Raw genomic sequence first — 56,897 nt, 5'->3', positions numbered from 1 at the left:
AAGCTGGAATGAAACTTATAGCTTCACCTTCTTCCCTCTCAGTTCCCACGGTTTTTTGAGCTGGAAATTTCTGCCTTTCTTCCTCAGCCATAACAGAATTTTTTCCAGCAAAAGATCAGTCATTGCACAAGGTTTCTTCCACAAAAACTCTCTTTTCTCTACACTCACGGCTGGAAGAAGGAAAGAGAAGGGCTCCTAGAACTTTTGTGGACTTTTATGTTGAATCAGCCTTGGTTCTCAACTGATGATAGGAAGAAGAGGATGAAAGAAATTTTCTTGCTCTCAATTCTCTCTCTCTCTCTCTCTCAGCTCCAACAAGAAGAAAAGAAAGTACTCGGTCTTGCAAGAAGAGAAAAGACTAGTAAATTTGGAAATTTGGTCAAGACGTGTTTGGTCAAAGTATTTAGTTGGTCTAAAGAGTTCTTGATCAAGTTATGACCCAATTCTCTCTCTCTCTCTCTCCAACAAAAAGAAAAGAAAGTGAAATTGGCTTAGTCTTGCAAGAAGAAGAAAGACTAGAAAATTTGGAGTTTTGGTCAAAATATTTTTGGGTCACAAGAGGTTTGGTCAAAGCTTTGTTTAACAAATTGACAATTGACATAATTACAAATTATATATATCTTATTCTCAAAATATCTTTTGCCAAATATCGCTTTCACTCCAATATCTTAGTATCACAAAATATCCTTCTACACCCATATCCCTCTTTATTTCATGACACACCTTACTAGTTAGACTAATTAATATATCTTCCCAAGAAAAACAAATAGTATGCAATAAATTGAAACGGACAATAAAGTATAACAATTTTTTTATTATTTATCAAATAAAAACATGTAATCCAAAGGGAAATATGCAAATTTCGTGTCCTCACAGGCCTTGTATTAGCAGGAATATGAGGAGCCTTTACTGGTCAAGTCACAAAGTGAATGACTTTGGACCTCATAATATGTTCCGCTTTCAGAACTCTCTTATTATTTGTGAAACAGAGTAATGTTTGTCCTCTATTCATGGTACAATTTATGCATGAATTCTGAGAAACAAGTTATACCAACTAAAGAACCAACTTCTTTTAGTGGAGTTGGCCACCACATTAATTGTGGGGTGGGAGGTCAAGGGTTCAAACCTTGACTCCCATCAATGTTTCTCAATATGAGGTTTGTTCTAAATCCATACGGGTGTGTGGTGCACCCGTCTGGTCTGATGGTGGTTCAGTCCCCATCAGGTTCCCCCGACTCAGTTGGGCCACCCCATAGAGTAAGTTTCCCCTCCCCTTAGGAGTAGGAGTAGGTTAGGCTAGGATAGTTGTGCCGTTAAGCTAAAAAAAAAAAAAAAAAAAAGTTATACCAACTAAAGCTTGTTGCTTTAGGGATTTGGAAAATGGCAAAGTCACGGAAACTACAAAATGGAACATAGAGCTCAACAGTAGCAAAACAGTGTCCTCTTTACCTGTCGGCCAACTTAAATGTTTTCATTTTATTCTGTATAAATGAGAACAGGCAGAATATGCGTTTGAATTGAACTTTCTGTTTCAGATTTCTGACTCTAAAATATACTGAGACTGAACTTGAGATTAATTTGAGAGGCCTCGTTTTCTCCTCTTCCTAATAGCAATATAGGATAGAAAGGTTCCCCCAGATAAAGAAAATATAGGATAGAAGGGTAGTTTTGTTAGCACTCAAGTCCGACGGCTACCATGTTAAAATTATCCTTCACTCCCTTGTCAACAACCTTTCCCACCAAAATCATACCTCCAAGACTCTTAAAATCTATCACAAACACATTGTCTCAAGCCCCACAAACTGTTCGACAAAATGACACAACTACGTCCACCAACACACCGCTGCACAAGCTGCCCCCTAAGTCAGCCTACATTCACCTCCCGTTCTGTAGAAAACGATGCCACTACTGTGACTTCCCAATTATCGCTCTAGGATCCTCCTCTGCACCAGAGGAGGACCCGCGAATTTTAAACTACATTCAAACTCTTTGCAGAGAAATTAAAGCCACCTCATTGAATTCAAACCCCAACCCATCTCTTGAAACGGTATTTTTTGGTGGTGGGACACCTTCTTTAGTTCCGCCAAAGTTGGTTTCTTTGGTGCTTGAAACTTTGAGTTCCAAATTCGGGGTGTCTTTGGAAGCTGAGATGTCAATGGAAATGGACCCTGGCACGTTTGATAGGGGGAAATTGAAGGAGTTGATGGAGTTGAGGGTAAATAGAGTGTCCTTGGGAGTGCAGGCTTTTCAAGATGGTCTGTTGAAAGCTTGTGGGAGAGCTCATGGTGTGAAAGAGATTTATGAGGCTATTGATATTGTGAAGGCCTGTGGGGTTGAGAATTGGAGTTTGGACCTCATATCTTCTCTTCCTCATCAGACACCAGAAATGTGGGAGGAGAGTTTGAAGCTGACAATCCAGGCGCATCCTACCCATGTCTCAGTTTATGATTTGCAAGTTGAGAAAGACACCAAATTTGGAGTATTGTAAGTCAAGAAACTCTGTCTCTGTTGGTTTGAGATAGGGGGGACACTTGAATTCCTTTCTCTCTCTTTGAAGGGGAAAACTTGAAGAGTTTTCTTTGTTCCATTCTATGATCTAAATTATGAATTTTAGTGAGATGTAGATAAACGATCATTAAAAACAGAATCTGCAAATGTTTCATGCTGGTTAGGGGGCTGAACTATAGAATTTTCTGGCATGAAGTTTTCTCAGATCCTTTGGATGGATTGTTAATTCGTTAAAAGGCGTCGAGATTTACATGGATCAAGCTACTTAAATTTGACTGAAAAAAAAATATTTAGCTGAAAAAGCATATTGGATAAATTCAATTTCCAAAACCAAGCTAGAGCTGACAGTGATACAACTAAAATTAGAAAGTGGAAAAGGAAATAAAAGAGTAGGCGCCTGAATAATGCTTTTGGAAGATGAAATTGACAATTTAACAAGTGCTTCTTTTGTTTCAAGTTTGTTTATTGTTACTGGTTTGTGTGCAGGTATACTCCAGGTGAGTTTCCATTGCCTTCTGAGGATCTTTCCGCTGAGTTTTACAGAATGGCGTCGAGGATGCTTACAGATGCTGGATATAACCATTACGAGATTAGTAGTTACTGCAGGAGTGGTTATATGTGCAAACACAACTACACGTACTGGAAGAATGAGCCATTTTATGGCTTTGGGCTTGGGTCAGCGAGTTATGTCAACGGGATACGATTTTCTAGGCCAAGGAAGCTGAAAGAGTTCATGCACTATGTGGAATTTTTGGAGGATGGAGGGGTAAATTGTGAGGATGATAGTACTGACGCTAAAGACCTGGCAATGGATGTCATCATGCTCTCTCTTAGAACTGCTAGAGGGTTGGATTTGAAATCCTTTGCTAAAGCTTTTGGTTGCGAGCTCGTACTCTCTCTTTGCAAGGTTTATCAGCCTTATGTGGAAAGCGGGCACATTGTATTCTTAGATGATAAGCTGAAAACTATTACTGTAGATGAATATAGTTCTTTACTCTCTGATGATCGCAAGATGAGTGAGGTACCTGCCTTTCTTAGGCTTAGTGATCCTGATGGCTTCCTTCTATCCAATGAGTTGATATCCCATGCATTTGGTGTTGTAGGTTCATAAACCTTGTTCAGTGTTGATATTTAAAGTAGATTCTGAAGTAACTAGATAGACTTGAGCTCTACTAGCAGTTTTGGCCATAACCCATAAGGGTGGGATTCAGATTCCAGAAATGTAAGAAAACATTTCATGGTTATCACACTTTCCCAAAGGGAATCAGCATCAAACTTCAGATTAGAATCTATAATGCAGTTCATGCACCTTTTGGAACCAGATGATTGGAGTTGGTCTGAAATGAAGAATTTGAAGTCAAAGAGCAACTTGTATTGTAGTACCATATTGGAATTGCAGGTTGCCTCTAAAGGCCAGAATTGCATGAGCTGTTCAGACTAGTACAGGTACAGGGGCACTATCTCCTCACCTGGAGGAGAAAGAGGACTTGAAGATGGTCTCTAAGGAACCAAGTTTAGTATTTCCTCATGTAATATCATTACCATCATATTTGAGATGCCGAATGTTAGGCTTCTTGGTGCTGAACTAAAAAGTTATCAAACAGGGCTTTAGTCTTGGTTTTCGACAGTAAACTAATTATTCAACAATTACCGTTTACGTTTCTTGATTCTGCTAATGCTCATTTGCGTGCGACTTCAAAGAAAGAGAGCATGACAGTATGGGGGAAAGGGTGGCAATAAATAACCACATTGAAACGGAAGGAAGCCATCTGGATGAAAGGCAGTAGAATTGGTACATTATGCCACCTAAATAATGCTACTCAGAAATTTTCTGCGACATGATTTCCACGTTTCATCAAGCCGTCTGCGAGACAAGTGACCATATCATACAAATTTCTTTTTCCTCAAAAAATACAAGCAAAAGTTCACAAAAACAAGATTTGAAGTAAAATAATTTACTTCACAAATTTTAATCACCTTTTAATCTTTCCAATCACCTTTTTATCTCACATACATTACATCACAAAAAGTGCTACAGTAATTATCTCAAATAAATCATCCAAATAAACTCTTGTCCAAACAAAATGTTTGGATGGAAGATTATTAATTTTTTTTTGTATTATTTATTATAATACTTTTGGATAATGTGAGGTATGTAAGATAAAAAGTTGACTGAAAAAATATGTATAAATAATAATAAAAAATATTTTTTAAATAATTAACTGTTCAATTCTATGGGTGTACAATAAAAGTGCAATTGCATGTTTGGAAATTAAGAACTCTAGGTTTGGCCTATTATGATATCCAGACATGATACTAGACTCATAGCAATTCTATGTTTTTTTTTTCCTTTTATTTATGAGATACTAGATAAAATTAATACAGTATATTAAGATTTCACCACATTATTGCCTTTACACGAATAAATATGGAAAACAAATTGATATTCTTTTTTGTCGCAAGCTCTATGGAACTCTTCTTTAATAATATTCTTCGGTAAATAGAGAGTACATCAAATAGATTTGTTTAATTTTTTACTACTATATGACTTTTTCTATATTGATTAAAAATTTAATTAGTCCAGTTAAAAATTTCAAAAGGGTATTCTCATTGGAATAAGATTCTATAAATAATTAAATATGCCATTTGCAATGAACACAAATTGTTAAAAAGTTAGTTCTAATTTTTTAATAAATACTTTTCTAGAAATATTTTTGTCACAAGTGAAATATTCCACAAAACAATTATTTATTGTCCAAAAGTCAAGTCACAAGTACAAAGTGAGAGCGTGAAAAGCACGTGATGCTTAATGGGTGTAAACCTCCTTTTAAAGATTCTTCCTTTGTTTCTCTCACTTTCTCCTTGATCGCTACTCAAGTTTCCCTCGCCGCCGGTCAGGACCCGGGTACCGATATTCTCCCCTCCTTTTTCTTTCTCCTATATCTCTCTTTTGATCATCTCCCGCCGCGATTGATTATCTGAAATTATTCGTTCGTTGTTGAGAAAGAAACATATAAGCTGTTAAATAAAGTAATAAAACAATGCAATCCTGCATAAAATTCTGCATAATCTTCTTGTGCTTTCCTTCATAAAGGCGTCAACTTTCTTTTTCTTCATTGACTAAAACTAAAAGGCCTCGTTCAATCTGAGTTTGTTGGTAATTTTCTTGCCTGCCGCAGTAAATGACATTGAAATTTGCTTTGATAATAATTACAAAAGGAAAAAAAAAAAAGAAAATTAACCTGTTGATTGGTTGTCTAAAGAAACTTATGGATTTTTTTTTTATTTTCTGTGCATTGGTTTTGATTTTAGACATGGGTTTTGGTTGAAAAGTTTATTTTAGTTGAGGTTTTAAGTAAAAAGTCTGAAAATCTGAGGGTTGTTATTCTAATGTGAACTATTTTCCTGTTTCAGGTGATGTTGTTGCCATGATTATGTTTGTGGTGGTATAATGCATGCTTATGGGTCACTCTGATGTACTGCACATAGTGTTTGCTGCTGTTGTTTGGTTTGCTACATATGCTTTGGTTGCAATCCTCGGGATCTTTTGCGTTTGTAATTTCGTCCGTACTTCCATATTTTAATTGAGAAAGGTATATTCCAAGAAACAAATTAAGAGGAAAAGAAAAGAGAGAAAGCTATCATGGGCTATGCTCAGCTCGTTATTGGCCCTGCTGGCAGTGGAAAGGTAATTGAGCAAATTTTTTTACCCTTTAATAGCAGCTAAAATAGATTTGCTTTATGATGTATTATCTTTGTTCATCTAGTATGCATTTTTGTATCTAAGTATTCCATTTAACTGTTAAAAGAGTTGTATATAAAATTTTAGCTTGCTTTTGCCATGTACAGGATGTATACGATACTATGATAGTTTTGTGAGGGCTGTTACTAATGTTTTGTTTTCTCAAGACAGTCCACTTATTGCTCAAGTTTATACCAACATTGTGAAACTGTGGGACGACAAATTCACATTGTGAACTTGGATCCTGCTGCAGAAAGTTTTGACTATCCGGTTGCCATGGGTGAGTAGTGCCAGTAGCTAGATTTTTACCTGATCAATTAGTCATCCTGGGTTCTCATTGGTTCCTAAAAGATTAACTCATGAATCTTTGCAGACATTCGAGAACTCATATCTTTGGAGGATGTTATGGAGGAACTCGGTCTTGGTCCAAATGGTGGTCTTGTTTATTGCATGGAGTATCCTTCCTTACAATATTTTCTAATTTTTGTTCCTTTTCTCACAGTTGGCATTTGTTTTGTTTTCTGTCATGAAAAAGAACTTTTAATTCTTAGACAATAAAGTAATGGAGTCCGTTTGTTTCATCATGTGAGGATAAGATCTATCTTGTATGGCCTTAAATCTTGACGCACAGACACCTTGAAGACAATTTGGATGATTGGCTGACAGAAGAGCTGGATAACTACTTAGATGATGATTATTTGGTTTTTGACTGTCCAGGTTCTTATTTTCTGATACTTGGTTTCTTCTTTTGCATTCATTAAGTATAATGGATGAAAACTTGAATGACATCTTTTTTCCAAAAAAAGTACAAATGGTATACACAGGACTTTGCAAACCATAAACTTTCTATTGAGTGAGATGAAAAATTGTGATTCATGAGGAAACCCACTGCTTTCTTCCTTTTGCTGGATAAATTGTTGAAGCTATTGTAAAATGCAACTCCAATTTGTTTATCTGAAAATTAAAATGCACAGATGTATGGTTCTCTGGACATGGCTTGATTTATTGCTTTCCTGTTTATAGTCAGTGTTCATGTGGTATCTTAGTAGTTTTAGCATGAAGAAATTTTTTAGCTTAATAAGTACCTATTCTGTTTTCTGTTTAATCAGGGATATGTCAGCTTTATGTTGGTTAACTCTTAATTCTTGAGAACTGAGATATTATTGAAACACTGGAATGAAATCTTTCATAAAGTTCCCAAAATATTAATAACTTGTTGACTAATTGGAATGTTTTAAAACAAAGGCTTATAGTTGCAGGATAGTGTTTCTTCATGTTCATCTTTTGCTGTAGATGCATCCAATTCAAACTGGTAAACTTGTCAATGGCTGAACCAAGAAATCCAAAATTTCTAATTTTGATTTTCCTTGTTCTCCTTGGTACAGGACAAATAGAACTTTTTTCTCATGTTCCCGTGTTGAAAAACTTTGTGGAGCATCTGAAGCGTAAGAATTTCAATGTCTGTGCTGTGTACTTGCTTGATTCCCAGGTATATATATTTTTTAATGCTGTATGCTTGGCAGATAAATTGTTCACACTTGCATGAGCTGGAACTTGATACATCATATATTTGTGTATAGTTCATCACAGATGTGACCAAGTTTATAAGTGGTTGTATGGCGTCACTTTCAGCGATGGTTCAACTTGAACTTCCCCATGTTAATATTCTCTCCAAGATGGATCTTGTGACAAACAAAAGGGACATTGAAAAGTTAGTGCTTCTAATCTTTTGTCACTTTTCTACTTACAAATGCATACTTGACAGAATTTGAATCAATTTTGTTTTTGACCTTCCTTTGCTTTCCTTCTTCTGACTGTATTCTGTAGTTACCTGAATCCCGAGCCTCAAAATTTGCTGCCTGAGTTGAATCAACGGATGGCTCCACGGTTTCAAAAGCTCAACAAGTCTTTAATTGAATTGGTGAGTTCTTGGTTTGACAAATACTTTTGTGTATAGTAGGTTATCATGTTGTCTGGGGCTATCAGGATCTCGTTCCATTTGCATGAAATGTTGTCTGGGGCTATCATGTAGTGGGTTTGTTATGGCTCTGTCACATAGAACGACTTCTCTTTCATTTGTTGCTAAGTTTGGAATCATTTAGTTATTATGCTTAGTTCATCCTTTCACCTTTGTGGACATTGTACAAAAGCTTTTGGTATTAACTGGCGCCTTTAACTGTTGTTTGATGGACAACCAATAGCTTAAAGTCCTCTACAGTATTAGATATTCACTTGTTGTTCATTGCAATTTATGTAATGCTGCATTTAATCATTTCTAATGCCTTAGTGTTGTGAATGTTCATTGGAAATAAAATCAGGTGGAGGTATTTATTTGAAATATTGTTTTTCATGTGTTCCATGTAGGTTATTGTTTCGCCTTCATTTTGGGCTTAGTGTATACACAAATTAGTAGTTTGACTTGTATACCATGTCCATGTCAGAGTACCTCATGTATTATGCGGAGGATGTGACTGCTTGACTATTTTTTCTTGCAACAGGTGGATCAGTATAGCATGGTCAGCTTTTTGCCTCTTGACTTGAGCAAAGAAAGCAGGTGCGTACCTTTTTTATTTTTGTGATAAAGATTTATAGATGTATGGAAGTCTTAGAAGTTTAGGACTTTACAATAACATTTTCATGCTATGAAACTTTTTGCTTTCTGTAGTATCTTTTTACCTTGACTGGATTTTATGAGGAGTGTGGGAGGAGAGTCATTGGTCTCACGGTGAGCTTTCATTGATTTTAAAGGAAAAGATTGTACCCTTGTTATTATAACTTAGAAGACATCACATTTATTCGAATTAGGGTAGATGGATCATTTTCTTTTCAGTCACATCTGCCTCTGCCCCCCTACTAGCCGAGAAATAAAAAGTGAAAAAGAAAAAAGGGCATCTAGTAGACGTAGTGCTCTTTGTTGGTATGAGCATAGGCCATTTATGCCTTCTGATGTTCAGATATATGCATATGTTTCCTTTTTCTAGAAAGGATGTTTGTATTTGATAGCCAAGTACCAAAGTTAAACTAGCTTGCCAGTGGCATAAACAACCTGTGCCTCAGCAATAAGCCACAGTGAAATGTGATTTTGGTTCTAAACCTGTAGTGTATATAATTGTCAAATGCTTTATTCTATTGCCAGATCTTTTAGCATTAAACTTTTGCATGTACTTAGGAGCTACTTTGGAAATATTTATATTATCTAAAACTGTGGAAACTCCCCATCATGGAAATATTCTTCCTTTGGAGGTTCAGCAACACCCTTTGCATTGTATATTGTCCTACTCTTTGCCAATCTAGTTTGTGCATGGATTGAAACGGTTCTTATCGCATTTGCTTTAGCTGAATTAGTTTAGCAAATTTTTGAGTTTTCCAAACTTAAGTAGGTTATCGCTGCTAAGGTATAACTTTAATTTCTCTGCTCTTACTTGCAGTATACAGTACATCTTGTCACAAATTGATAACTGCATTCAGTATGGAGAAGATGCTGATGTGAAGATTAAAGATTTTGACCCGGAAGATGATGATTGAAATTATATAGCTATCTGTCAATTTTCTTTAGGCTATTTCCAAGTTCTGGCAAGGTTGGCCAGTGGCAGCTCGAATGACACAAGATCATTAGTAAAGTTACATTTTGTAAATGTTTAATTTCAGTGTAGTAGCAAGTATTTGAAATGCTTTTCATCTCATCTATGAGTTGCATTCGGTTACTAACTGGAAAGAATGAGAATGGGAGCCTAAACCATGTGTGGGAAGTCTCTTTTTTCTGTTTGCGGATAGATCTGTGAAGTTCTGCACAATCATAGGTTTCTACGTTTGGAGCAATCAGCATGCGTCAATTAAATTGCTAGAAACAAGAAGGGATTCCGGTTTGTGTTGCTGGCAACTAATTTCTTGCTTTTGGGAACAGTACTTTTCTGCAAAAGTTAAACTTTGCTTTAGGTAAGTTGCTTCGTAATAGGTGAAAGAAAAAGTTCAAAATGGGAAAGGAGAGGAAGACATAAAAGGAGGAGGAAAATAGGAAGCAAGAAATCTATATCAATTTGATTCAAAATCATTCAGGGTGTTTTATGGTTTAAAAGTTCCTGTGGTTTGGCCCAGCAACAATGACGCAGTAGAGAGTCTCAAATTGAGAAATTTTCATATAATTCAAGCAAACCGTACTTCAGGGTAAGAGGGATAACGGGTTTTCTTCCTTCTCATTCTTTTTCTTTTCCTTAATAATGACGATGTAAGAAGTTGAAGTCAGAGGTTTACTGTATCCAGAACATTCGGGAAATAATCCCCAAAAAAAAAAAAAGATAACAAACTTTGCAATACCCACTTGTGTATACAAATCTAGTTTTTCACTACTTTGAAGCTGATAATAAAGCTCTGTACAATAAACCACACAACATGACAGCACTGTCATTGCACTAAATGACCTAAACTAGATATTTGTTTTCTTTACTAATGCTTATGACTCTCGAGCATCAAGCCATGATAGGTTGTATGATGTTCATAGAGCTTCAGCCTGAGAGCAGCATTCCTTCCATGAATGAAGAAAAGCAACGCAGCAAAGATACACCTGTGAATCAAAAAACCAAAAAAACTTGTCAAAGCTAGCATTTTGCTTAGAACTGAAGACTTTAAAGCAACAGACGCAGTCATCAAGGTTAATCAAGAGTGGCATGCTCTTCCATGGAATATGACATGAAATGGCAAGGGGAAAACAGGAGATGCAAGGCATTTGTACCACCCGGAGGGCACAGGATTCAAACAATGCTTTTAAATGATATCCGGAGTTATCAGTATAATTTGATTAGGCAGTGTAGATGAGGGATTGCCACTTAATATGTTAGGTTCTAGTGCCATCTGTTATGACAAGTGGAAAATGAAGGCAAGCCTAGAAAGAGGTATGGAAAAGAGGGAAAAAGGGAGGTAGAAACGAGGGGCGGGAGACTGGGAGTTGAGGGTGAGGAGGCAGGGGCTAGGCATTTTAATCATTGTAAGGACTTGTGTCGAAGAATTTTACCCAGTTAGTCATTTAACACAACACTAATCAGTTCAGGATGTCAAATTCTTGAGCCCCGAATCAGACCACAAAGCATAACTAAGAAATGACTCCAGAACAAAAATTAAGAGAACAAGGAAGCATACTGTTTGATGCATGAAAGCCCAAGGATCGCAAAGTGGCATTCAGAGAGGATGACCAAGAATGTAGAGCTATCTTCTGATCCACTTGAATTCCTTCACGTTGCAACAATACCTCAATCGTTAGATCAGAATAACTATGACTTGAAAAAAATTACAGCTGACAGAAAGGGAAGAATCATGACGTTTCGTTTTAACAAACCTTTACACCTTATTTCTCCAACTTGAATAAGATAGTGAATAGTGCATGTCCCCCATCAGAACTCTGAATAATCTAACACAGCATGCAGAGAGAATCCACGTCTCCAAATTTAGGTAATAACAAATTTTATCCATGTATAGAAGCAATGCTTCGATATATGTTCCAGCAGGTCTACCTGCACCCAAAAAAAAAAGTCATTATATATACACAGAGAGATAGAGAGAGAGAGAGAGAGAGAGAACTAAAACAATTTAACACCAATCATGAAATGTGGAAATGGACCATTTTCTTTTTGGCGGAAGGGGGTTTACAACAGTATAGAACATGCATTGAGAGAAGGGAGAAGGGAGAAGGGACAGATAGCACTGTACAAATAAACAGCTCACCAGGCAAAAAAAAAAATAAACCAATAACCATAAATTAAGCAATAGAAGATTAAGGTAGTCTTCTTAGCTACATCTAAGTGATGAACTAATTGGCAGATTATCTGACTGCCCCTAGTCTAACAAATGGATGACAAAATGCATTCACTAACTTGCAGAACATGTGACTATATTGACCTATTTGAAAAGAGATTAAAAAGAGAATTCGAGGCAATCCTATTGCAAAATCAAGAGAGATTAGAGCAAGATTGAAGTTAACTTACACTGCTCCATGTAGTAGAATACTGATCAGTAGACAGCAACCAGTCACCTGCCTTAAATTGCAAATCCAGGCCGTTATCTGACACATCCAGATCTATCAATCGCTCACCATAGCTTTCTTCTAATTTATGCTTTCTTCTCCTTTTCTTAATATGCCTTCCTTTCTTCTTATGCTTAACTTTACCTGAAGGCCCGTCATCCCAATCAGATTCACTTTCTTCTGAATATTCGTCATCTTCTAGCAATCTATACTTGTCAGACTTTCGAAAACCTATGCCGTTGCTAGAAAATAAGGACTCCCAGGACTCAGAAGTCCGAAATTCCTCCGACAACCTAAAAAAGATTGCCCAAGACTGCAATCCTAACCATCTTATTGACTCTAAATTTTTCTTCTTGGACCATTCATCCATAATTGGAGCCAAACTATCAGCACGACTTGAAGAAGAACAAACCTGAGAAACTATATTCTTAACTTTTTCTTTTTCATCCAGATTACCTTCTTCACGAACAAGTCGCAGAAGCTGGCGTGCTTGACTAGTGATGGCATTTAACAGTAGTAATTGATCAATAGAAGTAATACTGCACTTTGATAGTATAACTTCAAGCCAAAAAGACGGGCTGTCATACTCAACAACTTCAGACCTTGATTTAAGAAATTTACTGATCAAGTCCATAAAGTATGATAACTCCTGCTCTTCAAGAATGATAAGAAGGTGATGGCACAGAGAGGAGAAGGGTTCCTTAATTAGAAATTCATCTATGATCCCCCATAGTTCTTTCATGTCCTCCTTATACATCAAATTTACGAACATATTAACAAAAAACTTTTTATCTATTTTCAATATCTCTCCATCCTTCAATGACTCAGCAAATTCGCTGGATGACCAAAACTCTGGCACATATTCAAGAAAATTCTCTACTGTGCGTTGGACGTCCAAATCAAGAAAGTAATGAGGTTTCGTAGCAACCACTGCAGGTGACTGGCCATGCTTTCCCTTCCACTCCAGTTCCTCCCAACAAACATCTCGATGCACAAAAGCATAATGGGATAAAGCCTTAGCCCCCTTTCTGTGCCCCAAGCCAGTGCCCCCACTAAAATTAGAGAACCACTGCAAGATCCGCCTCGGATTTCCTGCATTTAACAATAATTAGCAGAGGAACCTAAATACAAACCAAAGTTTGCTTGGCACAGTAACTTGCCTCTGAAGAAATTCTCCAACATGGAGCTTTTCTTTGCAATAATACGCCCTGCTTTTTTGGGCTCCTTTTCAAAAAGCAACTGAAGAAATTGGGCTGCTAGGCGTCGCTTTGCCGTATGAGCTGTTAATAACCTCACAAAGAGTTCCCGCTGATGGTGGGGACTGATTGAACTTATGCCCGCAATAGTGTTGCAGAGCCAAAGTCGAACCTCAGAACGGCCCCCTGAAGTCATTAACAACCACAAAACTGATTCTAGCTCCCTAAGAAGTTCTTTCCTCTTTTCAAACAATTCATCGTTCCCATCATTGCTCCAATTAGAAGCCGAAAGAAACAACTGAATCATCATGAAGAGAACTATCAATCGCTCCACAAGACACCTGAGTCCAAACTAAGTCCCTTATGACAAGGCAACTTGGCACAATCTAACCAATACCATCAAAACAAATTACTTCCATTAGAAAAATTAAATAACCAAGATATTCAATAACACACGAAATCGAAATCATTAGCTGCTTCTTTCGATCAGCAATCACTGTTATACACTCTAATCATGAGATGAGATGACAGTATATGAATTTTTATTGCTCCAAAAATCGAAACCAGAATTCAGAAACCTGAAAATTATTAATCTCAAAATTTTTTTCAATTACTAGGAAAGCCCAAAATCACAATTGAGCGAGCCAAGGAACAAGCTTGGAATCTAACTAACAAACTGCTGCATTTGCTACGACTTAGCACAATAATAATATCCTAAATATCTCAAATTTAATCCAGAAATACTGCTAATTATCAATACCAAGCCCAAAAACAATGCTAATTATCTGGTAATTAATTTACCATAAGCTAGATTAGCACAAAGACTATAATGTTGCGGTGATTTATTTATTTGCTATAAATGGTAGAATTGAAATTTCACCTGGAATGGGAATCGAGGGGAATAGAAAGGGTGGTGCAGAATAGCTTCCCCAGCAGCTGCCGTGCCCTAATTTTATTGGGAATTAATTGGGGATAATGGGCTTCGAATGATAAAGAGATAGGTGGAAAAGCAAGACGGGAAAGGGAAAAATTGTATTCTAGGTCCCTTATGTTTTGTGATAGTTACAATTTAGTCCTTCATATTTTACCTTACCATGCAAAACAAATTAGTGTAAAGGTCTTCTCATTTGATTATTTCGCATGATTTTATATTTTAATTCTGAAGAGTAAGTTGCTCTCATATACTTTTTTGTTTTTTAGATTTTACACAAACAAAACAATTCAAAATCTACCAATGGTGGCTTCTTATGATTCTTTCTGATTAATTGGTTTTTTGCAAATTTTATAACAAAATATCGTTGACAACAAAATCACTAATATCTGATTTAAGCACGGCTGTAAAACCAAAACTTTGTTCTTTAGAATTATACCTATGAGCGAATAGTATATTAGTTCTTCGTGTTTTTTGATGATGATCCTAGAGTACATGATTAATTCTTCATGATTAATTTTCTAAATTATATGCATAATGCATATCTTTTTCATGAAAATGTTTTTCATGAAATATGGCCTGATGGTCATATAAGAAGCACTAAATCATATTGTTTCACCTAGAATTAACAATGCAAAAATGTCATCTGGATCATCTTTGCATCCAGTTCTGACAATAATTCAAAAGCTTGTATCTTGCATGGTCAAATTAGTCCTAGTGATCTTTATCTGGTGTTTAAAACAATCCGTTGTTGCTGCTGCTTAATTATATCCGTTTATTTCAAGCGTTCTTTTGTTTGCAGTCAGGTGAAATTCTTTTTCTTCATACTCCAGGTTCAGTCTTGAAATTCTGTTGTTTGAATGGCATCAGTGGACTTCTTTGGCAGTGTTCAGTCTGATTTTCTCCACACAGGCACCGTAATTTTGCCTTCGACTTTAGTGGAGGAACGAACACTTTGCTCTCAGAAATAACTTGAAAACTTGGGAGTCTACAACAATTTGAATCTTCCACGGTTGGCTCGTGAGCATTCTGGTCTTGATCTTCGCTGTCTGTTGTAGAAAACGAGAAAAGAAAAAGCAAGATATGTGCTTTGCAAACCAAAGTAATAGCTTAAAATTGCATTTACAAGATTGCATATCACTTAATCACTCAAAATGGCACCCATGGAAATGTTGTGTTCGCTGGTAGGAAGCTCGGCTCAACCAGCACGGACCCGATCTCTTCCTGCCCGCACAGCACCTTCTCAAGAATTTTCTTGGAATCCACGGGCATGAAAAAAAAATCCTCGTTTGGAATGCTTGGCGCACAAACTGGATTCATTGAGGAGCGGGATAGGACTGATGGAACTGTTCTTTATAGTTTTGCAAAGTTGCAGCTAGAACTTCCTGAATATAACCTTGAATATAGCTACTAAAGATGATTTCCCCTACCTTGTGCCATATGTACTGATAGAATAGCACACTAGTCACCAGTTTTGTACAATAAGGAGACTTGCTGCAAAATTTACCCATTTGCTGAGTATAATAGGAAATGTTGTATTACTGTCCATTGTTTACAGAAAGAGCAAAAACTACTTGCCCTTAGCTTTAACGGGTGCTCTAGCCTCAAACTTCACAAACATAACTACAACAAACGGACTGTCGGACTCCAATTTCTGGAACTCAAAGTTATTAGCTAGTAATACACATATTGAGTTGTTTCCTATGCTTCTATGACCTCCTAAAGAAATGCAGTTAAGAACAGAAACAATCACCTAAACCTGACAGTCATACTATACATAAGTTTTGCTATGATTTGTTCTGTGGACTTTGCTAATATGAACTAGAAGCCTAATGAAATCTGTAGGCATAAATACTAAGATGGACGAAGGAGATGCCTACAAGATTCATCAATTGTGATTTGAGGATCTAGTAGTGAGAGAAGATCTCATGTCCACAATGGCAGATTCAGCTGCTCCTAACTTGATTGCCTCTTTGCTTGCTCTTATGAATCTTGATACTGCACCTTTAGTGTATTCATGAGCTTCTCTAACATTCATTTTCTTGCCCATGTCATCTGGGAAGCTACTCAAGAAATGGTCACCATTCAGAACAGCAGCCAATTGCACTACTTCTCCCTGGAACTGAGAGAGTCTTTTATTTTCATCTGCTTTTATGCTTCTCAATGGAAAAACATCAGGAAGGACCTCTGTCATTTGATAAGAGGAAACCTCTTTAGTAATTCCTAGCATGCTTAATTCTAATAGAAAAATGGTAGAAAGGGTGTAAAACTGGGAGTAATTATAAAGTTTACAACTCAAAAGGCATATCAATCTCTCATAGAAGACCACCTTGTTGATCAAAATCTTATCTCCTAATAGCGCTTTATGTATGTTTTTCTAAGCAGTCCCTTTGATTGATCGATAAGCTATCACTTGAAATATAACTTGATTAATATCTTCAGCAGGCATAACTTACCAGGGCAATCAGTTCTTGGGGAGGTCAATTCCCCAACAACCTGTTCAAAAGTGCCTGCCCATGCATCTCTATGCGTCAAGAAGTTGGATGAGAGATTGAAAATCTTCTTCATGGTAGCAGGGACCGAGGAATGCTCGAACTCAGAGTTTGGAGTAGGTCCATTTGGCCTGCTTATTACTGCAAACAGGACAAGCCAATCATCAGCAACTTGCTGAAACAAAAGAGACAATATAAAGAGCAGACCTTTTCTAGTATATTCCTTTTCTGGGATTATGCAAACCAGGTTTGATGCCCAGCTTATATATGCTCAATTGGAAGAAAACTATGACCCGGTAGCTTCATGAAACTGTAGAATATTATAATAGTTCTTACGAATTATATTGGTTAAAAACTTAACATGAGAATAGCAGTCTCTAAAACATTATAGAAATTAAAAAAAAAAAACCCCCATTTGAATATGATTGTATGAAGAAATCAATGGAATTTCAATTTTCAGATAGCCATGTGCTCATGTGCCAATGCCACTGCTGCTTACCTACTACAACTGAGATGGGGGAATTAACAAAATTTTGGTAATACAACAAACAACATCTTGCTGTATCCTGACACATAAATATCATAAAGTTCATAACCATTTTAGAAACAGAACTACTCTTTATTCTTTTTCTTCTTCTTTTTTTCCTTCTTCTGATCCATATGTAGACAAAGAATGAAAAAATATTCTCCATATCCATTTCCTTCTATTCCATCAAGCTAAAGAATCAATAAGCCCTGTATGATGGTTGAGTTAAATGTCAGTAATTGTCTGCGAACTCTAAATTTTGTTACCACTGGACTTTACCCTTCTCTACTTCTCTCTTTGTAAATTTGAGATAAAACAACATCATACAGTTCTTTGCGCCAGAAGAGTAAAGAAGCCTTAGAAAATGAAGTGAGTTTTACCAGTTCCTTTCTTGATCCAAGGAGACACCATAATTGTTGGAACACGAACACCAAGTCTGTCAAAGTTGAAGAAATAAGGAGCTGGTCCTGTATTTCCATCAGGATTGGGAACATTAGCATAAGGAGTCTGAACATGATCATAAAAACCACCATGTTCATCATAAGTGATGATGAAAAGAGTTTCATTCCACTGAGGACTTGCTCTCAATGTCTCATAAATCTCTTTCACTAGCTTCTGCCCATTAGCAACATCATGCGATGGATGATCATCATTTCCTGGAAAACCGATTAGATCAAAGTACCTAGGTTCAATCACAGTCAGGCTTGGCAATTTTCCATTTCTTGCATCCCTCTTAAACCTCAGATCATACTGATGCAACTTAAAAATATACTTCAGTTTCCTCAAATTCCTGAAGAATAAAGTAGTTGGAAAACTTTGAAAATATATACCAAAATCCAATCCATTGTCATGAAGCGAATCAAATATAGTCTGTTGAGGGTATCCAGTAGCCAACTGCTTTATCACATGGCTAGTTGAGCCATGAGAAGTAGCAGAGTAAACAAACAGCCTGTTTGGTTGAGTAGGACCAGGAATTGAAGAAAACCATCTATCAAAAACCGCGAATTCCCGAACTAGTGCAGCATAAACTGGCAAATTCTCAGGCTTAAAACCTTTCATAACTGTTGCAGACAGATTCTCCGACATCGTTAGTGCTTGTTCAACAAAGCCAGTCATTGAAGGAATTGAACCAGAACCGAATACCTGTTGCAGCACCTCTTCAAACGAGTGACCAGGGTCCGGATCCACAAATTCAGCATCATCAGAAAAGCAGATCCTTTGAGTATGTTGAGCCTTAGTTGAAACAGGATTACACTCATCCCCTGTTACACCATTGATCAATGGATTGATGTAATCCTTCATCCATCCAATCATATGATCAAAAGATCTGTTCTCCAAGACTAGAACAACAACTGTCTTAATGGGCTGCTGCTGTGCTTGATGAGTGATACGAAAACTTGACAACAGTGCAAGACAAAGCAGCAACAGAGAGGAAAATGCAGGTGCTTTAGGCCCGAATTTTCCCATTCTTGATCTTGAACTTTCAATAACAATGTAAACTAACTCCAACCCAGATTTTTGCCTCCCTCTTAGGATGAGAAATGATGAATTTCTGGATGGAAGAAGTGACTATAGTAATGGAAGAAAATGTGCAAAAAGGAAGCTGAAAAAAAGCAATTAGCAAGGCTGCTCTTTTGTTGTGGGGGAAAAAGAAAAAGTGCAGTAGGAATCTAGCAACGTGTAGAAAAATGTTCCTATACTTAAAACATTGTCATAAATGCAGCTAAATCTAGTGAAAGAAAAGCATCTTGATCGAAGAATGAAGGGAAAAAAGAGCTGAGAAAATAGGAGAGTTCTGTTCTTCCAGTTCTTATCAGTCAAGAGTCACAAGGGTGCAGTTGTGGTGGGAAACTGTAGTGTAGGAAAATGATATCTGAATGTCTGACTCACATCGCTTTCGATGAGAGGAGGTTAAATGCGGGGCGACGTGTGCAATCCAGCCGCAGTTTTGGCGGAATCTGCTTTCATTCATCAGATTTTGGGTCTTTTTGTTTATCTTTTGGGTTAATCACAACTAATCCCCTTAAAGTATACCTCATTTCTCACTTTACCCCCTACCATTTTTTTGTCTCACTTTATCTCCCATTAGACAAAATTATCCCTCTATTATTCTAAACTCTTATTTTTCTTTTTTATTTTTTTTCCTTTCCCCTTTTGTGCTCTTTTATTTTCTTTGTCTCTTTCTTCTTTCTTTAATTCTTCATCTTTCCCATAAAAATCTTCATTTTAATGATTGAAATTAAAAAAAAAAAGAAATTACAGAGATCTATCTTCTCCTTAAATGATTAAAAAATATTCAAATCACTTTCCCAAAATACAATTTTTTTAGCCTTTCAATTCTTTTAATTTTGGTCTTTCCTCTTTCCTTTCTACTTTCTCATTTTATTCTCAAGAAAATATTATAAGATGAAATTGTGACCTGATTAATAATCATCAATTGAAATTTATGACACGTGGCATCATACAAAAAATCAAAAATTAGTTTTTGATACCTTTTAAATTTTCACTCAGAAATACAATTACAAACTCAAAATAAAAATTTTCATTGACATGGAGTTTTCTATTGGAAATGATGAAAGAGCGAAGAAAGAGAAAAAGAAATAAAAAAGAGGAAAAAAGATAAATGAAAAATCAAAATAATAAAAGGGTAATTTTATCCTATAGGGGGTTAAATGAGCAAAATTAAAGGTTAAAGGGTAAAGTGTTAAATGAGATATACCTTAAGGAGATTAATTGTAATTAACCCTTATCTTTTTCACGGGATAGTTAAGTATTTACGCTAATGTTTTTCAAGAAAAATGTCGGTGGAAAATTGCAAAACTCCCAAACAGTCCTTCGAAATTGGAAAATGGACCGATTTGTCTCAATTTTACAGTTTTGCTCCAATAATTTTGTTGGGAAATATTTGTCTTCAATTTCAGTACCACAGTTTTGTATGCCTTAGCAAGTTTCACAAACTGTGCAAGAAATTATTAGCTCACATATACTGTTTGCTACTTGGTTGTGAGGAAAAATGTTATTTTACTTATGTTATAAACACGTTTTTTAATCAATATTTTATCTTTCTAACGACTGATTTATTTCACATAAATCACATTATAAAAGTGTTATTGCAATTATTGCAAATAATAAATCAAATAATCTCCTGTCCAAACACATTCATTAGTTCTTTACCTGTAGGGAAAAATATGAAAGTGATGAAGAGTTAATTTCTTTTATTTTTGATATTCTTGGATATTGCTGCATTTTGTGTCTTGCAAATACACACAAGAATTTTAATAACTATCATTAAATTCACTAATTACTTACTTTCTTTTAAAATTTTATAGGTAATCAAATATACATGGAAAAGTAGCTTTCACTTCAAAATTAAATATACGTATCACATGATTTATTAGCATTTTCCAAATGTTCCCTTAGTATTTTCATGACAATCTTTACAATACAAAACCAAGAAGCCAGCTCTTTCTAATTTAGGCTTAGTTTGGGAGTTTAGGATAGAAAAGAAGAGAAGGGAAAACTTAAGTTACGAAAGAAGAGAAGAGAAGAGATTGTTATGTTGTTTGGGAGTTTTGAGAATTAGTTGAATGATTTTGGACATAAAAGTCATTAAATATTTGTTCAAGACTTTTTTAAGGACAAAATAAGCATTTAAAAAAAAATTGACAAGCTTCCTCAAACTTTCTTCCCATTTCCTTTCAATTTGGGAGGAAAAATTTTAGCTACTATTCATCCTCTTAAATCGTTCCATTTCTTTTCTTTTCTTTCCTATTAAAAACTAACAAATGAAGGAAAACTTAACTTTCTCTTCTTTCCCTTTCTTTTCTGTCCAAATCCTCCACTCCCAAACGAAGCCTTAAGCAAGAAACTGGACGTTAAATTGGCCATTGAAAGATGTGTTAGCACAAAAAGAATGTAAGAAATTATTTAACTTATTTGTTTTTTTGTTGTTTGTTTTCGTCTATAAACAAATATGTGGTTTTGTTCCCCCTTTAGCTCAACCGTTGTTTAGTTCATTTAGAAAAGAAACAAAAGAAAAGTTCCATATAACTGGCAATAATAGTAAGAAATTTAAGTATTAACAGGTGGTTTGAATCATTTGTTTTCTCCCTCTCTTATTTCTCTTGCCCTCTTGATTCTTCATTTTTCTTTATGAGCTTTGTCATTCTGAAATCTAAAAGAGTTTATTATGGTAAGTTAAATTCGAATTTCTACCTTTAAAAACCATACGAAGTTTTCAGGTTTCTTTGAATAGTTTATTATTTACACAAATTTAGTTGCTTACATCATAAATATATTTTTTAATCATTTTTTTATTTTGCATGCATCATATCCAAAAATTACTATAGTTTTTCTCAAAAAAAATATCTCACATAATCTCTTATCTAAATGCACTTATTTCTACTTTCTTTCTTACACATTTTCCTTGTCTCCTCGAATGCATCTTTTTTTTTTCCTTTCTTTCAAAAGATTTCAACTTTCTTTCTTATGCATTCTTCTTGTCTCCTTGAATGCATCTTTTTTTCCTTTTTAAAATGATTAACAGTTACTTCTCACTTACCTCCTTTATGACTCTCAGATCTGTATTTATCAATTAAACTGCATTTCATTGTCAATAACAAGTAAATAGTAATATTTCCATGTTAAATGCCAATGAAAAATGTGTTATGACGACTTGTCAAAATGAATTTCAACCAAAGCAATATAAGCTAAAGAAGCAACCAACTACTCTCTAAAGTAGTTGGCCATAAAAAAAGTCTTTAAACTCTATTTGAGTGTAGGTCAAGAGATTAAATTCTCTTGATTACATTTTAAAAATCCAGACTTTCCTGAAATATCGTCCGAGAAAAAAAAAAAAAAAAGTAAGCTAAAGAAACCCTCTTTAGTGTTTCTTTGCGTTGTTATGGGATACTTTCGTCCATGTGGTGAAATAATTGTGTCCCCTGCTAATTGTGTCCCCTGCGGTCTCCGGGGAAATAATAACAACAACAACAAAGAATCAATAATTTTGTTTTTTACGGCTTTCCACGTATAAAAAACAAGGATTTGGCTTAATTGCAGTGACTCCTCTTAACTTTTAAAACTTTTCCAATAGTGAGATTCTCAAAAGTTCTCACATGTAAAATTATCACTCACTCAACAATCTCTAAAGTACACTCAACAATCTCTAAAGTACAAAATCTATGTACTTTCTACAACGGAATTTACACTTGAAAGTTGAGAAACTTGAATCGCTTAACTCCGTATGCCCCAGTGTAACACACATTTATCGACGTAAAGTCTCCCAGCGCACATTATAAAAAATATCAACTATGATCTTTTGTCAACTTTAATTTAAAGAATTACACAAATCCTCGTCTTTTTAGAACCCAATTCAGCACTTAAATTTAATAAATTCATATCTTAATATATTCAAATCGTTTGATAACAAAAAATTGAACATCTGAATTAATTAAGTGCACTGAATTTTCTAGGTAAAATTTGCTTTCAAAATTAAGTGATAAGGTTCCGTTTAATAAAACTGAATCTGAATTCTGAAGTCTGAATATTGAAAGAATTAATTTACTAAATTTTATGAAAAAAATATATAAATGTCTGAATTTTAATGTTAAATCTATTTATACTGTTTGATATACATTTATAACTGAATGCTTAATAAGTTAAATTTGACAATTTTGCCCTTATATCTTTTCATCCAAAAAGAAATAGAACCTATGATTTAATTAGTTTAAAATTTTTAGGTATGAAAATGATAATATTTATTTTTAAATCAAATTAATATAAAAGATGAAATATATTATATAATGAGTATGGAGAAAATATAAAAGTCATTAAAAAGGGAGAAAAAAGAAATAAAAAATCATTAGATAGAAAATATAAAGTTGTTTTATTAGATAAGAATTTTGAATATAATTAACAAATAAAGGTAGATTTGGTAGATAAGATAAGACAGTTGAAGTAATTCTATTAATTCTTATCAGAATTAAGCATTAAGTTGGGATTCTTGTGCTGAAAAAAATACACATAACTTCAGCACTGCTTAACAAGTTCAGCAGATAGATTTTCATTTATCAAATACTCAAAACATCTGAAGGTCTGAAAAAGTTCAATTTCAGCACTTTTTAATGTTATCAAACAGATTTTAAGTCATTCATTTATCATTGAATGTGATTTGCACTCAAATGTATTAGATTTAATACTTAACAATTTAATAACTTAATGGATTCACATTTCAAACTTTAGTTTTATCAAACGCACCCTAAGCCCAATCATTTAAACTTGAACAAAATAATGTGACATAAATATAGAAAAATTAAAAGTTAATAAGAGGGTAGAGACAATGAGAAAGGAAAAACAGTTTACATAATAAATCTCAACTTTAAAGTGTGAAGACAAAAAGAAAAAACAGTTTACGACAACAAAGAAAGGGGAAAAAAAAAGAGAAAAGATAAAAGAAGAAATGTGACAGTTAAGCCTATTGGTCCAGCACACTCTAAACACTTCATGCCAAAAACCCACTATGTATCAGCATTCTAATCCCAATTTAGGCTGACAAAACCCTAAATAATGTACGTTCACATTCTCCCCAGTCGTCCGCCATTTCCAGCTCCGCCGTGATCCTCCCCTTCTCCGCCGGCCTCACCGTCTGCCCCGCCCTCATCCCCAATCAGCTCTTTCTTTCTTTCTTTGTCAGGTACATCTTTCATATACACGGACTCCTCTGCCTCGTGTTCTTCTTCATTTTTAGTACTTGTGTTTTATTTCCATTTTTGAGTTGCGTACTTTTGTGGCTTTTTTCAAGTGGTTGTCTGCAGAAATTTCAGCGTTGGAAAGGGTGGATTATAATGGAAATGTGCCTGATGATGGGATGAATAAAGGAAGGACCGGTTTAGATTTCTTTGTGTACTTTTATTAATGGGCTTAATTTATTATTACGCCGGTGTGTGTCAAGTGTTGTGTGTTTTTGGCTTTAGTCGGATACTGTGATAAATTTGTGATGGAAATGTAGGTTGTTAAATTCGATAATTTAATGAAACAGCATTTTAATTGTATCAATTCCCAAATTGGCAATCGTGTTCCCCTTTTGTGTCCTTTTTCTCAATCACAAGAAGGTAGCGAAGTAAACAATCTAGAAAAACAGACAGAGCCTTTTGGCTTTTGGTATATTGAACTTCTTTATGACCAGGGATAGCAAACTCTGTAACAAGGCATCAGTTTACAGTTTGCAAATTTTGTGCTTGATTATCAGCGGTATTATGTATTTAATAAAAAATCCACTGTTTTTCCAGCCCTAGATTTACATTGTGGCTCGCTGCCTTTCTTTTTCTCACCAAATATATATGGTGCATTTCTATTTAGGTCCTGGATGCACTTGGTTGTCCCTTGCAATCTTATTAGAACCTTCCAGCAATGAAACCAATAGCAAATGGGGTTCCTAGAGCCCAGAGGCAGAAAGGCTTTCAGAGTGAGGGGCCTAATTGGGTCCTTATTGCAGGCGGTGCTTTGCTAAGTACATTATCAATTAGGTTGGGTTACAAGCTGAAACAGGTGCTTGACATGAAGCCACCGGACAATACCAGCAACAGCTTGAAAGGTTATATGACATATGAATAAGCTTCACTTTTCCTTTTCATATTTCTTCATGGTGTTGTCTTGAAGAGTTGTTTGACAATTCAGGGAGTGGAAAATTTACAGGGAGAAAGAAATCAGGGAGCTGCGGTTTGCATTCAAATGCATATTCTTTTCATCAAGATGGGAATGCTTGCTGCAATTGCCTTTCTGGTCTGGCATTTCTCTAGCCTTAATTCCCCTTCAGCTGGAAGTTATTTTCCTTTTTTAGAACAAATATCCATTCAGATTTTTGGTATATAGGTTATTGCTCCAGCTGAACATGGTTGTTGCTTGATGCACACTTTGGTAGGGCATGCAATCGGTGCTGTTTCATACTTGTGGGGGTATCCTTATAACTATGTCCGAGAAATAAGATGCATTTGCTTGTTTTGCACAATTTTCATAGAATTGACACTTCAAAGATGAAAAACGGTTTTTTTTTGGGTCTTTTTGTCTTTTAAATTTCTCCTGAATATTGATTGTCCGGTATATGTTTACCTCCACCTTCTTTTAAGTTTATATTGGTCTTGCTGCTGTTCTTCGTGGAGTGGTTGCTTCACATCTTAGATTCTCGTCTTTCTGGTATTATAAGGAATATATCCTCAAAAATTTTTTTATGTGGTTCCATGAAAACTTAAAGACCTTTTTGCTGATTCTGGATGTATTCAGGATTTTATTTATGTCCCTATATAATTCCATGGTTCATTTTGTGTAATTTCTGGTAATTGATTAATGAACAGGATCTGTGAATGTGATGGAGATCAAACAGCAGCGCAATGGCCAAGTTCTGTCAGAACCTGAAATGGCATTACCTCTTGTTAAAGTTTCTTCTTCTGAGTTCAGCAAAGAGAATGGGGTAATCTGGGCATCATCTCCTGACCGCCTTGAGCTTCCTCAGAAACCATTCCACCATTCTAACAGTTCTGATTCACCTTGCGTCTCTGAAGCTGGTTCTGACATTTTCAGTAATCGAGAAGTGATTCAGAAGCTGAGGCAACAGCTGAAGAGACGGGATGACATGATAATAGAGATGCAAGATCAGATTGTAGAACTGCAGAATTCCCTCAGCACTCAGCTAACACACTCTACCCAGCTGCAAGCACTGCTAGATGCTGCAAACAGAGATCTGTTTGACTCAGAGAGAGAAATACAGAGGTTGAGGAAAGTAATTGCAGATCATTGTGTGGGACAAGACAATTGTGGTGATAAGCCTACCTCTGCACCTGTTTGGCCTGCTGAACTAAGGAATGGCCATTTGAATGAGTATTCCGAAGTTGAGGGACATTTGGATTCGTTGGAGAAAGACAGAAACAGTGACAAAATTGAAATGCTGCGAAGGGAAGTTAATGAGTTGAGGGAAGTTATAGATGGAAAAGACTACCTTTTGCAGAACTATAAGGAGCAGAAGTCTGAGCTCTCCATGAAAATCAAGGAATTGCAGCAAAGATTGGATTCTCACCTCCCAAATATTTTGTAGTGTGGCTGCTCTCTGTGTATTCTTCTTTGGCTTCTAACTTATGTTTTCTTGGTCTAAATCGCTTGAAAATCCCAAGTTTTGGTAAAGCATCATTTCTTTTTTCGTTTTTCGGTCGATAAGCAGCAGTTCTTGTGTGGTTCGTGTGTATATGATCTCAAGTTGAGAGTAGAGAGTTTTAGTTGAAGTTGGGAAACCGTTAGCGTAGTTGTTTTCAATTGAAGCTTCACTTTGTATTTGGCAGTATCAAAATGTCCATTCTGCATTCTGAATTCTCAAGGCATGAAAGTGATCCAATTCCACTTTAGTAGCTGATGGATTTCCATTTCAAGCTTGAGATTTCACAATATATTATGGTATTTTGTTACAATTCCATATGCAAATGCTGTTTTAACTGACAAGTTGATGTTCATAAATTTATAGGAATTTCTTGTATCGCTTTCTTTCAAGTTACATGGATAATGGTAATTTCCTAGCCAAGTAACTTACTGCATCTATTTACTCGTGCATATTATTGCTAGTTGGACACTTGAATCATCCTAAGATTGCAACTCACATAATATGTAGCTAATAACGGGTGGTCGACGTTTCTTGCATGCGTGCTAAAATAATGGGTGATTGATATTCTCAATCTCTAAATGATTCAATTGAATGGATATTTTCTTGCGCAAACCATCAAGAAGTCCTCCCACAATGTTGTAAAAACTCTTTAACATAGAAGGCAATTTTTGACAATTCAACGAAGTTTTAACAAAGTAAATAATTATATACTCCTTGTAACTTAAATGTTTCTAATATGTCAATATTCAATTAACTTGTGAGACATAAATGCTATAGTAATTAGATCCTTTGCCTATATTTTTTTTTATCTAGGATCTATAATGTTGGGGATCTCAACTTAACTATTAGCTATTAGATTAAAATCTCTTTCAACTTTGCCCATATTACTTCTTCTTGTAATACACAAGTCCTAATAGGCTGTAACAAATATTTTTTACTAAAATTTTATGTCCTGGGAAGAAACTTATTTTATATTTAGGGACCAATTGAACGCATAAAAAGCATACATTTTCAAACAAAAGTGTAAAATAAGACCTTGTTTAACCATATATTAAGAGCAATACAAATTTTTTTTATACTTATTTGCTCTTAAAGTTAAATAATCTTAGTTTTAAACAAAAGTTAAGGATGTAACTATAAATATGAAAAATTAGGGGAGGTAAGTGTAATTCAAGCCTTTTCTTTCTCTTTCCCTTGAAATTTTAGTCCTACTAGGCACTAGCCAGCACCTTTCAGTTGCCCTCTCCACAAGCATACAGGCTCTGAACTCCAACATCAAAAAGAAGAATAAGAACCCAAAAGAAACCCCAAAAATCAAAAAAAGGAAGAAGAAGATGGAAAATCAAGAGGGCAAGCAGCAACCCCACCTGATTCTCGCCAACAAACTCTTCTTGCTTACTCACCCAGATGTCGACGACATCGAGAAAGTTCGCCTCCGGGATGAAGTTTACAACGCCGTCGTTTCAGATGGTAAATTTGGCTTCTGAGTAATTTAGATATATGTACTTTTTTTGATTGGTTTATATTTTTCAGTTAAATTAGGTGTTTTGTGTTTATATGTCTTGGGTTTTGTTTGTTAAGGAGTATTAATTTGATTTATGGTGGGATTGTATTCAGATATGGCGCCGTTGTACGAAACCCTAGTTGGAAATGGGGTTTTGAATTTGAATCAAAAGGTGCTGGATTCGATGCGTGCTAAGATTGACGAGGAACTCAAGCAGCTTGATGAAAAGTAAATTTCAGATTCTCGTTGGACTAATTTATTTTTTCAATTTTACTAGCTTTCCGAATTTTGTTGGCATTGTTAGTGTAGGTTTTATTGAATAATTGGACCGTTTAGTATCAGAGGTCTGCGGTCTGTTTATTAGTTTAGTGGATTTGGGGAACGGAGAATAGCTTATGATTTCCTAGTCCTGAAAGATTACGTTTTGTAACGTCATTTCTGTATGTTTCTGTAGACTAGCTGCTTGAGTTCGGCAATTTTTTAACCTGATGTCTTAGTTTTGCTGCAAGGCTCGGTAAAATGCTGCCTTAGTGCACGTATATTTGTATTGCTTAACCTGCTTTTTGAATGTAGTTGTTATGCAACTTCCGGTTTAACTTTTTAGTGTTTGCCTTAAATGTTTTGTCGGTGTCAGGCATTCCGACTAGATACAATAGGATGAATATTATTGATAATTAGTTTCATTCTGGCAAAGAGTAGGTTTAATTGGTTTTAGACGTTAATTCTGAAACATTGCAGTGCCGGTTCTTATGCTGTCACATGTAAGGTTCAACTCAAATGAGAGGTGAAGGTGCTTCTTTTGTTGATTTGTTTATTGATTCTTAGTACGTTAAAAAGGTGTGTGAAAAGAAGACAGTCCTGGTTTGCTTGCTCTTCATCAAATGAGTATTGAAAACTGTCTTTTGATGATATGGTATGGAAAGATGGCTTTTGAACTGGTGGTCTCTAGTGTTATGATATTAAATGCACATGAAACTCCAAACATGTAGGAATGTCAAAAGAAGCAACGTCTTCTTATGTTGATCCTCCCTCAATATAGATGATACAAGTTTGTGCACACAATTACAAACAAATTAGAGTGAACTGTGTGATTTGTTATCTCAATTTCTAGTTGCATATAATTTTTTTTTAAAAAAAATTGGGTTAGCTTATGCAGATGAAAATGTAAAACTGGCAATTAGATATCACTCATACATTTGAATGATGAACCATAGGATTTTGGCATCTCTTATTTGTCAAAATGGACTAGAGAGTCTGCCCCGTTTTATGCACTATTCCTGTCACCCCTTTTTGGCAATTCTTTATACCTTTTCATTTTTTCCCTTGTTCCTACTCTTTTGTGTTAGAATTTTCCTTAAAAAAGTAGAAAGTAAGAACTACTACTCATAAGGCTTAAATATCGACCTGACTTGTGAAGTATTAGATGTCGCTATGTAATCCTTGTTAGATATTACATGCTATGTAGCCCTCATGTCCTTCAATTGCTGTTTTTAGTGGTAATTGTGTATAAAAAATCTCCCTTCAGGCAGTCAATCTGATACTTATGCGCTGGTTCTTGTTACTAGGACTAAAATTTGTAGCTGATGGTTATTCCAATATGTCATTGTGACAAGAGTGTGCCTAGTGATATATATTTTGCTGTTTGTCTTTTTTCCTCATTTCCTTAGCTTTTGGTGTATAGGTGCACAAATTCTTCATTATGAGGTCTTTCCGTGAGTTGGCATGAGTAGATTTTTTTCCTGCTTATATAGCTCCATATGCTATTTTTGTGTGGCACTTCTTTAGTCTTTATTCATCTACTTTCTAGGATTGCTGATGCGGAGGAGAACTTGGGAGAAAGTGAAGTTAGAGAAGCTCATTTGGCCAAATCTTTGTTTTACATCCGAATTAGTGATAAGGTAGACAAGTGAACGTTTTTCCATCATTGCACCTCCATATCCCTCCTCATGATTTAACCATTTTTTTGGATATTTGCTTCACAATGAATCCAGGAGAAGGCACTTGAGCAGCTCAAAGTCACAGAAAGTAAAACAGTTGCAGTTGGCCAAAAGATGGACCTAGTTTTTCACACTCTGCAGATTGGTTTCTTCTATATGGACTTTGATCTCATATCAAAGAGTATTGATAAAGCAAAGAAGTAAAGGATATTTATATATTGATCTTCAATAATATATACACACTTATATTATAGCTTAGTGTGCTCCAGTTTTCCTTAATATTTGCTCTTGACTTGTGGTTTGCAGCTTGTTTGAAGAAGGAGGTGACTGGGAAAGAAAGAACAGGTTGAAGGTGTATGAGGGCTTGTTCTGCATGTCAACACGTAACTTCAAGAAAGCAGCAAATCTTTTTCTCGATTCCATTTCAACTTTTACGACTTACGAACTTTTTACCTATGACACCTTCATATTTTACACTGTCCTTACAAGCATCATATCACTAGACAGAGTTTCCCTGAAACAGAAGGTATTCATTTTTTTTAAGATGATTCTGGTTCAATTGTAGATCAAGCAATCATATTTTCATTCCTGTCTAACCACATCCCCTTGATGACATTCTAATACTTTTCATCTTTTTCTGGAAGATGATAAAAGGGATGAAGTAGAACTTATGGTGCCTGTGCTGTTTGTGGCAGGTTGTTGATGCCCCAGAGATCTTGGCAGTTATTGGGAAAATCCCATTTTTGTCAGAGTTTTTGAACTCACTTTATGATTGTCAATATAAATCATTTTTCTCTGCTTTTGGTAAGTATAAATGCTGTTTAATTTATGTCACTATCTTACAAACATATTTATGAAATACCTCATTCTCGATAGAAAAGAGGACCTTTAAGGGCATAGGCTCTTGAACATATAATGTCAAATCCAGCCTTCCCTCCTTCCCCAGACTGACGTGTGCTGCAGATTGGACTTGGGTTGTTCTTAGGGACTGGCTCCACGCTGCTTAAATATGTGACAAATTAATATGGTATATGTTTGTTCAGATTTGAGCTAGCTACTACTTTTCTAGATTAAGGATTTTTTAAAATTCTTCTCTTTTTCTTTAATTTTCTATTAAGTAGTAATTGTTAAATAATCTGATATAGTTATCTGCTTCAGTGTTTCTGCTATTCACACAAACCACCGTCTCCTCTGTTGAACTATCACAGTTTGGACCAATGTTTTGTCACTTATTTACAGTTTGTCTTATTCAATTTATTCAAATGACTTTCAGCTGGCTTAACTGAGTATATTAAATTGGACCGGTACTTGTACCCACACTTCCGGTATTACATGAGGGAGGTTAGAAGTGTGGTTTATTCACAATTCCTCGAGTCCTACAAGAGTGTTACCATTGATGCTATGGCAAAAGCATTTGGGGTGACTGTGGATTTCATTGACTTGTAAGTTTGTCATGTATCTTGATCCTATGAGCTCTTACCTGTAACTTCAAATTACTGCCATTATACAAATAAATTGATGTTTGGGTATTTAATTCTTCTGCAGGGAGCTGTCCCGCTTTATTGCCGCTGGAAAGCTACACTGCAAGATCGATAAAGTAGCAGGTGTGCTAGAAACTAATCGTCCGGATGCAAAGAATGCCCTCTACCAGGCAACCATCAAGCAGGGAGATTTCTTGTTGAATCGTATTCAGAAGCTCTCTCGTGTCATTGATCTATGAGTTATGTAACTGTTGTTTTGCTTTGGGTGATGACATGGCAATTGGGGGAATTATGCCTTGAAGTTCTTGACTAGTCATCTGATGTATTTCTAGCGGGATGTCCTCAGTTCTTTCCCTGGAACTTGGTGGACTATTTCAGATCATTATTGAGTCTTAAAAAAATTATCACCTTTATGCAATCTTTGGACGGATCTGCTTGTGCCTTCTTTTACTATTGTGTTAAAATCGAGTAGACAACGGAGAATGATCGCGTCATTTGAAATTTCAGATCGATGGTTAATTCGTGCCTCAGTGATTTTAGTTCTTAGCAAATGTGTAACTGGATGTAACGATCTTCTTTCTTTGTAACCTCTGAGGCAGAACCCCTCGATCATTTATTGTTCAATTTTTAGCTACTTGTTACTTCCTGTGGTTGTCTAAGTTGAAAAGAATACACTTCCGGTGGGTATCACCCCCCCCCCCCCCCCCCCCCCCCCCCCCCCCCCCCCAAAACAAAAAAAAAACTCTTTCTCCCTCTCTATGTAGAGATGGGGAGGAGAATCCAGAACTGCAAGGCAAGATAACCAATGGATCGGTTCGGTATTTGTCACTAGTTTCTTATGCAAAATCGTTAAGCAGCATTCATAGCAGGAGCAGGCGTCCTGCTATTTTTATTGCTGTACGGCCTTCAGTAAATGTGCTTTGAGGCGTGGATAGAAAGTTTGTTTTCCTTTTCCAGGTTAAAGCAGTTGCTACACAGTTTAATATCAGCTGAAATTAGGTTTGGTCCTGATTTTATATATAATTAATTGTACGGAGGCTGGAGAGACTCTCATAATAATAATAATAATGCGCAAGTAATTTGTATTATGACGACATCAAAATTATGTCCAATCCAAGTCAATTATGTCGAACCCAAAGATTAAACCCCGAAAGTGATTAAAATCATTCAGAAAGGACAATGGCATTATGATCAACTCTCTTTTTTGGACCCAACATCCTGTCAAATGCAGCATCTAAATTATGTTAAAGCGCTCGCTACCTTCCAGTAATCATTTGTAAAGTTGCTTTTTCCTCTTTTTTTTTTTTTTTTTTTTTTTCCGACAAGGTGATTTCCAAACTAATGAACTCAGTCTACGACACATGCATACCTGTCAAGATAGAGACATAATCGGAGCTTTGTTTCCCGATCTAGCTTCTATGCTAAAGTCAGTTATGCAAGGGATTAGGAGTAAAAGCGGTACTAGTTGGACAAGTTATAAGCAAGAGAGAAACTAAGCCAAAATCCTCTCTCCCCTCTCAAATGGAGGGGAGTATTTATAGTGAGGAAATCGACAAGAGGAATGATGGAACCTACTCCTCGTTATCTACAAGGAGTGAGCCTAGGGCAGTGGTATCAGAGATAGGTCTGGGTATGACAGTGGTAGCAGTCATATCAACTTGTCTGACACTTGTCAACTTTTGCCTGTAAGTACCAGATACCGAATAACTAAATGGATCCAACTGACCGAGGTGAAATTAGGAGGACGAAGACATGGGGAATGACCTCGATCAAACACATGTTGGGTTGTGTCACCTCGGCTGGAGCATCCACACCCAGCTTGCCATATTCAGTGGGATTGGAGTAGGCCTGTGTTTTAAAACTCGGACAGGACCGACCGGTTCGATCGAACTGGGAACCGGCCAAGTGTCCGGTTCGAGTTATGCTAAAAAATCGGGTAAGTAAAAATCCGGTTTTGACCGGGAAAACCGGATTTTTCGGTTCAATCAGCATTTAAAAAAAAAACTCAAACTTTTTTAATATTATGTTTTGACCCCTAGATTGTTAAAAACTATTAATATACCTCAAATATTTCATACTTTATCAATATTTTCTTAAAGTTTGGTGTTATTTTTCAATTAAATCCATAATTTTAATTCTAAACTTGTTAATGCTCATTAAATAATATAAATTGCTATTTGATTGTTCTAATTTCTTTGTATTTTCTTGTTAAATATATTTGAAACATCAAATATATATGAATATACCTTTATTAATATTAACATGTTATTAGGTATTTTACATATAATATTTTAATTTTTAAATAATTTTTATTTATAACGTCATCCGGTTCAACCCCTATCGAACTCGGTTGAACCTATTGACCCCTGACCCCTGAGTTTGACCAAGTCGATACCCTGTCTGGTTCTGAAAACATAGGAGTAGGCACTGGCTAGTTTTGCAAAAAGGCAGTTTGTACATTTACTGGTACTATTTTGTTTTGCTTTTTGGTTTTTTTTTTTTTTAAATTTTTTTTATAGCAAAGAAAGGGATGGAATTGAAGAAGCGGAAACAGGGTAGAGGGATTAAAATTCAAAACTTCTAATTCTATCTTGACGGGGGAATGGGGTGTTTATTTTGGTTTATGTCCATTTCATTTTCATGCAAGAAAAAGTTACGCTTACAGAGTGACAGTTGGTGCCAGTTGACAAGAAAATTGTAATAATCATAATGCCATCAATTGAAGTTGGTGGCTCTTTTTTCACTACTTTAGGACATTGAAGACGTGCGACTGAGCTAACTTCTTAGGCCATCCATCACATGTAGGGATGGCAATGAGGGCGGGTGCTCGCGAGGGGCACTCGGGGCGGGGGGGAATTATTTTCCCCTGCTTAGAAACGGGGCGGGGGGCGGGGGAGTATACCTCCGCCCCATCCCCCGCTCCGCCACCCGCAAAACAAAAAAAAAATATATATAAAAATATATAAAAATATATAAAAATATGTAAGTTAATTAGTTATAAACTTATGATAATGATATTATTAGTTAGATGTATTATATAATGTATATTAGTTTATGTAATAGAATTGATATTATCAATTATATGAATAATTATGCATGTCTACTAATAGAATTTATTAATTAGTTATATTAAATTTACTAATACATTTATACTAAATTTCTAATTACACTTAATAGAATAACACTTTTTTCTCAAAAAAAAGCACAAACACAATAAAGAATTAGTGATTGCATTTGTACTAAAAGTGAAAACTTGACTATTTTAGTTATATTTATTTCATCATATTGGATTGTATTCAAATAACTTCTGTTTGATTGTTTTTATGAGTTTCAATTGTAAAATTATAATGAATAATAATTTGGTGATGTGTTGATATTTTAGTACTTGATTATTTATTAAAATTTAATTATAATAAAATTTTATTAACCTCGCGGGTACCCCGCGGGGCAAGGCGGGGCGGGGGGGGGGGAGCAGGAAACGAGGGATGGGGCGGGGGACGGGGGGAACTAATAGGCAACGGGGCGGGGGGGCGGGGGAGGGGTCCCCCGCCCCAACCCCGCCCCGTTGCCATCCCTAATCACATGCATTTCGAGTGTTTGGATACCAAAATTATTCTAAATAATATTTCGCTTGCATCACAAACACATTTTTCAACCTATCTTTTTATATTTCCAATCACCTTTTTATCTCACACACATCACATCACAAAAAATGCTACAGTAATTATTCCAAATAATATTTCAAATAATACACTATCCAAACAAAAATGTTACACAATCAATCTAACCTTGCACTAGCATTTTACTGTACTGGGATGATTAATCATTAATGTTAATTTCTGCATTAATCGGATGGTGAAAAAGTATCTGAGAGTGAAAAGCCAAACCATCCATTTACTTTTTGCCATTTTGACACTTGAAATTGGAATTAATGCCGATTTGATGCTTTCCAAGGTGCCAACTCATGCGCATTGATTTTCCTTTTATCAACTGGCAATAGATTGTCTTATACCATACGTTAAGTGATGGGTTAACTGAGTTTAGATCCCTTAACATTAAATTATATGCCGTAGAATGGAAAGGCACTAAGTCAAATCCCATTGTATTGGACCACATAAAATCCCCTTCTTAAAAAAAAAATATATATATATCCCCTTATATTGGACCACATAAAATTGGATGGCCCCTTGAACTAATTCATTAGTTGGCTTCAATATCTTAATACCAGCCATGGGATGTTACATACTTCATATTTTCTTTGCTAAATTGACCCCAAAAAAATGTATAAAGGTTTAATCATAATTTTGCTAGGGTTTTGGGAAATTTAAATATTTTTGTCACTTTTTTTTTTGGGCTGAAGATTTAGCCTCGAGGATTCCCAAAGGCGGATGGTGCATTTGTAAAGTGGAGTGGTCCTAGAATGAAGCGTCGCAAAAAGCAATATATTACCCAAAAAAGAATAGAATTGCTTCTTTATTTGATTTATTAAAAAGTTGGCAATTGGAGGTATCAAAATCAACTAACAAAAGATGTAAGGAAAAACTACACCAATCATCCCTCGCATATTGTGAATATAAAATTTTAGTGTCTCAGAATTAAAATGATCAATTTTAGCCTCTAACGTTCAAAAAACGCTCAAATTTTATCTCTTGTCACCTTATAAATTTGACTGGAATAAGTCACCAATCTATCAATTTTGAAAGTACAAATATGACAATTCACTTATTATGTTCATGCCAAATGCACTGGGCTAACGATTTACTCACTTTTTCATCACTCACCCTCGACCAAGCGGGCCAAACCAAGTACGTACCTACAGGTGCCATGATTCCCACAAACACAAGAAAGTGGCTAAATTCTTTTGCTTTGCTCAGCCACAATTTTCCATCCCACGGACAAACTACTATGTAATGCTATCACCTTCTCAATCATCTTCAATTCTTGACCATGCAACCCAAATGAGTTTCTTCAGTTTCAGTGCTCATGTTTCTTTTGTAACATCCTGTATGTGTTCATAACAGAAATCCAGCTGCCCCAGAGTTTAACTTGAATTTGTGGAAAACATTAGGAAATTAGTAGGAACCCATTTTTAGTGAAGCTGAAGATTATCAGAGACCACCATGATTTTGCCGCTTGATTTGAAAGATTTCCAGGAAAAGCTCTCCATAAAGTTGAGACCTTGGCAGCGTTCTTTTGAATTCTGGGCTCGAACTATTGATATCTACACTGGCTATAAGGTCTCTCTATCCGTGAATTAATATTGGGATTAGCTTAGAATTTTGTTTTTTTTTTTTTCACTTTTCATTTTTGTTTAATGGGGGAAAATTCCTTTCAGGTGTTTCAACTTAAAGTGTGCTTTGAGAAGGATGTGAAAAAGCAGGAGGCAATGTGGGAGAGGCAGCATGAGCTTGCCGCTGACAAGATTTATAATATGTGTGCTGATCTTGGTGGGTTTTTTCTAAAGGTACTCCTGTTGATTGCACCTTTAAAATTTTTAATCTTCTATACTTCTTAAAAGCCATCAATTGTTAAGTTTTGACTATTGTTTGCCTTAAAAGGTTACTCTTTTACTGTGTAATTGGGCTCTTATGGCACTGTTCTGAGTTAAAGATTTTGGTTTAAATAGGTACTACGTGTTTGTGACTTATGGAGGCTGTCATTTTGGGTTCTTTTTTTTTTTTTGTTTCCTTCATGGTTTTGGTGGATTATGTTTTGTATAGGTTGCACAAATAGTTGGGAAACCTGACTTGGCACCAGCTGCATGGGTGAGAAGACTGGTCACACTGTGTGATCAAGCTCCAGCTACGCCGTACAATGTGATCAAAGCTGAGCTGGAGAGGGAGCTTAGTCAAAGTGTTGACGAGTTGTTTGACACATTTGATGCCAATCCTCTTGGTTCAGCTTCAATTGCTCAGGTTTATATAGCAACTTCACTATTTTGGCTAGCTAAAGACTCACAAAGTTTAAGGTTAAAGTTCTGAATGCAAAATAAAGTATCTTTAAGGTTTAATCCATGATCTCTCAACTCGGTTGGTATGCATTAAATTTATAATTTTCATGATTTCTTATTTGTTTCATGGTTCTTTTGTGAGTACTCAACATAAATAATTTGGAATGCTAATCATCATGGAACAACTGGGAAGAACCTCGAGAGATGCATGTCAGTAAAGTTGATTCATCTTGTGATTAAGTTGGCAGTTGAGTAAAAGGATGCATTAGGTCTGTTCTGAAATAGCAAATGGTAACAGCCTGTGTGGGACCTTAAAGTTGTATAAATCGTTTATGTTAACATTGTTTTTACTTATAATTTAGAATTCAAGTGCTCATGATATCTATTCCAGTAAGCAAGGTTGAAATCAGGTTTCCCTATTATACTATTACCCAGGTCGTGCAAATGGGGTTGCTAAGTACATGTCAAATGGAGCATCCAACATTCTACAGTATGATGGATTGATTGGCTTATAAATGTGACAGCGTGATCTAATTGCGTGTTTACAACTTAGGATAGCCTTTCCGAGAAGTGGGATGAAACTCAAATTTTTGACAGGAGGCTGTGTTGGTAGGACTACTGCTTTTGAGGCCCGATTTTTTTCTTTCTTTTGTAACTGTTACTGCAGTATTTTAAGCAACATAATTCCTGAATGATAAATGGGCCTTATCAGTCTATAGATGCACTTTGTTAAAAGTTTCAGAATAAAAAATATGATGGATCCTGCAGCCTGCGGAGAATAATTAGTATCTGAAAGTGCTTGAAGTTTTTGTTCATGTTTTCTGATGGTGCAGTTGGTTTCTTCTTGATTAACAATATCTGATTGTACCGTTACATGTAAACTTGACAGAGTTTTTGGTCTAACCTTTACTCGCTATCCTTTTATTTTAAGACTATACTGATATAATGCGTGCATGTTGATGTCATGTATAACCTAGGTTCATCGAGCACGGCTATGGGGTGACAAGAATGATGTTGTTGTCAAGGTAAGAAGAACTGAAAATCTGCCTGCATCTTTAATATGATTGAGGTCTTAGTCAATATGTTGCTGCAGGTGCAACACCCTGGGGTTCAGCATTTGATGATGACAGACATCCACAACTTGCAAGCTTTTGCTTTGTTTATACAGAAGACAGATATCAAATTTGATTTATATTCTATAACCAAGGAGATGGAGAAACAGGTATGCAGCTCCTTTTCTTTCACAATCATCTGTAGACATTCTGCTGTCCTTGTCTGCCACCACTTTTTTCTTTACTTTATTGGGGAGAGAGGGGGAGGGGTGTTGTCTTTTTTGGGGGGGTGGGGTGGGGGAAGAGGGGGTGTTGTCTTAAAGTTGTTTTAGTTTCCTACTTTTTATTTATATTTTTCATCCAAGTTCTCCATTATGCCATTCTTTTCCTATAAGGTGCACTAATTAGTGAGCACTCTCTTAGTTTGAAGTTCTACTTCAACTTCCTTTGATAAAAAAATTGCTTTTAATTACTGTGAAGTACACCTGAATTTGCTATTCTGTCTTACTCTAGAGAAGTTTGGTCACCTTTCATGTCATGTGTTCCAATTTCAATTCATATGCTACACTGTCTTTTATTTTGTTGTTTCATTTCCCTCTGATCATATCATATCACATGTTGACACATCTCTTGTTCAGTTGATATTTCTTTACATTTATGTCTTATTGCCTTTCTATATATTGTTAAGTGCATAACTATGATCTTTCTCTTTGATCAATTGTTTGATGCTAATTGATTTCATCTTTTCCACAACAGATTGGATATGAGTTCAACTTCTTGAGAGAGGCTGATGCTATGGAAAGAATTCGCAATTTCTTATATGCAAACAACAAAAAGAGCCCTGTTTCGGTGCCTCGCGTGGTGCGGAATTTGGTCACTAGGTACATTTAATTCCATTAGATTTTTTTTTTGGGATCAAAATTTGAAAACTCAACTTAGTTTGATTGAATTGTCATTGTAGGAAGGTTTTGGTAATGGAATGTATTAATGGAATCCCCATTATGAAACTTGGAGATGAGATAGCGAAAAGAGGCATTAATCCTGCTGGTAAGGTAGCAGCAGCAGCAAAGCAGTAAGCCCTTAGATTACCTAGAGAGTATGGTTCTTTTATTTTTGTTCTGCCTGATTTTTTTGTGATTGTGCGCATTGGTGTTGTGATTGTAGCTTTTTACTTCCATTATTTCTGTAACTTTGTGATATCTGCACCATTCTTGTGTAACGTTTGGTGGACACATCAGGAAGTCTTTGATCTGTCTCTCCCCCTCCCAACTTTTTTAAAACTCCACAGAGTTTTTAAGCCTTCTTCGTAAATGAGTAGAGTGCTGGTCTGTGATAGTTCTGGACAAATCTGTAAGAGGTAGCATAGGATGCATCTTGTAGTGGTCTTTTCTCCAATCTGAACCAAATTATTTCACACATAATTGATTGTTTTAAAAGGAAATCTGCTTTACTTTAGCTGAGTGAAGTATAAGAAACCTGAAATATGGATGGTTACTGACTATTATTCTGCTTATTTTAGAGTGGAGTGGTACTTTCTCTTTTTGAGCTGATACTAATATCTATAGTTTTCTTAGAAGAGATGTTTATGGAAATCGTTGTCAAAAACCATTCCTGGGAACAAATTTTACTTGTATTGAGTCTGTGTTTGTTACTCAGCTCCATCTTGAGTTCAAAGTTATGAAATTATGAAACAAGTAGCCTTCGGGAATAACTGCAATTTTATGAAACTATCTTGGTTGAATAAAATGCTTAGAAAATTTAGGCCTCAATCTACTAATTTCAGTAAATAGGTGAATTATCTAATGCCGTGCAAAAACATGGAAAATGTTTTTTGGACTGAACCTAGGTTTCTTAGTTTCATAAGAAGATAGTTTTTAAGGTACCTTCTGCTATTAGAGAACTTGTTAAGAAGTTTCCTCACTTCCCAAAAGCACATAATTCTCCTTGAAAAGACAAATCTACTTTCGCAATTGGAATGATACTAAAACTTAAGACATTTTGCAATCAGACAACTGTAGAGTTTGGTCCTGAGAGTTGGAGAGAAGTGACCCTTATATGTGGTAACATGCTACTGTTGGGAAAAGTGATGAAGAAGGAAAAGAAGATAGGGAAGATGAGATAATTTGGTAACCTGTTGAAGAGAGAATAGCCATTTAAATACATCTCCATTTTGAATCTTATGTCAAAAGAAGTATATGAACTTATTTTTGTGGGGAACAAGAGATGTGGCAAGCAACTAAGTTTGGAGCTTATCTTGATGAAAGATCTCTAGGAATCATCTCACGGACTTTGTCCTAATTGACAGGGGTAAGATATCCCAGGACCTAAATTATAATGGAATGCAGAAATAATCAATATATGGCTGTGTTATTGTTTTGGAAGAGTTCATAAAACAATAATTAAACCTCTATCTACAGCGTAGCTCAAATTGGTAAGGGGTGCAAAATTAACAGGGATAAGATATGTCAGGACCTTAATTTTGATGGATGGTGGAAACCATCAACATAAGCCAGTGTTATTAATTTGCAAGAGTTCTTAAAACAACGGTTAAACCTCTATCTACAGGGTAGCTCAAATTAGTGAGGGATGCTAAACTTCTGAATTTGTCATCTACGCTTTTAAAATATAGCTTGCTACCATGCATATTTTCATAGATGGCTTTTGGAAGAAATTTCTGCATATTGCTAACAAAACTGTTCAACAATTCAACTGGAGTTTGTTATTTTTGTCAGTGACTGACATCCATAACTTATATTAACTGGATGTGATGGGGATAAACTTCATAATCCTTTTATTTCATGTTTCATGATATACATACGTACTTTCACTAGCACTGTTATGTATATGATGGATAACCTACAAAAGTAATTTCATTTTACCTACAAAAGTAATTTCATTTTATCCTTAATCCTTGCTTGTAGCTACTTTGACAGTGGAATAAACAATAATAAAGACGTAACATCTGCTGCCAAATGCAGGAATATCCTGAAAAGTTTGACACTTGCATATGGACAGATGATTCTGAAGAGTGGTTTCTTTCATGCTGATCCTCATCCAGGAAATATTCTGATATGTCGAGGTTCAGAGGCAAGTTGAACATTTCTACTCTCTTTTATTCTGTTTTGACAGTGTTTCCAGATCATCCATTCTGTCTATTAACGGGAAATGGATCTTTTTTGGATGCTCTTTTAGGTTGCTTTACTTGATTATGGGCAAGTGAAGGATCTCCCTAATCAGCTGAGGCTTGGATATGCTAATCTAATTCTTGCAATTGCGGATAAGGATCCTTTAAGGGCAATAGAGAGCTTCAGGTGCTATTACCCTCTCTAAACGTTGGTGTTGTGTGTTCAGTTTAAGTGATAATTAATAGTCATAACATTAGCAGATGTTGAAATTCACTGGAAAAAGAAAAAACGAAAATTGAAAACAGAGGCAGATATGAAAAGGAACAGTTATATATTGAACAATCAAAACTATCTTGGAAGTTATTCCTGGCCTGAAGAAATGAACTGGTAATTCTTCTGTCTAGTATGTTGTGAAATACAACCTTAAATCTCTTACACTGCCTCATCTTCTGTGTCTGTACTAGGGAGCTTGGAATAATTACCTTGACGAAGTGTGAGGATGAGCAGAATGAAATGCTTAAATTGGCAACGACAATGTTTGATACAAAACTACCTCCTGGAGTCATGATGTTGCAGCCTTTTTCAGAAGATTCTTCAATAAAAAGAATTTCTGTGGAGGTTTGTACTGTTTTTAGTAGAGCGATACATGCCAGTTTCTTGATGCTAATTGCTTGTTGAGACTATTGTGTTTACTGGAATATTAAGTCACTTTAGATCTTCTTAAGAACAATTGTAAAAATTTCCCTTTCTCCTTTATAAGCTAATTCAGCAGCAAGTTTGAAACTCACATTAGGTTTAACTCAGTCTGTAAGGTGGCGTTCAGCAATGGTGCAAGAAGTCTTGTAACCTAACCACCAGCCTTAGTTTTTATTATATGCTCATGCAGTCATATATACCATTCATACGTTCTCAACTAAGGCTTAATGTACACAGGACAAATGCTGTATCACGATCAGCATTTATCACAGGTCAAGCATCCTAATCACAATAGGAGATGTAGAATCCTGGACATGGCTTGTACAGGTTTTTATATGGCCTCATGATCTAGGGTATACCGCTTGGTTCTCGAAAGAGTTTGGTTCTCACTCTTCTGGCAGGTAGCCAGCACTTGTATAAATTAAATCTGGCTGATTGCAGGCCTAACAACTTGAAGTCCAAAGCATTAGCCTGAAATGCTCAAGTCAGGTAAGTAGTAGTACTATAACTGAGGTCTTATGAGCATTCATAAAATCTCCGCGCATGATGCAGAAAAGTCTAGAGCATTAGCCTGAAATGCTTAAGTCAGGTTAGTAATGGTACCGTAATTAAGGTCTTATAAGCATCCATAGAATCTCCATGCCTTATGTGGCAAGACGGGCTTTAATCCACATTTTGCACATCTTGAGCTCCAAAATTGTGGAGTTGCAAAGAGGGAGAAGAGAAGCAAGATTAAGCTGTAACATTAAGAGGATCCTTCAAATTGCCAGGCTTGGTGCCCATATTCGCTTGAATTTTGAACAGTTTTTTTCTTCTCCCTCACTTTATATCCTTTAAAAGGGCTGGTAGGATTGATGCGGCTTGGTATCTATTTTCTTTAATGGGAATGGGTTGTCAAAGCATTGGATTTATACCAGGGCATCAAATAGGGGTGGCCTAAATTTTTAAGTTTGGGCTGTATTGACCACTAATGTGGTGGGAACAATATTTTCAGCAAGGATAGAGCATCTCATGTTTGGGCATATTATCCACTTTTAAATTGTAACTTATCTAGAGGACTTCTTGATCCATACTGGAAGCAAGCCAATCTTTCCATTTCTAATTTGGGAACTGAGCATTGCTTTTTGTTTATTGTTTTTTTCAAAGCAGAGGTTGGATTCTTCATATCATAACCCCCCTTAAGAATTATTATAAGTTGACCTCAACAATATCAATAATTTCGGGCCTAATCTTGCAAATTTCGTAGTTTATGTCTTCCCAATGCAATTTAAACCTACAAAGTTCCTACACTTGGAAAGTCTCATTTCCAGGAACATAGTTTTTTTTTTTTTGGGTGATAAAAGGGACTGTAAACTCTGCTCATGAGTATTCACTCTAACTTTTGATTTTTGTTCTTGTTGTTCTATGTTATTTGACATTGAAGGAAATACTTCTAAAAATGATTTAGCTGTAATGAAAAAAATTCCTTATTCTGCTAACTTAGATTCTGAGGTTAAGTCTGGCTTAATTTCTCTTTGCATATGTCTATACATGCCTTAAATTTGGAATCTATTCAGTATTATGTAGAGATATGACTTGAGATGATTCAAATGTTAGATATGTACCCAAAAAAAAAAGAAGAAGAAGAAGAATGATATTTCATTACTGTAGCTGTTTCTTGATGTATGATAAGCTATTATGGGACTCTCGAATCGTGAAGATGATAAACTTGATATGTTAGAAACTGGTTCTTGCAGTGTTTTAAGAATCGGTTGATGATTGCAAGTTATGCTCCAAAATTGTAATTGTCCTGCTGTGATATGATGATGACAGGCTTTTCCAGAAGAACTATTTTCTGTTCTTCGTACTGTGCATCTTTTGAGGGGGCTCAGTGTCGGTATGGGAATTAATTATTCATGTGCTGAGCAATGGAAACCTATTGCTGAAGAAGCTCTGTGTCGTGCGGGCAGGCTACCAGGTATATTTCTAAGTCAGAACATTTGTCTCTTCTAGAATTGGTGTTTCATGGGGCCAAAATGGGAGTGTAGTAATTTGCTGCTGGTGCTTCTTGCCAATGCACGATAATACATCATGTCCAATTTAGGTTTCACTTATAATGTTAGCAATTTTGTTTGCTGGTGTTCATTTTCATAGTGTGCTTTGCACTGAGCAGGCCCTATCAAGCAATGCCATTTCCATGCTGTTGGCCGGGTCTAAGAAATGTAAAATTTGTCTATATAACAGGCTTACAAGTTCCCTTCTGTAAAATTATTCTGATATTTAAACTGTTCAAGTTAATATGATGCTAAATCTGTGTTAATAAATCTTTTTAATTCTGCAACTTTTACCGTCTGTCCCTAAATTACAGTTGCTCCAGACTTTGAGTTATTTTCTTTTCTGTCTGGCAGTGTGTCACCCCACAACAGCAGCTTTCGAGTTCAAAGTTCATTAACATTTTTCATGTGTTGCTTATTTTTTTTTGGGCTTTTTCATGTACTGGTGCAGATAAAAATTCAAGACGAGGACGTAGACGCGGGTACCTCAGAAGGATATTTCGGAGACAGTAAAATAACACATGAAGAAAAGCAGGCGGTTTACAAAAAAATTTGAGACATCTATCATTCTTGGTATAGATAAAAAGTCTATTGTAATACACTAGTAACTGTACACTTGCTGATTTAGAAATTGATGTGATGCTTTTCATTGCTGATGCTCAACCACTAATTGTAGGTGCCAATGCTAAATTGTATGGCACCAAATCAGTTCCTTGTCCATGACACAGGCAAAATCAGTATTCTGTAATAGACTGACATCCAAGATCAATATTCTGCATTTGTGGAAACTACTTTTGTGACCTGACTATTAGCATGAGATCCTCCAGCTTGTGTTGTAGTTTTTGCAGTCCCATTTGGAGGTATTGATTGATGAATAGCATGGAGCAGAATACGGTTCATGCCAAACAGGCAACATTGGAGAGAGGACTGGTAGGGGTGGGCATCCTGACCCGGCGACTCGAAAAACCCGATGATATGATCCGATCCGATCCGTCGGATTACATGCGAATTGGATCATATCCGAATAAAGAAGTTATGCGGGTCAGATTCGAATATATATATTTTTTGTGATCTGCGGATATTCGATCCATAAAGTATTTTTTATATATCAAATACACTAATTTATCTTATTTTTCATTTTTATATCTATGTCCTCTTTCAAAATAAGTTTTCTTTGCATATGATATTAAGTTTTTAAACAAATTGCCTTATAATTTGTGGATTAAAAAAATCTTAAATGTATTGAATCTTATTTGTTCGTATCAAAATAAGGAAAAAAAAAATTTATGGAAGTTACTTTATATTGCAACCCAAAAAAAAAAAAGATTAATTTTGACTAAAAACTCTTTTTTTTTTTTAATGACTAAAAGCTCACGTAAGTCCAACAAATCACTTGCATGATATTTTTGAAACTTTAATACAATTTATATTTCATCTTATCTTTGGAATTTATAACTTTTTTTAAAAGAAATTTTAAATTGGATTTGCATATTGTGAATACCAATATCTAGATATTTGCATTAGCAGATTCAGATGCGGATCATAAAATGATTGATCCGATTTTTACAGGTCGGATTGGCATTTTGTTTCATGGGTCAGACACCCCTGAAGAGGAGGAATTATTTCGATGTCAGAAAAAAAATAAAAATAAAGAGAGACAAATCACAAAAGCTGGTAAACAAAATTAGGCTTTCTTGCTCCTTTGCTTGTGCATGATCTTAAACATCTCCAATCCATGGTAAGTTTTTTCTTGCATTATGATAAAACAACAGATTCATCTGCTGGGTACTCTTGTGCCATCTGGACATTGATAATAATCAAATTTGCAAAAGAACAAAAGGATGGGAGAAAAAAATAAGATCGAATAGCAGACTTATCACAAAATGACATGCAGAAAAATTTGTTAACCTGTAAGCATAAATGTAGAAGATAGAATATTCTATTATGAAATTTGTCAGAACTCTCTATTCTTGACATCTGCGAGTCCTTTGAATTTACTTCAATTGACAATTGGCTTTCACTAAACAAGATGGAAGCAAGGATTCATTGTCAAATTCGGTTATGAATGATACTTGAAGAAAGAAAGAAAGCATAATTAGCTCACATTGGATTAATCTTCAATATACTGATGGCATATGCACTTTCATCATTAGATGCACGACCTATAATCTAATTTGAGTTTAAAATCTAAATTTTGCAGTGTATGCACTGTCAATATATTTAAAATTAATTCTTTGAAGTTTACGAGATCAAATCCCCAGCCATTCTAAGGTAAGTTATCAAAGCTCTTGAAAATTGAGTAAAATGAGTTGAGCTGGATCTTGATGAGTAATTAGTACTACAATTTAAAGAAATGTCACAATATTTGCTGATCAGGTAATGTAACCTTCAGGAGGGACTTCAAAATTAAATTCTATGAACAAATAAGAGATTGCCCTTGCCATCTTTCTCATAGCCCATCAAGGGATTTCAAGCTTCAAGTGGTGTAAACTTGAGTTGGAGCTAGATATTGACATGCAATATGCACTCAGTATTAATTAACTCATTAATTAAGAGGGTTTTCTTGTTATCAATCTAGAAACTATGAAGCTTTTTGCAACTATTTTATAGTAAATAAAGCAAAAGGTCACATTTACCTGTAATTTTTTAGTTATTTGTTTCTTAATCTTCACCAATCATTGCTTAAGCTGTTTAAAATCTTCAGTTTTGAAGACTGCTATAAGCAGATGTATAAAGCATAAATTTACACAACAGAATTCTTGTTGGGAGTTGGAGTATGAATTGAAAAAGAATATACTACCGAGATTGTATCGACAGGAATTAATGATGGATGCTAATATCCAAATACTACAAGCCAAAACCGTACAAAGATGCCTTGCATTTTATAAATCAAGAAAGAATATAAAATTAGGAGAAATGGAAGTAACTATGCGATTCCCAGAAAAAATAATAATTATGTTTCCTAGTTACTTCATTCCCCAATGCGGGCCGGCTGAATAAAATCCTTAATGCCGATTCTTGAAGCCAATGTTGAAACTTTTATTCCATTGGTTTAAAGCTTCATTGCCAATGAAGAAAACCCCCACCTTCCACCAAAAATTACTGATTTAAGTTTAGAAGATGCACAGATATTTTAGTGCTGTAATGAAATAGTATGATTTAGAGCCGACTTTTGTTACATTTTAGGCATTCCCTCGAAGAACAGTGTACTTTTTTTTGGCCAAAAATGTGGTGTGATGTGATGTATGATTAATAGAGTAGTATGGCAATTTTCTTAGCCTCCCTGATTTTCATATATGAGATGTTTTAAAAGTCTTTTTATGTTCATTGTTTTATTTGTCAGCTTCTCTCAGATTGTGGAGTTCATACATAGCATTCGAGCAATGCTAAAAGTAAGATTGGATTGATAACTCAAGAAACAAGTCTTGAGTACTTTCCAGATGATGAGCTACTCACCAATATGCTTAATCATCTTGTCAAGTGTTTTCCATTTCAAGGAAAAAGAGAAACATATGTAAATTCTGCAAATACAAACTAAAAAGGTGAGACTAAATTTTCTTTGTCCAGATTGCAAGTATTAGGCCTTCAAAATTACTGTTACTAATGCTATCATCATACTCAATTTTTTTTTCATCATAATGATCATTAATTAACGTCATAATGAGAATCATTCTAATTATTCGTGGTACTGTTACTATTGTTATCATACTTTAGGGCATCAACAAATGAGGAGTGGACAGAAAAGTGAATAAAAAAGAAGGAAAAAACAGAGAAATAAAGAAAGTACAAAGAAGCATGCAAATTGTAAAACTCATCAGCCAATAGAAATAGAACCATCATTCTTTTCTACTATTTCATAAAGCCATCATATTTAATTGCAGGATTCACAAACCTCGAGTCGCAAAAATTTATATATAATAAATTAATCACGAACCCTGATTCTAGAAGGTAGCAAAGTACAAAGTATATAAACCTCCAAGACATTAGGAAGGTGTACAAAACAGACTTTAATTGCATTTTGTTCTAGTTGCTCTATGTATTTTAATAGAGAAAATCGTTTAAATATTATTTTTGGCATTAAAGTATTTGACAAACTTTATTGTGTTTAACGAACAAGAAAAATTGGGAGTTTGTATCTTGCTATATAAACCAGCCCTGGTGGTTAAATGGTTCTTTCAAGGTCCTCACAAATTATCATTAAAAAAAAAAAAGGAAAAGAAAAAGATGGCCCCTGGTGTTTTGGACCCTGCTGAATCATATAATGATGAGTGCAATTTTGAGGTGTCTGATGCAGGATTTTTTGATCCAGGTTTCAGAACATCATTTTCCCCAATGTGCCAGCCTTTTCTGGGAATGTTGGAAAATGCATCCTTTCTCTGGATTCCTACATTGTCTGATGAGACTGGTGACCAGAAGAGGCTGAAGAGAACTGTTAACTGTACTGATTCTACTGATAACAGTTCTATCAGTTACTCCCGCTCCAGCAGCTTTTCGAGCTCTGGAAGTGGAGGCATTTATCGTACGAGTAGTACCAACAGTGTTAACAGCCTCGGGAGGCATCATTTTCGCGATCACATTTGGACTTACACTCAAAGGTACCTTGCTGCAGAGGCTGTTGAAGAGGCCATCAGTGGTTCTGATCAGGATGCTGGAAATGAAGATCAAGACGATAACGGAGATGGGATGAAATTAGTCCAACTCCTCATTTCTTGTGCTGAAGCTGTAGCTTGCAGGGACAAGACTCATGCCTCTGTCCTATTATCTGAACTTCGAGCCAAAGCATTGGTTTTTGGATCTTCCTTCCAGCGTGTGGCCTCCTGTTTCGTGCAGGGACTGGCTGACCGGCTGGCATTGGTTCAACCACTGGGGACAGTGGGCTATGTTGTACCAAAGATGAATATCATGGATGTTAATTCAGATAAAAGGGAAGAGGCTTTATGCCTTGTTTATGAAACTTGCCCGTACATACGGTTTGGCCACTATGTTGCGAATTCTTCCATATTGGAAGCCTTTGAGGGAGAGTGTTTAGTCCACGTGGTGGACTTGGGGATGACCCTTGGTTTGCCTCATGGCCACCAATGGCGTAGGCTGATTCAGAGCCTCGCCAATCGTGGTGGCCAACCTCCTCGACGCCTCAGGATCACTGCAGTTGGCCTGTCCGTGGAACGTTTCCAGGTCATAGGAGATGAGCTTGAGGCCTATGCACGCAGTCTTGGAATAAATTTGGAGTTTTCAGTGGTGGAAAGCAACTTGGAAAACCTGAAGCCTCAAGATATTAAGGTGCTTGATGGTGAAGTCCTTGTGGTTAATAGCATCCTTCAGCTGCATTGTGTGGTGAAAGAGAGTAGAGGGGCTCTCAACTCAGTATTGCAGATAATTCATGAACTTTCACCAAAGGTTTTGGTTCTTGTTGAACAGGACTCGAGTCACAATGGACCATTTTTTCTTGGGAGGTTTATGGAAGCACTGCATTACTACTCTGCAATTTTTGACTCCCTCGACGCATTGCTGCCTAAATATGACACTAGGCGTGCTAAGATGGAGCAGTTCTACTTCGCGGAGGAAATCAAGAACATTGTGAGCTGTGAGGGGCCTGCTAGGCTCGAAAGGCATGAAAGGGTGGATCAGTGGAGGAGGAGGATGAGCCGCGCCGGATTTCAGGCTGCGCCAATCAAGATGATAGCACAGGCTAAGCAATGGTTGGCAAAGACTAATTCTTGTGAAGGTTATACCATTGTGGAAGAGAAGGGCTGCTTGGTTCTTGGCTGGAAATCAAAGCCCATCATTGCAACTTCATGCTGGAAATGCTGAATTATGGCTTCCCAATTCAACATATTCCACTTAACCACTCATGAAGATTGCATTCAAGTTGCTATGCCAAAATAAAGCAATCCAGCTGGTTAGTGGGAATTGGGAGCTTTTCTAATAAAAGCAGTGAGTGATCATCTGCAACAAGATTCAGTGATTACAGTCACTGAATTTGGAGTGAAAATAAGCCTTCTGAATAGTGTGTGACCTTAATATTATCCCATACCAAAAAAAAAAAAGAAAAAGAAAGGGACAACTAGTGTGACCTGTTGAGGTGATGAAAAGATGAAATAAACTAGTATTGGTGGTTTGAACTGCTTACTGACTGAGTTTTGATGTACAGATGGGACATTTCTGATTCATTGATGGCCAAAATGGCCCTGGCTAATTGTAGTTTATTTTTTCGTTTAGCCATGTCAATTTTATTAACATGTCAGACATGGCTGCAACAACAACTTGCTCTAGTAAAGATGTGCTTCACTATTCTCTCCATCTCAAAGTAAATGTCCTACTTTTGACATGAAACAAGAGGTTCTAAGAACAAATTACAGAACTATTAAAAAGGCAAGGTGAAGGAAATAATAGTACAAGAAACCAAGATTAAACTGCAAATAGAAGTACCAACAAATAATTTAACACCAGGTAGCATATTTAGCAGTTTGTAAATATGAATACTAGGGGATTGGTCACTAATTTCGCAAGTTGAATTAAAACGAACGGAAAAAAATTAAAGTGCCGATTTGCTCAATCGATCTTAGATTAAATTCAAGAAATAAATAATCAACCTGTAGAATGTCACGCTTACAATCGTGTCCAGAAATAACACAACACACTCTAAAGTTGACGGTCAAAAATTAAATGTATCATAGCACAATAATTCTATAAATCCAGGGGATGGGACTGAAAAGAAAACAAAATTTGAATAAAATGGAGACCAACTAGGAGTTTGGAAGGGGCCGAAGAAAATACTCCTAGTCTGGAAAGCTGAACAAATAAAGTGGGTGTTTTGGTAAAATGACCTGGGTTGGGGTATGTGTAAAATTGCCCAAAAAATTTGAACCATTTCTCGATTTGTGCGTGTCATCCTTGCGCAGGGGCCATGCTAATCTTCTCTGTATCGTTCCAATTTTATCGGATGTCCCCGAAGGGACGGGCCTTTGTTGGAGGACAAAATTAGATAAAGGTGGAAATTAGTTACTTTCTCGTCGATGTGGGATCTTATGGGAAGTCTCGTTGTCAGCACACCACCGCTGGTGGACTTGGGAAATATATTACAGCCACTCAGTTTTGGAGGCCATCTTCATTTAATAAATCAAGAAAAAACATCAAATTTGTGAAGCCCACGTTTTAGATGTGTATCAAATGCATTCCATATATAGAAGCAAAAAAAAGAGAAGGGATTAAAGCATGATGAAACCAGTTGAAATTTTTTCAACAAAAGTTGTCATCTGAAAAACCATTATGCTAAAACACATATAACTGTTGTCCAGCTTAATTGAGACAATTGGTTTCGAGCTAGATCCTTGAGTTTTTATCCACTATCAGTGTAATGAATTTTTTATATTAATAGATGTGGATATATGTCATCTATACTTAACGTGAATTTTAAATTTGAAATTCGATTATTTGATAATGTATCTATATCTGTTCGTGTATACACTAACAGTGCGTAAAAAATTTACTCTGTTATTATTACTTTTGTGTTCTATTGACAACATGAACTGTGCATCACTTTGTCTTCTAAGTTATTACATGAAATAGTTAAACATGAACATCCCCCACTCCCACAAAAGGAAAAAGAAAAAACAAACTACTTCTTGACTATCCAAGACGAGAGAATCTAAAATATCGAACTAGAATAAGATCAAACAGGAATATACTGCAGTGGTCGGGTGAAGTTTTCTCAAATGTAACAGGGCCAAATGATCTTCTGCGATGGATGCTTGATAGAAGTAGTTGATTCTTCCAACAAACAGCCATCTTTCTTCTTTCTTTTTCAGTCTGACTAGGCAAATCTAGCATATCATCCGCTGCCGGTGAACAACACAGCTTCGAACCAATTATTCAGTAGATTCTCTACTCTGGCCTATTGCATATTCATGCAATGTAATGCAAAAGAAAATATTAGATGAAGCATTTTCAAGTATTTGCTAAATTTCCTCGCATGTCATTGAGCGTCTTTTTGGCAACTCTTGGTATGCCTAACTTAATAGAACTATGATTGTTAATCAATTTTCATCGACCATGGGGTTTGTGTGGATAAGTCACTATGAGGTGAAAATTTTGTAACTACGTGATCAACGCATTTTGGAACCACATCTTTATCTTTCACAAATTGCTGCTATATTAACATTCATTTTACATTCTATTATTCTCTAAAAAAAGAAAGTCGATATACTTTTTTAGGTGACTAATTTAGTGATCAAAATTCAAATATTTGCGCTATGGCAAAATTGAATGAGGTACCTCAACTATCTTTCCATTTCCAAATATCCGTAAAATCAACTTATTTTAAACAATCTTGAATGTATTCATTATGAGAAATTCTTGATACTAATATTTGGCGTCACAAAGTCATAATTTGAATCGTCATTTTATCCGAAACGAAGATTAGAGTAAATGGCACAAATTGTCATCAAACTATTTCGGATTCTCTCCTTTGGTCACTATATTTAAATGGGAATTCAACTAATTAAAACATACATTTTATGACCAAAAAGTGTATATTTTCATTAGTTGAGTGACTAAAAATGTAAGAATTTACTAGTTATGGCGACAAAAAGATTTTACTTTTTTATTAGTTAAATGATCATTTTTGGTTAGAGTAACCAAAACCAAAAAGCCTAATAATTTAGTAACTGTTTGTGCCATTGCCCTAAACATTAGTATAAGATATCTTACTTTTTAATGGATCAACTACCTAAATAAAGAGCTCCATTGGTAACATTTGGATGAAAATTCCCCTCTCCACCTATCACTCGTACAATAATACATGACCATTGACTTGCTACTTTTTTTTTGTTTTTTTATCTTTGGGTAATAATTGACTTCCCATTTGCTACAGACAATTTGAACCCCAAGAATACCTAAAATAGAAAGAGGGAAAAAAAAAGAAAAGAAAAGAGAAAGAGTACCAACTGATAATAGGGATGATTTCAGAAACCTCCCTTGAGGTTTCTAACAATTTCACTCGCTGCCCTTGAGATTTGCAAAATAACACTAACCTTTCTTATAGTGTCTTATCAGAGCAAAATTACTCATGTGCCCTAAGATATTATGTCTTATTGGAAACTAACATCTAGCAATTAAGTAATTAGGGAACTAATTAATTGTTAGTAACTAAATAACGAAAATAGCTATTAGAAAACTTTTTAATGATGAACAATAACTTGCAATTACAAAATATTGCCAATTGATGTATCAAATATTTGTTCACTCTCAGAGATTGATACACCAAATAACAATTTGTTTGGATGTTTTGTACTCTTAAAAATTTTCATAGTTGCCTTGCGATTGTACTTGCAATATTTGTTCTTGATGCTAAAGTATGCAAGTGAATTTTATGATTTCCTCTTGTAGTTTGATAGGGCTATAGTTTCTACACCTATGCTTCACCTTCAACTTGCGAAATCTACACAAAATCACTATTTTTCTGCCCCAAATTTTGCTACTTGAAGTGAAAATGAGATCCATGTTAATGTTTCTTGTTGCCTTTATATGCAAAATGGTAAAGACCTAAAAAAAATAGCCGTTATAATCCAATGCACTAGTCGTTGATTTAACTTTGTAGAGAAAGTTTACTTATTTTTGTTTCTTTGTTATTTGCATTTACCTTCCTTCACTTTTATTAATATATTTTTTATTCCTTTACAATACAACTTGTATACAAACATAAAGGGCATTTGTGGAATAAGAGTTTTACCTCTTTTTTCAAAGTACTTTTTTAATGATATTTTTTCTGATTTGGACTGATTTTGTTATCAAAATCTTAACTTCAGAGGGGCCTAGTGTAATTTTACAAACCTCAAATGAGGTCAATGAAGTTGTTAGAAACCTCAAGGGAGGATTTTGAAATCATCCCTTGATAATATGATAAAAAAAATATTGGCTATGCTCCCAAGGGAATATTTGCAATTGCATCTTTCTCCAATTCAATTTTATACGCTGCTACCTCAGGACAGGGAAACAGATGATGGAGACTTTGGCTGTAGCGTTGGGAGGAGCCATCCCCAGCCCTCGTGTTGCATGCTTCCTACCTTCTTCTTCTTCTTCTTCGGTCAGCTCATTAACGGCTAGAAATTCAGTCAGTTTATCCTACTCAGCCTCCAATCTCACCCTCCACCGGAATCTAGCAGCATTTCAGCCACCATCCCATCTATTCTCATGCCCCAAATCTTCTCCCCATGCGCCCAAAAACTCACGCAAAACCCACGTTTTCCTTCCTCACTTAGTTGCTTCCCTGGTACTACAATTATTTGAAGTTTTCTGTATACCTTTAAGACAAGAAGTATTTCGAGTAATATGGGGATCCCAGTTGAGAAATTTTTACAATTTTTACCTTGATTTTGGGTGCAGGAAGTCGAGCAGACTTATATTATGGTTAAGCCAGATGGTGTTCAACGTGGTCTTGTAAGCTTCTTGTTGTATCTTTCATTATAAAGTTTACTTCTTGATTATTAGTTTTATCACGATCTTTTGATTTGGGAAAATTTGGGCTGAATTTAGGTTGGGGAGATAATTTCAAGATTTGAGAAAAAAGGGTTTAAGCTAACAGGGTTGAAGCTTTTTCGATGCCCCAAGGAATTGGCTGAGGTTTGCTTTCTGAAGCTTTACATGTGTCAAGAAAGGCCGACTTAGGATCTGCCCTTTTGGTTTGACTTTTTGAATTTTCTCCTTTTTGTCCTTTTTGGGCAGCAGCCTGTAACAAATGAAGTGTAATTGGCCTAATCTGAGACCAATTTTGATAGTAGATTCCAGCTTGACTGTTCTTCGGATTTTAATTTTAAAACTAAGCAGTTTGTGTTCTTTGTTTTATGAACTTTTATGATGATATAGGAGCATTATAAGGAGCTGCAGTCGAAGCCATTCTTCCCCAAATTAATCAATTACATTACTTCTGGTCCTGTTGTTTGTATGGTATGTCCTTGTTTTAGCCTTCATCCTCTTAAACAACTTGTTAAATTTGCAGATAAATAAATCTAGAAATCATGGGATTCTATGAACATTTTTAAAAAATGTTATATTGTTGGCTAGGCATGGGAGGGTGTTGGTGTGGTTGCATCTGCTCGTAAACTGATAGGAGCTACAAATCCTCTTCAAGCTGAACCAGGCACAATCAGAGGGGATCTGGCTGTACAAACAGGAAGGTTAGGTCCTAGTTTTTTCTATCTTTAATCTGATAAGCTTGGAACTTGATGTCGAATAGATATGGACTCTTTTTTTTTTTTTTGGGTTCTCTAAGCAACAATCTCCAATACTAATATTTGGCGATCTTTGTGGACAGGAATGTGGTTCATGGTAGTGATAGCCCTGAGAATGGCAAGCGTGAAATAGGTAACGCTATGCAGTTTTGATGCATTGATGTGATTTGCTTAGATGATTCTGATATTTCTTACATAATTTATCATTTGATAAAAGGAAATTCATTAAAGTTGGATAAAGGATAAAGTAAATTTGTATGAGTTTGATAATTTGGATAAATCAAAGTCCTCCAAGGATGCTATTCTCTATACGGCTTGAAGTTGGTCTTATGTGTTTGTACTTCCTATTTGAATTTCAATTTATGGAAATCTTGACATTTATCATCTCATTTTAATAATCTATTTTGGTGCAAATGCGATGTCAGTCTGTCTTTGTGCATGTACATTCACATGGCAAGCCCATTTAATGTCAGAGAACCTTAATACATCACAATGAATAGGCTGCTCTAGGCTATCCCATCCCTCATTCTCCAATGTTGTTTACAAATGCATAACTCTTGATAGAAACTGCTGGCATTTTGCATCTGACAAATTTGTGTCTGACAAGTTCATAAATGTATAGGTTAGAGAGCAGACTAGTTTAAGTTGTCTCATATGGCATGGTAACCAGAATGGTGATTTTTGGTAATGAAATTGTAAGGATGGACATAGGATGAATGGTTTGCTGTTTGAGCTCTATTTTTTTTTCATCTGAAATGGTACTTGCCTTGAAAGAAGTCCCTATACGAATATGGACCAACTTGAAGAACATAACTTGTGTTCAGTAGTGATTCCCTCACTATTCATCTTGTTTGTCCCTCCTGCAGGTCTGTGGTTCAAAGAAGGCGAAATATGTGAATGGATACCAGTTCAAGAACCATGGGTGATTGAATGATATTTAGTCACATTGTCACGAGTTATTTTTGTTTTGGGAGGTTACTCCAACAGGCAACAGCCACCTCTAGAAGGCAGATTAATTGAGTTTTCTACCTCTATTGTTGCAGCGATTCCACGCATAATTTTGCATATTAACTCCACATATTTTTATGTATCAGTGAAATGAGAACAGAAAGAAATAAAAAGATACATTTCTTTTTATCAAGTTTTGCAGTATTGCTTCAATTCCTTTTAGATAGAATGTGCAGGGTCCTGCTATGAAAATGGTAACCCTCAGCAAAGCCCAAAAGATGAACATTTGGTCTGTATAGAGGCATGCAAGCAGAGCACCTACCGCGAGATCTGTATGCCATGTATGCAGAGTATAGACTGCAAACTCCATTGTACATCCAAATTCATTCT

General features: G+C 35.7%; 9 protein-coding genes and 1 non-coding gene across 19 annotated transcripts; 7 read left to right on the top strand and 3 right to left on the bottom strand.

Moving 5' to 3' along the window:
- The first annotated feature begins 1,561 nt into the window (after window positions 1–1,561).
- Window positions 1,562–3,870, top strand: LOC140006016 (uncharacterized). Its single transcript, XM_072047526.1, has 2 exons — window positions 1,562–2,484; window positions 2,995–3,870. The coding sequence occupies exons 1-2, from the start codon at window positions 1,697–1,699 to the stop codon at window positions 3,617–3,619; spliced, it is 1,413 nt and encodes a 470-aa protein (XP_071903627.1). The 5' UTR covers window positions 1,562–1,696; the 3' UTR covers window positions 3,620–3,870.
- Window positions 3,871–5,278: 1,408 nt separating this feature from the next.
- Window positions 5,279–9,999, top strand: LOC140006015 (GPN-loop GTPase 3-like). The gene is made up of 10 exons (XM_072047525.1): window positions 5,279–5,413; window positions 5,923–6,196; window positions 6,422–6,530; window positions 6,624–6,705; window positions 6,882–6,967; window positions 7,636–7,739; window positions 7,831–7,961; window positions 8,078–8,171; window positions 8,749–8,804; window positions 9,679–9,999. Exons 2-10 carry the CDS (start codon window positions 6,152–6,154, stop codon window positions 9,773–9,775), a joined length of 804 nt encoding a protein of 267 aa, XP_071903626.1. The 5' UTR covers window positions 5,279–5,413; window positions 5,923–6,151; the 3' UTR covers window positions 9,776–9,999.
- Window positions 10,000–10,535: 536 nt separating this feature from the next.
- On the bottom strand, window positions 10,536–14,461 carry LOC113739827 (uncharacterized). 2 transcript variants are annotated; one of them, XM_027267179.2, is made up of 6 exons: window positions 14,340–14,461; window positions 13,424–13,845; window positions 12,226–13,355; window positions 11,580–11,754; window positions 11,384–11,473; window positions 10,536–10,811 (listed from the first exon to the last, which is right to left on the bottom strand). In XM_027267179.2, the coding sequence occupies exons 2-4, from the start codon at window positions 13,767–13,769 to the stop codon at window positions 11,689–11,691; spliced, it is 1,542 nt and encodes a 513-aa protein (XP_027122980.2). In that variant the 5' UTR covers window positions 13,770–13,845; window positions 14,340–14,461; the 3' UTR covers window positions 10,536–10,811; window positions 11,384–11,473; window positions 11,580–11,688. The 2 variants fall into 2 exon arrangements, with proteins under 2 accessions (XP_027122980.2, XP_071903625.1); XM_072047524.1 differs by lacking the exon at window positions 10,536–10,811 and having other exon boundaries at window positions 11,397–11,473; window positions 11,588–11,754.
- A 1,711-nt stretch (window positions 14,462–16,172) lies between these two features.
- Window positions 16,173–19,012, bottom strand: LOC140006014 (non-specific phospholipase C6-like). Its single transcript, XM_072047523.1, has 3 exons — window positions 17,789–19,012; window positions 16,847–17,023; window positions 16,173–16,577 (listed from the first exon to the last, which is right to left on the bottom strand). Exons 1-3 carry the CDS (start codon window positions 18,873–18,875, stop codon window positions 16,279–16,281), a joined length of 1,563 nt encoding a protein of 520 aa, XP_071903624.1. The 5' UTR covers window positions 18,876–19,012; the 3' UTR covers window positions 16,173–16,278.
- Window positions 19,013–23,959: 4,947 nt separating this feature from the next.
- On the top strand, window positions 23,960–26,803 carry LOC140006013 (uncharacterized). 4 transcript variants are annotated; one of them, XM_072047521.1, is made up of 5 exons: window positions 23,962–24,102; window positions 24,211–24,295; window positions 24,768–25,002; window positions 25,086–25,190; window positions 25,760–26,803. In XM_072047521.1, the coding sequence occupies exons 3-5, from the start codon at window positions 24,819–24,821 to the stop codon at window positions 26,494–26,496; spliced, it is 1,026 nt and encodes a 341-aa protein (XP_071903622.1). In that variant the 5' UTR covers window positions 23,962–24,102; window positions 24,211–24,295; window positions 24,768–24,818; the 3' UTR covers window positions 26,497–26,803. The 4 variants fall into 4 exon arrangements, with proteins under 4 accessions (XP_071903621.1, XP_071903622.1, XP_071903623.1 ...); XM_072047522.1 differs by having other exon boundaries at window positions 24,211–24,311; window positions 25,104–25,190; XM_072047519.1 differs by having other exon boundaries at window positions 24,211–24,311.
- A 962-nt stretch (window positions 26,804–27,765) lies between these two features.
- LOC113739824 (26S proteasome non-ATPase regulatory subunit 6 homolog) lies at window positions 27,766–32,121 on the top strand. Its single transcript, XM_027267173.2, has 8 exons — window positions 27,766–28,023; window positions 28,171–28,285; window positions 29,865–29,955; window positions 30,049–30,194; window positions 30,301–30,520; window positions 30,690–30,798; window positions 31,268–31,436; window positions 31,540–32,121. Exons 1-8 carry the CDS (start codon window positions 27,888–27,890, stop codon window positions 31,712–31,714), a joined length of 1,161 nt encoding a protein of 386 aa, XP_027122974.2. The 5' UTR covers window positions 27,766–27,887; the 3' UTR covers window positions 31,715–32,121.
- A 4,103-nt stretch (window positions 32,122–36,224) lies between these two features.
- On the top strand, window positions 36,225–45,131 carry LOC113739823 (uncharacterized). Of its 6 annotated transcripts, XM_072047518.1 has the most exons (13): window positions 36,225–36,712; window positions 36,811–36,939; window positions 37,196–37,390; window positions 38,403–38,450; window positions 38,519–38,647; window positions 39,234–39,358; window positions 39,439–39,549; window positions 41,456–41,564; window positions 41,670–41,788; window positions 42,067–42,220; window positions 42,536–42,651; window positions 42,740–42,787; window positions 44,111–44,254. In XM_072047518.1, the coding sequence occupies exons 1-12, from the start codon at window positions 36,596–36,598 to the stop codon at window positions 42,771–42,773; spliced, it is 1,386 nt and encodes a 461-aa protein (XP_071903619.1). In that variant the 5' UTR covers window positions 36,225–36,595; the 3' UTR covers window positions 42,774–42,787; window positions 44,111–44,254. The 6 variants fall into 6 exon arrangements, 5 of the variants coding, with proteins under 5 accessions (XP_071903619.1, XP_027122973.2, XP_027122972.2 ...); XR_003460327.2 differs by having other exon boundaries at window positions 42,536–42,787; XM_027267172.2 differs by lacking the exons at window positions 42,536–42,651; window positions 42,740–42,787 and adding an exon at window positions 44,783–45,131 and having other exon boundaries at window positions 36,811–36,922; window positions 44,111–44,255.
- A 3,394-nt stretch (window positions 45,132–48,525) lies between these two features.
- On the top strand, window positions 48,526–50,460 carry LOC140005704 (GRAS family protein RAD1-like). Its single transcript, XM_072046731.1, has one exon. It carries the CDS (start codon window positions 48,556–48,558, stop codon window positions 50,140–50,142), a length of 1,587 nt encoding a protein of 528 aa, XP_071902832.1. The 5' UTR covers window positions 48,526–48,555; the 3' UTR covers window positions 50,143–50,460.
- A 727-nt stretch (window positions 50,461–51,187) lies between these two features.
- LOC140006169 (U6 spliceosomal RNA) lies at window positions 51,188–51,290 on the bottom strand. Its single transcript, XR_011813809.1, has one exon. It is a non-coding gene; the product is annotated as a U6 spliceosomal RNA (small nuclear RNA).
- A 2,965-nt stretch (window positions 51,291–54,255) lies between these two features.
- LOC113738425 (nucleoside diphosphate kinase 2, chloroplastic) lies at window positions 54,256–56,696 on the top strand. Its single transcript, XM_027265622.2, has 7 exons — window positions 54,256–54,601; window positions 54,715–54,768; window positions 54,865–54,951; window positions 55,195–55,275; window positions 55,393–55,505; window positions 55,643–55,692; window positions 56,426–56,696. The coding sequence occupies exons 1-7, from the start codon at window positions 54,329–54,331 to the stop codon at window positions 56,491–56,493; spliced, it is 726 nt and encodes a 241-aa protein (XP_027121423.2). The 5' UTR covers window positions 54,256–54,328; the 3' UTR covers window positions 56,494–56,696.
- Window positions 56,697–56,897: the final 201 nt, after the last annotated feature.

This window comes from Coffea arabica, chromosome 4e (genome assembly GCF_036785885.1).
Source record: "Coffea arabica cultivar ET-39 chromosome 4e, Coffea Arabica ET-39 HiFi, whole genome shotgun sequence".
Taxonomy (NCBI): domain Eukaryota; kingdom Viridiplantae; phylum Streptophyta; class Magnoliopsida; order Gentianales; family Rubiaceae; genus Coffea; species Coffea arabica.
This window is presented reverse-complemented; position numbering and strand designations above follow the sequence as displayed.

Coding starts and splice junctions, on each gene's coding strand:
- LOC113739823 (XM_027267171.2), top strand. CDS start 36,596: ATGATTTTGCCGCTTGATTTGAAAGATTTCCAGGAAAAGCTCTCCATA. Junction 38,451..38,518: donor AGAATGATGTTGTTGTCAAG/GTAAGAAGAACT, acceptor ATGTTGCTGCAG/GTGCAACACCCTGGGGTTCA. Junction 39,359..39,438: donor GTGCGGAATTTGGTCACTAG/GTACATTTAATT, acceptor TTGTCATTGTAG/GAAGGTTTTGGTAATGGAAT.
- LOC140006014 (XM_072047523.1), bottom strand. CDS start 18,875: ATGGGAAAATTCGGGCCTAAAGCACCTGCATTTTCCTCTCTGTTGCTG. Junction 17,024..17,788: donor TTGGATCAAGAAAGGAACTG/GTAAAACTCACT, acceptor TCCTGTTTGCAG/TAATAAGCAGGCCAAATGGA. Junction 16,578..16,846: donor CCCAAGAACTGATTGCCCTG/GTAAGTTATGCC, acceptor ATCAAATGACAG/AGGTCCTTCCTGATGTTTTT.
- LOC140005704 (XM_072046731.1), top strand. CDS start 48,556: ATGGCCCCTGGTGTTTTGGACCCTGCTGAATCATATAATGATGAGTGC.
- LOC113738425 (XM_027265622.2), top strand. CDS start 54,329: ATGATGGAGACTTTGGCTGTAGCGTTGGGAGGAGCCATCCCCAGCCCT. Junction 54,769..54,864: donor ATGGTGTTCAACGTGGTCTT/GTAAGCTTCTTG, acceptor GGCTGAATTTAG/GTTGGGGAGATAATTTCAAG. Junction 55,693..56,425: donor GAATGGCAAGCGTGAAATAG/GTAACGCTATGC, acceptor TCCCTCCTGCAG/GTCTGTGGTTCAAAGAAGGC.
- LOC140006016 (XM_072047526.1), top strand. CDS start 1,697: ATGTTAAAATTATCCTTCACTCCCTTGTCAACAACCTTTCCCACCAAA. Junction 2,485..2,994: donor GACACCAAATTTGGAGTATT/GTAAGTCAAGAA, acceptor GTTTGTGTGCAG/GTATACTCCAGGTGAGTTTC.
- LOC113739827 (XM_027267179.2), bottom strand. CDS start 13,769: ATGATGATTCAGTTGTTTCTTTCGGCTTCTAATTGGAGCAATGATGGG. Junction 13,356..13,423: donor GTTGGAGAATTTCTTCAGAG/GCAAGTTACTGT, acceptor TGTTAAATGCAG/GAAATCCGAGGCGGATCTTG. Junction 11,755..12,225: donor ATTCTACTACATGGAGCAGT/GTAAGTTAACTT, acceptor TTTTGGGTGCAG/GTAGACCTGCTGGAACATAT.
- LOC113739824 (XM_027267173.2), top strand. CDS start 27,888: ATGGAAAATCAAGAGGGCAAGCAGCAACCCCACCTGATTCTCGCCAAC. Junction 30,195..30,300: donor AGTATTGATAAAGCAAAGAA/GTAAAGGATATT, acceptor TGTGGTTTGCAG/CTTGTTTGAAGAAGGAGGTG. Junction 30,799..31,267: donor ATCATTTTTCTCTGCTTTTG/GTAAGTATAAAT, acceptor AATGACTTTCAG/CTGGCTTAACTGAGTATATT.
- LOC140006013 (XM_072047520.1), top strand. CDS start 24,819: ATGAAACCAATAGCAAATGGGGTTCCTAGAGCCCAGAGGCAGAAAGGC. Junction 25,003..25,085: donor TACCAGCAACAGCTTGAAAG/GTTATATGACAT, acceptor TTGACAATTCAG/GGAGTGGAAAATTTACAGGG. Junction 25,191..25,759: donor TTGCTGCAATTGCCTTTCTG/GTCTGGCATTTC, acceptor ATTAATGAACAG/GATCTGTGAATGTGATGGAG.
- LOC140006015 (XM_072047525.1), top strand. CDS start 6,152: ATGGGCTATGCTCAGCTCGTTATTGGCCCTGCTGGCAGTGGAAAG. Junction 7,740..7,830: donor TGTACTTGCTTGATTCCCAG/GTATATATATTT, acceptor ATTTGTGTATAG/TTCATCACAGATGTGACCAA. Junction 7,962..8,077: donor AACAAAAGGGACATTGAAAA/GTTAGTGCTTCT, acceptor TGTATTCTGTAG/TTACCTGAATCCCGAGCCTC.